A 72,089-nucleotide genomic window follows, 5' to 3' on the forward strand; every position below is an offset into this window, starting at 1 on the left:
CACCATCCTTCTCTACATCCTCAACTTTGTTGTTGGCATCTTCATAGTACTACTCCTCATACTCATCCACATCCTCCTTAAGGTCCTCATGTGGCAAGGCTCGGTGAGAATCATGCTTAGGGCCATCTTATTGGCCTTACAAACCTTCCAATGATCCTTGTTCCACTTGTCACCACATTTATAGCATAAACCCTTTTCATAAAGGTCATTAATACAATCTTCTCCCAAAACCTCTCTTGTTGGATGCTTTTTCATCAACTTGCTTCCCATCACCATGTGGAGCTCGAGAAAAAGTGTTACCAAATTTGAAATTTCCTCTTCCACCTCTTCCATAGACGATTGGAAATCTAGGAGAACCCATGTGATGGAAACCTCACTTTTTGAACATTTGCCCAAAGTTGAAGTACCAATATCAGCCCTAACTCCCATGTGATAAGCAACTCCACTTGAAGATTTGCCAAAAGTTGAAGTGCCAATATTAGCCCTAACTCCATGCCTTGATCCACTAGCATGTGTATATTTTGCCTCATAGATCTTCGCAACAAGAAGCATGGCTTCCTTGATGGTGTCAGACCTTTGATCCATCCACATCAACCTTGATGTTGTGTTGCAGCCCTTTGATAAACTTCCTCAATTTGTACTCCTCACTCAAATCTTCCACATGAAGTGAAAACTTCATAAACTTGTGCACATAGTCCTTAACACTGCCCGTTTGAGTGAGATCATCCCATTTCTCCATCATCCTTGATCTATTGAGAGGGTTGAAACAAAGATTCTCCTCATTTTAAGCTTAAAATCATCCCAAGTAGTGATCAAATAACCATGAGCATTCAAGTCGCCACCATGCATGGACATAACCTTCTAGATACAAAGTAGCAAACAAAACCTTGGCCCTATCACTACCTACGAGAGGGCTAAGTTCAAACTAAATCTCCATCTTATCAATCCATTCTTCAAATTCATCATTTGATGAACCCTCTCCTTTGAACTTAGTGAAGATAATCTTATCCTTAACACCTTTGAACTCCTCATCATCATCTCTATGAGACGATCACGTTGGATGAAAAGCACCCATATCATTGAATTAAGATGGCCTAATGTGATGATGTCCTGAACCATTGAAATGATGACTTGCCCCAAATCATTGATGAAATGGCCACCCAAGTTATTGGAATGATGATCTTGAAAACTTGGAGAAGCATTCCAATTGCAAAATGGAGGTGGTTCACCTAATGTAATACCTTTTCCTCTTTCCAAAACTTCTCCCTTGCATTGGAGATGCCCTGATGTACTTGTCATATTAGCATTCCCTTGATGCATAGGCATATTTGGAGCATTATTTCCACTTGATTACATAGGCATTATTTCCACTTGATTACATATTTGGAGCATTATTTCCACTTGATTACATAGGCATCCCATAACCACCTTGTTGCATCGGCATTCCAAATGTGCTTGTTCTCCACCTTGGTACATCTTAGGAGGCCCGTAGCTTAATTCAAGTTGATTGAGGGACTAGCTTGATTCAAGTTGATTGAGGGACTAGCTTGAGGTAGTTGTGTAGCATTTGCATTCGAAGTTCCCATGGTAGATCCAAGAGGTTGGGTTCCCAATGCTCAAGATCCCATTGGCTTATTGAGAACTTACTTTCCCTTGCCCAATTCTTGCCTTAAGCTAGTGATTCCTTCATCTCAACAACATGCAAGGTGTTACTAACCTTGCTGAAATTTTGATCCATGGCTTCAAATCTTTGATCCAAGCGGTTAAAGAATTTATTCTCACTTGCATCATTTTGAGATTTTTGGCCTAAGTTCTCCATAAGTTGTACCAATTTGCTCATAGTTCTTTGTTTCTCAATGTTAGTCTTTTGTTTCTCAAGAAACATCTTCTCCAACCATTGCATCATCCCTAGATTCTCAATGGACCCTTGTAATAAGTTTGACCCTTGATTGTTAATTCCATTCGGATTAACACCATGATCCTCAAGTGAGGACATTAATAAGTGTCATGTAAAGGCACTATAAAGGTTGTACATTATGAGAGATTGGCCACCCAAGGCCTAGTTAGTAAGTTTTGGGCGCCCAAGTGTGAATAAGGGCCAATTGTATATAAGGTATTTTCTCATAATGAAAAGGACACAATCCTCTTTGTGCTATTGAGAGCTCTTCCCTTGTACTTTGTGAGAGAGTGAGGAGGAGAGCATTCTAGCATTGTGCTATTGAGAGCTCTTCCCTTGTACTTTGTGAGAGAGTGAGGAGGAGAGCATTCTAGCATTGTGCCTCTTTTATGCTTGTGTGTTTATGCTTGTATGAGAGTGTGATTGGCCTATGCGATGGTGTGAGTGACTCCACGGTGACAGTGTGGAGGTGGAGTTTGGAGTTTGGAGCATATAAGCGAGCTTGGAGGCCTCAGGAGACACGAGCTCGAAGCATTGGTAAGTACCCCAAGATGGTTGTGTTCTATTGTGCTTGTCCAATAGGTGAATGTGTGTAGAGTTCACTCTTGGAGGTGTGGTAGCCCATAACATTTTTAGCACCGCTGCCGGGGAAACGCCTTTGTTTCTTCCATACTCTTTGAGTTTCAGCTCCCATTGCATAGTATTCATTGTTACCTTTGCATTTTTGTAATGCATTGTGTGGAAAATGGAAGGATAAGGTGTGTGTGATTGAGAAAAAAAATATAGTTTTGATGTTGTGAATGTTGTGGAAAGTAGTTTAGGAAAGGATTCATTGGTTACCCTTGAAAAGTTTGATGTTAGCACCACAAAAAACCACCAATGTGAAGAATCAAGTTGGGTGTTGTTTTCTTCTTTTTTCAAAAAATTCAAAAAATCAAAAACATAAGGGACCATTGATTGAGCCAGGAACTTGCATTTCATTCCCTAGCATTGGCACAATCTATTTTTTATCATTTGGATAAGTATTATGCAACCAAGACTACAAATTGCCGATGCAAAAAACTCCACGTGAAAGTGTAAGAAGTTGTTCACGACGTGAACCATTTTCCTGCAATTTCACGCCGCGAGTCGCTCACAAAATCAGTGTCGGGATTTTTTGCCAAAATCATGGGATTACATTTAAAAAATAGAAACCCTTATCCTGACACCTCTGACATGATTCAGTCCACCAAAAATTGGATCACGTGAAAGTGGAGTAGACTTTCACGAGCGACGTGAACCATTTTCGAAGCAGTTCAAGACGTGAAACACTTTGTTTCATGACATGAACTAAATCCTCTTGTTTCACGAGAAGTGTTTCACGAGAAGGCCAAAACCAATGAATTGACAAAACTAAGGTTGTAAGGGTTGGCTAAAGAAGGAATTTAATCTTAAGGAGGGAAATTGGATCACGTGAAAGTGTAGTAGACTTTCACGATATGAACCATTTTAGTGAAGTAGTTCACAGCATGAAACACTTTTTGTTTCACGACGTGAACTGTTTTTTCACGACGTGAACTGAGTCCTGCTATTTCACGATGTGAAATATTCTCTGCTAATTCATGCCTCCTGAACAGAGCGATTGAACCAAGAGTTGAATCAATTTGGGTTGGATAATATCTTAGCAAATCATACATACATGCATTTAAGATGTGGAAAACTCATCCGGAGACGATCTTACGCGTGACGATAGTGCATCGAATCATCCAGGAACTTCCTACCAAAGAAGTGTAGGATTGGGACAGTCCGCAAGCACACACTTGAGTGTCTTGAGAAACCTGACCACCGCAGAAACCAGTAGTGAGGAATCCATGGAAGAAGGGATGAGATACACTGGGTTTGGGGAAGGTGACAAACCACACTCTCCAACCAAGTCCAGTGGGATCATTGATATAGTCCGGTGATTTTTTGGTCTCCAAACCAGTCATGATGAAGAAGGGCAATCTGTGGGCATGGGTCCGTCAACTAGCATTGGACTCGGTCCAAGACAAGAAGGGCCATTCCAGATGTTGAATTCTAGCATTGGACTCGGTCCAAGACAAGAAGGGCCATTCCAAATGTTGAATTCTAGGCTGTCAAATACTGGCACCCCTCGAATTAGATGAGATATGGAAAGTGCAGTTGGGACGGGTCAAATATTCTTTCCCACCACCGAGGAAATGGAATTGGACCTCCAACGAAGTGAGGTGGAATGACTCCGAGAATTGAGCTTAAGGAAACAAGAGCTTGATACTTGTAGGACAAGAGCTGCGAGAAAGGAGATAGATAATGTTAACCATCTCCAATCATGATGAAAGGAATCTGAATATGCTACAGGTAGAAGTGATGGGGATATTCCAAACCTAGAACCCATCAATGAGGAATCCAGAATGGAGGAAGGGTTTACAACCAGAGAAGAAGAGGGTAACATAGCTAACTTGGGGACCGGCTCTATACCAAGAAGGACATAGAGCTAATGATCAATCACCCTACATTCTTACAAGATATGGAGCTCTTAATTATATAAAGATGCACAGAGGCTACTATTAGGGAATCCCACGAGGGTACCACAACCGGACAAGTCCACAAACCTGAGATGCCAAGAAGAGCCAATATGGGTAGGGGACGAGGTCTAGGAAGGGGGGGAGCATTTCCCCAGAGACCTAGAAACGATCCAACCATGGACCTTAATGGAGCCACAAGGGCATACTTGTTAAATATTGCAGCTCTAAGATGGGTAGGGGGATGGTCAGGGAGTTAGGTTCTACTCCTCTAGAACCCTGACCTTTCCAGATGAAACCCCATATCATCTCAAAACTTGTCCATTAATTATCTGGGGATGGTCATCCTATCCAGCATGTAAAGATTTTTGAATCTACATGTGAAACCTACGGGCTGGTGACCATGATACATGCTTTTTCGCTGACCTTAGAAGGAAAAGCTCATCAGTGGTTCAGAACCCTTAAGCCCGAGGACAAGGTTAACTTCACCAGGTTAAAAAATGTTTGTGCCCAGCTTTGCACGTAGTGGGTGACATATGGAGCCCTGTGGCCCAACTACATAACATCAAACAGAAGGAAGATGAGTCTATGAGAGACTATGTTTCTCGCCTGAATTCAAGATGCAAACTTCGGGAAAGATTGACAGATGATCAATTGTTACCTTGTTTCAGGAGAGGGGTTAGAGACCGTAAAATGCATGATTACTTGGTACTAGCCCGCCGGCCAGCTACCCTTGATGCATGCTGCAAATTGGCAATCGAAACCGAAGATAACATGTTAGAATTGCCACAACCTGAGGATGTTAGAACATCGATAGCAACCACGACTTTGCGTGTCTCGAGTCATTAAGAAATCGGAACTCAAAGCAAGCAAGTGGGACATATGACTGTGGATGAGCTCAGCAATACCATATTGGAGAAATTAAAGGTAAGGGAAGGAAGAGAGATGTCAGGCGCCATGGGCATAGTCACCTTTACCCCTGCCGCCGCCGCCGCAGGGAACTGGTGTGGTGTTCCATGTGCAGACTAAATCAAACTACCGCTGAATGTCCACAATTAAGGGCAAGACCATTACTGTATTGTGCGCATTGTGTAAAATTGGGCAATCATGACACATCATCCTGTAGATTTCTAAGTTTTCAAATTATAGCACAACTGCAAACAAATAGAGCCCCATGCCGGCACCACCTGTGTAAACCACCGCATTGCTATACAACCCAACTCTTCTTACTTACCTAGGGGGATGTCCTGGGTACAAGACGCTTTGCCCTTGCCACCACCAACTCTACCACCACAACCACCATAGGCCAAGATAAATCAAGTAGTGATTGAAGATCCATCAGAAGATGTTGAACTAGCGCGGGAACTAGAATTTAGTGGGGAATACTATGAGGATATGGGTGAGGTCACGCCAGAGTATTATGTCCTACAGATAACAAGCCAGTACCTGTGTTTCAAACCACGGTACAGTGGAAGGGCAAGGAAATCAACTCAAATCTAAGAAGAGGACCTTTACAATGCTATGGCTGCGATGGGCCACATCGAGTCGCCGAATGCCCAAATAAGAATATGACTTATACACACCAGCCACAACAAGTGGTGACCATGCCTAATGACATGCCAGTGCTGCTCACTTGCACTAAGTGTGGAATCGATCATCTGATTAAAGATTGTCCCTACCGAATCGAGCAAGTGGTTCCGCTTCAACTGCCAATCAGGCCACCATTCGTACCATTAGTGTACAATCTGGGAAGATCACACTGCTCAATGTCCTAACACGAACTCAAGCTCAATTAGGTGACAAAGGAAGGAACCGGACGGATGCTACTATTTCCAAATCAGGTCGCATGAGAAGAGTGAAGAAATTAGGAAAGGGGGGCACACGGGTTACAATCCAAGACGGATCTGAAGAAGATACAATTGACATCGGATCCACACAATCAAAGGAAGAGGGGGTTCAAGGGATCAATCTGGAAGGATTAGATCTGGCAAAACAACAAGAACAACCATCAACTCCAAAGGGGGTTGGTGAATACCCTGATGTCGACGAAGAAATAAGGAAGTTAGAGGATGCCAAAGCTTTAGTTGAAAAGTACCAACAAATTCATGAAACTAAGCCAAGGGGGCCAGCAGCGGAGTAAGGGATACCATTTATCCACAAGATGAACCACCCCGCAATACCCACCCCGATTCTGGAGGGAATTGAAGAAGACTCCCAAACAAACACAATGACTAGAATGTTTGAGGAAAATGAGTTGGGGGGTTCCATTCACTCCTTCCCCAGGGAAGAATACGAGACACCTCGATGGGAAGAACACTCTATGTGCGCTTTTGCTGCACAGGTCGTAGCTGGGGACTTGCCGGACACCGTATGCGAGCCACGAATGGCTGCAAGCATACAACCAGGAAGGCAAGCTCAAAACAGAATGCAAAAGGTGTGTCACTCACCGCTTAACTGCCGCCTTGAAGGATTCCCGCGTCGCAGCCGTGAAGGAGGAGCCGCCGTCGCCGCTCTACCGCCTCTCCGCCGCCGCCGTGCCGCTACACAGTGCTCGATCGCTCTCTCACTCACTCTCTCTCTCTCTCTCACAAACGCAGGAGAAGGAAACCAAAGAGATAAGGCAAGAGCACTCTTGTATTCACAACACATGAGAATGAGGATTTTAGGGTTACATTTGACTCATATAGGTGACTTGGCCGTTCACACTTGGGCGCCCATACATGGCCGGCCGACCCTAACCCTTATCCTACTGATATCCAAGGTGCGCCTCTCATCGGCGATCACCCAATCCCTTCATCCTTAACATATGGTGCCGACAAGCCCGGCCCATGACTCAGAATATTTAAATTAATGACGTAAAATATAGTATGTCGCAATGTCCGCCATGGGTTAACATGCCCCCCTTCCTGATGTAGATTCCGTCCTCAGAAGCTATGGTATGGTAAGCTCGAGAGGGTTGTTGTGGTAGACCGTCTGCAAAACAGGGAAGTAGAGTGAAGGTATGCTGGAATTCAAAAGATATAAAGTGTATAAATTCAAGCATGTGAGACCACAATGGATGATGCTATTAGAACTTAGTTTAAGGGTACATGAGTGAGCTAGTGTAGCAAATTAATAGGAGTTTAAAATTATTGAAAGGAATTCAAGAGTTAGCAAGGTGTCAAAGGTTAATCAAGGTTTATAACTGGCCTAAGTCAAGGAAAATAACCAAGCTTAATAAATAAACAGATGACTATACTATGTCTACTCTAAGAACAAGTAGTTACCACGAGCCTAGGGACACAAGAAACATCAGAGTTACAGGAGCCTTTTGCCTTTATTTTTTTTTATTTTTATTTTTTTGCACATGACAATTTTTATACACAATGGCGACCTTCCTAAGGCAAAACTAACATCGATCCTGGTACCATGTTTAACACAAGGCATTATCCAGGAATCTATTAGCTCACTTTAGGCAAGGCTACCCCCTACCAACCAAGGCATCGGTCTGGAGTAGAATACTCCTCGCCTACCAAGTATCAATAAGGCGATAGGCCAACATTAAAGCACATCATAGACTTGTATTGCCATTTATTGTAGGCTTTTTTTTTTTAAAAGTTTGTTTTGATCTTCGCTCCTGAACTAAAATGTGTTCTTACATCTTTTCGACAAGGGGTAAAATCTATGTCCTAGAGGTCAACACACACACAGCCAGGTGTTCAAACATTAAGATGGTTTGACCCTAGACCTAAGACAATCGTATTCCAAGGTTAACTAAAGACGTCATGCTGCCTAGGAATATTTCCAATAAAGTTAAGCTCATTAATGATTTACACTAGCATGCAAGCAACTTCAAAAACTAAGTAGTACATTGATAATTTCCATGTGGTCATGCATTATAGTTTATGCAATTGATTGAACAGTAAAAACGAAAGAGAGTGGGTATGGAAGAATTACACCTGTAATTGGAGATCTCCTTGATTTGACGAGACAGCTTGCAATTTGATGTAGATATATTTTGATGAACGTTGCGGCAGTCTCTGGACTTGGAAGCGAACCCACCTCAAACTTTTTAACCTGTACAATCAACTAACAAGCACTATACCTCGAGAGGCACATCAGTGTGAAAATTTCAAGACTTGTTTAAGGAATCTAAACTAGAAAAAACTTGGAAACGCTAACCTACCTACCAGTCACCACACTACTACTGAGGATACGGTAAGAGGATGTTGTAGAGTCCTGGCTCTAGCCCTAAGGCTAAGCCTCTATCCGCATCATCCAAATAAATAAAATCAACCTCAGTAGTGCCATGAGTTTCATCCGTCCATTCATCATTGTCAGATATTTCCTTTTCATTTTCCCATCCACATAAACTCATCAAAAATGTAACCATGCGAGGATAGTCATCTTGTGGAAAAGGAAAGCATTGGGCTATCGGGGATATGTCCTCTACGGAGTAGGGGTCGGTCATGGTCAATAGGCGAATTAGCCATTCTAATTCCTCAATATTTTCCTCTCTGGCTAGTACATCTATATGATCCCATTCAGTTTCAATTACAGGATAGCACATGTGGAATATCTGAGAAAGGTACAGATGATACCTCTCACCAAAGGTAGGAGTGGATGAAGTGTATGATGATCGGGCATCTGCCATATCTGCAAACACAGATATAGCATCAGTAGGTTTATGACAGGACAATCTAGTTCTTGATTGTATACGGATATCTCTGCTCTTAACGTGCTCTTGCTCTTTTTACTATTTTTTTATTTTGTTTTCTTTGTTTTGTTTATGTATGAAGCTATATATATACATCCCCTTGAATTTGGCAATTACATGGTCAGGGGAGAAGGTTAAGGAGGAAGCATTAGAATGTCGAGCGTGAGTACATGCTCCCCCTTTCCTTGGGTAGATCATATTATTTGCAATGATGTTGCAGCCTCTTGGAACCAATTTGTCCAGCGGGTCATAGGTTGTGATGTGGGCAAATAGCTTTTTATGACCCTTGTGGCCACATCCAATTGTAGAGATGGTAGTGTACGCTCCCATTGACGAATGGAGGAAATGGTTTCCGACGATACTATTACAAGGGGAGACGTAGACTCATCGGTTTTTTGTTGGGTGTTGACAAGAGTAGGTGTAGAGCATGTAGAAACTTCTATATGATTGTGTGCCTGGCATGAGGAGCTAGAAGCTTCATGTGGCTCCCCCCTTCCTGAGCTAGGTGGTAATGATCGATATCGTTTGGGAATCCAAACTAACTCTGGAAGTGGTGCGGAGCACTCTGTTACCTTTCCCTTACCACGGTCTTGAATTGTCATTGGGGTGGCAACAATTGGTTTGCAAGGTTTTATAGGTGATGTAGAGGGATTCACCTTATGTTTAGGAACCCAAATCTGGTCATTCCCCTCGTAGTACCCTTGGGCTACTAATAATTTTTTAGGGATCCACCGCAATGTTACATTGCCCTTTCTCGGGTGGGTAGCTACTTTCCTTTTACGAGGCTTCTTGGTGACTGAACGAGATTGAGCAGGGGAAGTAGCTGTTAACGAAGCTTTGGGGACCCATTTATATGTACTCTTTGGCATAGTAAGCGAAGCTTTAGGGACCACCTTGCCTGTTTCCACTCTTGGCGTTGAAGCGTTAGAGGGGTGGCCAACAATCGAAGATGGTTTTGCCACTGGACTTTGTGATTTTTCGTTATCTAATATTTGAGTGGATGACTTAGGTGCGGGATTTTGAGCGGTCAGACCTAGTGTTGGTTCTTGCGTTGTGACTTGTCTGGTTGCCCAATCGATATTGCACTTGGTGGCCATCATCCATTTACGCCCTAAGATTACAGTCCCTTCCATGGTACCAGCAGGCATAACCAAAAAGCTTTGAATTATGGTTCCCTTGTCATAAGCAACCGAAGTGTGCAGAATTCCTGAGACAGGGGTTTTCTTCTTGCTGATTCCTTGAACTTGGATAGAACTCTTGGATAAAGGTGGTTTTCCCAGTTGACACCACACGCCATATGATAGCAAATTGTGTTGAGCTCCTGTATCCAATAATGCATTATACAGCACCTCCCCGTAAGGACTCTGTAACTCAATTGGGTATCTTAGAGGTGGGTCAGATTCCAATGCATCCTCCTCTGCTTCCTCGAAAAATACTTGCGTAATCCCCAAGTTGGCTTCTCGTTGTCTCCTAGCACGCTGTTGACGTTCTTTGGCTTCGACTCTTGCTTGTATCTTTTTAAGCTCAGCCTGTTCTTTAGCTGCCTTCTTTTGATGGATTGCGTGTAACTCCTCCTGGCTCAAGGGGTCATAGTATCTTTTGAATTTACTCCCATTAAGGAATCCAATGGTTTCAACTCCGTCGAGAGTCTCCACTCTGATGGTACCTTGCGGTGTAATTTCACATACTCTATATGGTCCCTTACCAGCATATTTGAGCTTCTTCTTTTCATTTCGCACTCCATACATCAGGACTTTATCCCCAACCTTGATGTCCTTGTCCTTTAGATGGCGATCAAACCATTTTTTCCTTCTATCCTTCTCCACAAGGGCATTGTATACAGCCAATTGTCTTTCTTCGTTTAGTCGCTCAAGGATATACAGACGCTCTGCTAAGGGATTACCATCCCAACCCTCTTGAGTAGCAACACGAAGACTAGGAATGACAAATTCCCACGGCATGACTGCTTCTTGGCCATATACCATTTTGAATGGTGTGCAATTAATAGCCACTTTGTACGCAGTACGATAGGCCCATAAAGCTATCGTGAGCTTTAGATCCCAATCCGTGCGATGAGCTTCAACTGTCTTTGTCAAAACAGAGATTAATGTCTTGTTTGTACTCTCGGCTTGGCCATTCGCTTGCGGATAATAAGGAGTAGATTTGTGATGGGATATCATGAAATTTGTTGTGAGCTCCTTAATCACGTCATTTATAAAATGCGTTCCATTGTCGCTCACAAGTTCAAAAGGACAACCGAATCGTGTGATTATATTTTCAAAGAGGAACTTGGCTGTTGTCCTCGCATCTGCCTTACGTGTTGCTTTCGCTTCAGCCCATTTGGTCATATAGTCAGTGGCCACAATAATATAGCGAGATTGTGTGTTTCGGGCCGCTGGACTAATTGGACCTACAAAGTCTAAACCCCACTTTTCAAATGGTTGGTTTACTTTGATCGGATGTAGGGGCATCTGATCTTTCCTCTGGGGTTTCTTATATCGTTGGCATTCATCGCAACCCTTCACAAAGAGTGATGCATCTTGGAACATAGTGGGCCACCAATACCCTGATTGTAAGATCTTTCGCGCAGTTAAGTCTCCTGAGAAGTGACCACCGGCTACGCCCATATGTGCCTCTTGCAAAATGTATAGATATTCATCCTCTCGGGCACAACGCCTAAGAACGTCATCCTTTCCTCTTTTATAAAGAGTCCCTGCTATCAGGCAATAGGGTTCGCATTCTTTGATTAGCTTTCGAGCTAGATCTTTACGAAGCTCCTTGGGTGGAAAGCCATTAACCAAAAAGTTAACAATCTTCTCACTCCATTCAGGCATTGTCTCCACCATGAACAGGGAAGTGTCAGGTAAGTCATCATCAACCCCTGTAGGAGCTTCACCATTGGGTATGCGAGACAAATGATCAGCCATAACATGTTTCTTGCCAGGTCTCACAACAACCGTGAAATCAAACTCAAGAAGAATCAATAGCCATCGTGTGATTCTTCCTGTGGAGCATGGTTTATTTACCAGATACAACAATGCTTGATGATCCACATAGAAAACAAACTTGGTGGCAAGGAGGTAATAACGAAATTTCCTTACTGCATATATCATTGCCAACCCTTCTCGCTCCGTAGTGGTGTAGTTCATCTCAGCATCGTTCAACTGGCGACTGGCAAAGCTAATGGGGTAGTCTAGCTTATGTTCTCCAGGTTGAGTTAACACACACCCAATAGCAAAGTTTGATGCATCAATATGCACATGGAAGAGTAAATCCCAGTTAGGCATTCTCAAGATTGGAGCACTCGCCAAGGCCTTCTTTAATAGCTCATAGGCACGGTCACATTCTTCGGTCCAAATAAACTCGATGAGAAGCTTATACAATGGTCGAGCTATCTCGGCGAAGAAGAGAATAAATCTTCGATAATAACCAACGTGGCCCATAAAGCGTTGGACTCCCTTGTAGTTGGTGGGTGGGGGTAATTCCAGAATGACCTTGATTTTACTTTCGTCAGTGGAAATCCCATTTTTGGACACCATATGCCCTAAGATAACTCCGTGTTTAACCCAGAATTGGCATTTGAAAGGATTCAATGAGATGCGATATAATCTACACCTTTCAAATATTTTTCGTAAACACATCAAGTGCTCGTCCCAAGAGGAATGAACACAAAGATCATCTAAGAAAGCTTCACAGAAGTCCCTTAGATATTCCTTAAAGGCCGTGTTTATCAATCGTTGGAATGTTGCAGGTGCATTGGTCAAGCCAAAAGCCATGACGCGAAAGGCAAACACTCCAAACTCCGTGATAAATGCTGTTTTAGCTTGGTCCTCGACTGCAATTGTGATCTGATTGTAACCCGAGTACCCATCTAAAAAGCTATATGCCTCCTTGCCTGCCACTCTTTCAAGAACATGTTCAGAATATGGCAAGGGGTAATGATCCCTTCTGGTGGCTGCATTAACCTTTTTGAGATCAACGCACACTCTGAGTTTCCCATTCTTCTCTGGCACGATGACTATCGGAGAAACCCATTCTGAGTGCTCAATTGGGTATATGAATCCACATTTTACCAGCTTTTCAATTTCCTCTTGTACAATCTTTGCGTACTTAGGATTCATTGGGTAGGGACGTTGCTGGACTGGTTTAGCAGTGCTAATCATTGGAATCGTGTGTTGCACCACCGAGGGTGGAACACCCTTCATATCATGATATGTCCAAGCAAATATGTCCTTGAATTCTTTAAGAAGCTTCGTAAGTGCAGCTTCTTCCGCCTTGGTGAGGTCTTGAGCAATATAAACTGGTTTAGACTCCTCACCCGGATCTGCTAAGTCTATCTCCTTAACTACCGCAGGGCCATCGTAGACACCGCTACTCCCATTGGTAGGCGTTCGTTGGGCTTTTGTGTAGACCACTTTACGTTCCCCTGTGGTGAATGATTTGAAATGCTCGGGTGCGGGGTGTAAGTCTACTGGTTCTTGTTGTGCCAGACTTTTTTCTTTCAATTCCGCTTCCTTTTGTTGTTGAGCCAACTCTTGGTTTTGCCGCCTTCTTGCAGTACGACTTAGTTTCGGCTTCTCTTCGATTTCTAATTGGGCGACGTCATGAGGTTGCGGAATACACCACATGACGCTTTGGAGGTATTGTCCCCAATTATCCGCTATCTTCCGATGAGCATCAATGGCTCCTACATAACTAAGCCATTCTGCAGTGGATCTTTCCTTGTTTATTGCAGTTCGTACATTAGCTCGATAGCGTTGGCGCTTATGTCTCATTTTCTTCTTACCAAGTTTTTGATTTTTGTTTCTATCCGATTCGGACTCACTTGGTCGATCTTCACTTTCGGATGAACTGCAGGAGGCCACTGTCCTAGGCCTTAAGCACCTTGCTTCCACATTTGGGTGAATATTTGATTCATTTTCCCCATCAGGCTCAGGGTCAGTTTCTTCTTGAGATTCATACTCAGAGTTGCATTGGTCAGAGTCTTCGCTACTTTCATTGTCGGTGGAGTTTGCCACGTTCTCGCCATCAGGAGTCATGTGCATAACACCTATCATGTTTATTGGCACTAACGGTGGCATATCTTGCCCTTCAGGTGTTACCCAACTTGTGCCTCTATTTCCCCATGTGTCTATGGTTGCCGCTAGGTGTACCCAATCCACGTTATCCGACTCAGTCATACCCAGTAGGACATCCATATAAGGAGAATCTTTCCCATCATCAGTCTCTTTTTTGCATGTATAGCAATACCTTAATGGGGCAGAGTGAACAGTGGTATCCGATCGATTATCGATGATAACCTTGCTTCCTAAAGGATGTGCACGACCATTCTCAAGATCAACTCGAATGACAGAGTCCTGGAATTGTAGGTAGACATGGTTTTTCGACCAGTCATGTACCATTTGTGCTTCCCTCATGAAAGGACGTCCTAAGATCATTTGATATGACATAGGATGCTTGGAGAAATCCATTACAATGAAGGTATGTTTTACCTTGTATCCCAGGACCTTGATCTTAAGGTCCCTTAACATTCCAATAGGTTTAGCTATGGTTCCGTTTGCCATCTTAACCACTATGTTTGTGACTTCGAGGTGAGGCCTTCCCATAGATTCCCAACAGTTTTTAGTCACAATGCTCACTCCAGCACCACCATCAAGGATTCCCTTTAGAGTTAATCCCTTGGTAGTAATGGGGAGGGTGGCATTAGATTCGTCACCTTCAAAGTACTGTCCCAACTTGTTCACAGGTATTTCCACGACCGAATCTTCATCAAAGTTGGGTTGTAGATCCCAATGCTCCCCTTCATCTTGAAGCGTGTCGGGTCTATCCATATTTGCAAATTGTGGTAGCCCCGCCTTTAGTTCTCCATTGAGAAATGCCCGAAGAGCTAAGAATAGCTCAGGATCTCCGTATAATTTGGATATGATCGTGGTTCTGATCTCAGAGGACATGAAATCCATTAGCTTAGACACATTCAACGGTACTTTTCGAGACATCGCCCCTTGACTAGGGACTGGTGAAGATGGAATCACTTCCTCTTCGATGGGGTCAGGCATTCCCTCACTAAACATTCTTTCCAGCAAGAAGGGTGTTTGCCCACTTCCAGATGTCCTATCCTCACTTTCTTCCCGAATGATACTAGGTATAGCTAATGGTTTATGGTTCCGGTGAGGCTGAACTTGCGTAGGAAACACTGTGTCTGGAATTTTGATTTTTCTCGGGTTTGGCTCCAGTTCTCTTTGTGTCTCTTCCACCAAACCCCTTAAGTGTTGCACTTGTTCAATCTCCTCAACTGGGTTTGGGTAAGTTCCAATCTTTTTCTTGAGGGTTTTTGGCCCACGTGGCTTGTCTTGGGGAGTCTCAGTCAGTTTGGGTGGTCGAGGGGGCATTAACTGACTTGGTTGTGGGGCCGAGGAAGTTTCCTTCCGTTTCCCCTTATTTTTGTACTCGCTTGATTCTCCTTCATTGAGCTCCCGAGTGGGTTCCTCCCTTAAGGTAGTGGCTTTGGTCCCCATGGTTTCTATTGAATCGGAATCATCTTCAGGATCATTCATATATACGGGGTCGTCTCCTGTCCCTATGTTAGTCTTTGAACTAGGCTTGGAGCTCGTGGCATTAAGCGATCTCTTCCGTCGTGTTTTCTTTTTCTTTGCCTGAGCGATTGATGCAGTATCCCTTTCTTCAAGAATGTAGTTTTGATTTTGAAGCATTGACCGTGTAACTACATTCGCGGGTACAACGGGTGTGGTTCTTCGTGCTTGGTTGGTGACCTCAACCAAATTCAATGGCGTAATCTTGGGTGCATTAGGATTATGTGGACATTGAGCGATCAAATGATCTATGCCACAACGATTACATGTAAGTACCGGCATTCCCGATGTGCTCCCTTGATTTGGTTGCATTTGAGTAGCGATCTTCTGTAACCTATTAGGGCACTCCGCTACACGATGCGGTCCACCACAATCATAGCATTGAAGAGGTGGTCTCCTCGCCATGGTATTAAGGTTTTGCCCTCTTGTGACAAGAGCAGCCGCTTGATATACAGGCTTGACTTGCCCGAAATGATCCTCCATGTAGTACTGGGGAATCATTTCAAACGTATCAATCCCGTATGGAGCAGTGGGGTCTATCTCCTCTTCATACTCCCCACATGCACTATGTGACTCACAACCCATCTGGTTTACAGGGGTAATCCTTGGATGTGGAGGTTGTGGTCCTAGCACTGGCGGTGGTAACGGCACAGACTGGACTACATTCGGATTCCTTGGAACTATGTGCTGTGACGGTTGCTCGATAGGTTGTGCAGGCATTAGCGCGGGTACTTGAGGTGTGTTTGACCAAGCTAGTGGTGCCTGGTTTGCCAACATTCGCTTAAGTGTTAGGCAATCTTTAGATTGATGGCCATACTTACCACATGCATTGCAATTCCCATTGAATTTGACTCTGAATGTGGGACATTCACTCGTGCTATGTGGTCCTAAGCACACCGAACACCATTGTTGCTCTCTCCTTGGGTACATATGGCTATTCTGAGGAGCTCGATTACCCCTGAAGTATTCTTGGAGAGCCTTAGTAAGGTCGGTCACAGACATTTCAGATATCTTGGGCTCCTTGGCAATTGGTTTTACCGTCATTGGCTCGTGCCCAGATACTTGCGAACTAACGGATTTTGTTTCTGAAGACACCTTTTTACCTGCAATCATCAAGTTGTCTTCTAACTGGATTGCATTGGCAGTGACTGCTTCCCACGTTGTAAGACCTCTAATGACTAGGCCATTGTAAATGTCCTCGTGGCGCAATCCTCGGATGAATCTATCGAGGAGTTGGTTGTTATTGAAGCGTTCATCGGGAGTGCAGCGAGAATTTAGATGCTTCAATCGACTTATAAAGTCTCTCACTGACTCCCCTTCCTCGCGTTCAGCTTTTTGGAGTTGAGATGCTACCCCCCAAAGCACACCCTCACGTATGTATTCTTTCAAGAACAATCTCTTGAGAGTGGGGTAGTGAGTGCGCTCTTCAACCCTTAAGGTTCGATACCAATCTCCGGCCTTCCCACTCAAGGTTAAGCCTAAGGCTTTACACTTATGCAGCTCATTGTGTTCTTCCAAGGAATCACACACGTGCTCAAAGACTTCAATGTGCTTCCTAACATCCTCGTTACCACTGAAGTTTTGAGTGAGCTTAGCCACTTGTACTGCCTTGCTTCTAGGTTCTCTCTCAGGCATACCCCGCATGTTTTCCGCAATAGATCGTCCGATCGTTTGAGCAAACGCTGCGAGATCACCTAGGTGAGCAGGCATAGTTGGTGGAGGCACTTCTGGGATAGCCTGGCTGATAGGAGTTGGCGTTGGTCTTAGTAGGTTGGCAAATGACGTAGGATATGATATGTGACTAGGCCTAGCTCCCCTTGGATAATGGTTATGATAAGGCGGTCTTGGAGCATACGCCATTGGCATACTAGGAGGCGTAGGAGCTACATGAGCATGAGTAACAATAGGTACATAAGGTCGATAGGCACTGGCACGCACTGTTGTAGGTACTGTTCCACTAGGTAGCGGTGTCGTACTAACTACAGCGGCAACAGGTGCACTTTCAGCTATGCTCATCATTGGGGTAGGCATTGCAGATTCCCTAATGGAAAGTTGAGCCAAGGTTGGAAAGCTAAAGTTACTGCTCGTGGGCTCAACCTGCATTGAGACTCCAGGCGAAACAACATATGAAGGGTCTATGGGACTCACCGAGGGAGTCTCCAATTGTGATAGGGTTGGTTGTTTTGCCTTGCCCGTATCCAAAAATCTCATAGGGCCAGTGGAAACTAAGTTCACTCCCCTATTTTGCCTCTCAATTTGGATAATTCTATGAATCACCTCACATATCATGTGTTGTTGCTCCTCTAGATTAGTGGCGCTAGATGTAGATCGTAGGACTTCTAACCAACCTACATGATATGTGTAACCCGTGTATAGGTCCGTTAGAGTCTCTGTGTGTAGATCATATTCCCAATTTTCATTGAGAAATATCCCATCCAGACTTGGTGTGCCAAACGGTTCTCTTGAAGTGGACGCAATGTCACTTCTTATGGATTGGCTTCTAGGGACCTCTACTTTAGGAAGAGCATCGGAATGTGGTAGCTCAGTAGGGCCCTCATTAAACGAAGTGGGTAGAATATCCACATGGACACTCTTTGGGAGGGTAGGGTCTACATAAGATGTGAATGGCGAATCTACTACCCCTCCCTCCTCACTTACTTCGCTTGTCGCATGTTCAGAGCGTGTAGCTCTACTAAAGGTCTCTATTAGACGACTAAACATGCTAGATCCGGGCTGTGGGGCCCACACTGGCATGTTTTGGCTTGTCTCCTCAGGGTTCTTGGTAGGGTGCCCTTCCATGGCTTCTGAGTCGCAGGATGAGTCACTATCCACTATTCGTGGATCTTGGGTTGCACTCCCTTGGGTTCCAGCCGAGCGAAGGCCAAGATGCCAACGTGGAGGGATGGTCTGAGCCTGCGTAGACTGAAATGCTTTCTAGTGGCTCAGACTCCAGCACCCGACCAGAGCGTAGATGCATGTGATGTGGGTACCCTACGTGCGTTGGTAACTACCCTTGAAACTCACACAAGTGGTTTCTTAGGGTATTTTGCACCTCGTTTTTACTTGTTTTTAGATTGTTTTTAACTCGTTTTTGACCCCCTTACTTACGGTCGAACTTGGACTAGGGCGTGTGATAGCTCGAAACGAGCGTATCGTTTAAAGGGTCCTAGTGTGCTTTACAGCACCATGTTCGCCTATATAAAGCTCCTGTAGTCCTCAAAATAGTCCGTTTCCTTTGGGGGGAAGGGGCAAAAGCCTATTTGCTTGTGGAGGAAAGGGTGAGGGCTTTATCCCACATGCTCACTTTACTCCTTGGGGAGTGGGCTACATATAGGGCACGACTTCCCATAAGCTCTCACTTGAGAGAAAGCTATGGAGGCTCACTCTCCTATATATATATATCAAAAGACCGAGACCGAGGCCGGGGCCGTGGGTCGTGGGTCAATTGGGGTTCTTTCTTTTCAAAATTTTTTTCTCCAATTAGAAAATCTTTCCTCTCCACATGTTTGGTTCTTTCTTTGAAAATAAAATTTAATTTTTTTCTTTTTTATTTTTTATAATTTTTTTATTTTTTATTTTCTGTTTTTTTTTGTGAGATAAGTTTCCTAGGGTTTCCTTAGGGTTCAGCCTTGGCCGCGGTGCAGTTCGCACACACAGCACAGATCTGGGGATTCAGAAATCCCTCTCACATGCAGAAACCAGATAACAAAACGTACGCCCACACGCGGAGCGAAAATATAACAAAAGAAACAGGAATACAGAAGACAAATTGCAGAAACAGAGATTGAAAACCACAGAAACACCTCAACAGCAACACAGACGCCTTTCCTACAGTGTAGATTAAACTTCACGCAGTAGCCGAGCTGCAAACTGGAGCTTGGTGCAGGGCAACTCCCCGGCAGCGGCACCAAAAATGTGCGCTTTTGCCGCACAGGTCGTAGCTGGAGACTTGCCGGACACCGTATGCGAGCCACGAATGGCTGCAAGCATACAACCAGGAAGGCAAGCTCAAAACAGAATGCAAAAGGTGTGTCACTCACCGCTTAACTGCCGCCTTGAAGGATTCCCGCGTCGCAGCCGTGAAGGAGGAGCCGCCGTCGCCGCTCTACCGCCTCTCCGCCGCCGCCGTGCCGCTACACAGTGCTCGATCGCTCTCTCACTCACTCTCTCTCTCTCTCTCACAAACGCAGGAGAAGGAAACCAAAGAGATAAGGCAAGAGCACTCTTGTATTCACAACACATGAGAATGAGGATTTTAGGGTTACATTTGACTCATATAGGTGACTTGGCCGTTCACACTTGGGCGCCCATACATGGCCGGCCGACCCTAACCCTTATCCTACTGATATCCAAGGTGCGCCTCTCATCGGCGATCACCCAATCCCTTCATCCTTAACATATGGTGCCGACAAGCCCGGCCCATGACTCAGAATATTTAAATTAATGACGTAAAATATAGTATGTCGCAATGTCCGCCATGGGTTAACACTCTATATCCAAGGAACCCAGGGATATAGGAAGCCTAGTTGTTGTATTATCCATGCCTGTCATAATGCCCTTGGGTCAATTGTTATGCAATTCACCCACCTTATGGACAGATATAAAAGAATGGGTCGAAGGAGGTCTAAGGCAAGCTGATAATATTGATGATGCTTTGCCACCCTTGGCAGAAAGACCCTTGAGACATACAAAGGAAATGCGAGTAGTTAAGATACCGATTAGCCAATTGGGACGCTACTATGAGAGTGATAACACGAATGCTACCATCCTGATTCATCATAATGGATATAAGGCATTGGCAATCCTGGATGGTGGGGCATGTGTCAGCATCATTACCAAATATTGCTGAAAAAATTGGGGGAAGCCGGATCTAAAAAGAGCAGATCTAATCGTCAAGATGGCTGATGGAACATCTTCGAGACCCATTGGGCTCTTGGAAAATGTGAAGTTCAGACTCTTCACATTCCACTATCGTCATACATTTGTGGTCATGACTTCCTATGCCAACCTGATACATATGACATCATATTGGGACGACCCTTCATGAGAGGGAATCCAAGTTGGTGCATGATTGGGCCTTGGATCATGTATATGTACGCAAGAACTCACAAATATTGAAGATTGATCTAAGAGCATGGAAGGCACACCTCATGGAAGGGCAATTGTTCGGTAACAACTCGGTCACAACGGAGCGAACCACATCCCTACAGATATGCCAGCCCACAGAGGGGGAGACTAAGGATGAGGGGGATACGGAGATGTATGCATCACTACCTCCCCGGACTTCAGTGAGAATTGGATGCATGTGTTGGCCACAATTGATGTGATGCAACCTAAGGGAACCCGGTATTTGGAATCTGGAAACATCCCTATGACTTCTATCTACATGGTTGATTGGCAAACCATGGATGGGAGGAGACATCAAGTACAAAAGGTACCATGGTGCGATTTCGTACCAGTAATCAACGCATCAGGCGATGGCGGAGACAAAAATGGTACTTAGCCCGACGAAACGCATTGCTGCGAGAAGCAGACCTACGAATGCCCAATGGTTGAGATACCTTGAGGCTACAAGGGTACATGATGAATTCTCCAAGGATTGGGGGAAAGAGTTGAGTAAAATATCGTGAAGGAAGGGATCTAGAGAAAATCATCCTTAAGGAAACCGATACACCCAAACTTACAAAATCAGGATGTCGAAAACGCAATAAAGCCTTGGCAGAGGCAGAACGTGAGGCCAAGAAAATCATGGAAAAAACCAAAAAGGACAATGAGGACAAAATGGATGTACTCTCAGTGCGCCTGACCATTTCAAGAACTATACAATTGATGATCGGAGAGTGGTCCGATTAACAGCCACTAGGGTAAAAATAGAAGGGCCGTCACAGCATCATACGATGGCCCGACAGAAGTCAAGGAGGTTGATATTGTGGGATCAGGGGAAGAAGCAAGGCCCGTATATATTACCAAAGATTTGACCTCTGCAGAGGAAGAAGAGCTCATTACTCTCCTCAAGGAATACAAGGATTGTTTCGCGTGGAACTATAAGGAAATGAAAGGGGTACCGCCCGAAGTGGTACAACATATATGGAAGGATCATGACTTGCCAGGCAAAAACCATACCAGATGAATCCAAAGTATGCAGCAATTATAAAGGAGGAAATTGATAAGCTCATTGCTACTGACTTTATCCATGAAATCAAACATACGAATTGGCTGTCACATATTGTGATAGTACCTAAAAAGAATGGGAAACTGAGAGTATGCGTCGATCTTAAGAAAGTGAATGCAGCCACTCGTTGAGGACCATTACCCATTATCATATACCGAACATATCTTGGAAAGAGTGGCTGGAAGGGAAGCATACAGGAGATGCTCTTCCAAGAACACCTCTTAAAACAACAGAAACAATTAGCAAAAGAAAAAATCCAACAAGCGCAAGACGAGGCTAAAGCTAAGGCAAGCAAAAGCTAAAATGAAGAAGGGCCTGATTCATGTCAACATGGCATCCATAACCCTTGTGGACGAAGAGGATCTAAACATTGAACCAGCAAGACTCAAGTTGGGACCCACAACAAACAAGGGCATTGCAACAAGTGTTTCATTGTTGATAGATACAGGTTCGAGCCACAACCTAATCTCATATGATACTTGGACAGCCTTAGGGAGACCAAACATTGAACACACGGATGCAAAAGTTCGTGTAGTGTGCACTTAACAACCACAAAGGCCTTTGGGTATTTAAATGTTAACATTTCCATCAGTAAATAATCCCTTGGTTGGAAAGGTGTTTGTAATGCCTGCAGGTACAATGGAAGAGGAGATGATCTTAGAACGATCCTGGATTTGTGCCAACAAGTGCAATATCCAATGGGAAGACATAACATCATCATTAACCATCGGTGAAAGGGTCATGTCCATACCATTATGGACCTTGACAAATCAAGGCAAACAAATCGCTACAGAAAGAGGCAGTACCTCAAAAAACAGAATCTAGACCCATCGTGTTGAAATGGCCTACACAAAACCCAACATACAAGAGTACATATAATTGGGTACCCAGGATTCACCCCAAGAGTATATATAATTGGGTACCCAGGATTCACCCCAAGGGTCAGCCTGTGAGGAAAGAACCAATGAATGATGAATGTTCTCATGAGAGAACCCAATTCAAAAGTCAACCATTGCCACCACACCGATAAAGTGGTAAAAGGTCAAGCACTTGCAGAAGCCTCATGACTATCATCAACAATGGATCCGAAAGGACCTACTGCGAGCACAAGGCTACTATATCAAAGCCTCATGACAATGGATCCGAAAGGACCTACTGCGAGCACAAGGCTACTATCAAGGCAATACAACAATATGGCTACCCAAAAGAAAATCTATGACAATCGCCACAACAGGTTCGAATCGATATACAAAAGAGGGTGAACGCTTTTAGCATCAATTCCCCAAAAGGGAAAACCCCACACCTACACTTGTGTGGAGAAGGAAGCAAATTAAGTAACCTGAGTTGAAAATGACTCAAGCAACAACAATACCTATAGTGAATATAGAATTGAACAAGATATGTGAAGGAAAAAGCAAGGGTGTCCCAAGTATAAGAAATACACAACCAGACACCGCAACAAAATATTTAATTGGGTGGAAGGAACCTAAAAACCTCCCAATTAGAATTAAAAAGATTTCATCAAAAAATGCCTAAAAGTGCTAAGAAAAACCTTTGGTTTTCATGGTAAAATTAAAAGAAAAAAAAAAGCAATGCATCATCATGTGCATGTGGGAGTGTTCGAGCACAAAAGTTAAAATTTTGATTTTATAAACTTTATGTGAAACTACAGAAAAATGTTTCACGCCGTGAAGTACTTCAAACTATTTCACGACGTGAACCATTTTTTAGTGTTTCATGCCGTGAAGTGCCTCAAATTGTTTCACGATGTGAGTCATTTTTAGTGTTTCACGCCATTAAAGATTGCGAAGAAGTTCACGCCGTGAAACGGTAAGAACTACGGCACCAATCACAAAATGACATGTGGATTGTTCATTTAATGTAGCCGCCCTGTCCGACGGCTACGATATAAAATTGATTTTCTTCCTTTATTTCGTCACTTTACACTCGGTGATTTCGTATTTTCCTTCTTCAATTGCTTGCGCACATTCGCCTTCTTGCTCCCGACATCACCTACCCAACTTATCAAGGTGGGAGTTTTTTCTTTTTTCTTTCTTTTGTATGTATATATTTTGTGATCCGAAAAGGATGTGTATTGAGAATAAATCTTTTGCCTTATAATGCATGTTCATGGATTGATCAAAGATTGACACGCATTATCAATAAAATGAAAAAAAACCGTAAAATGATCATCTTTCTAAGTAAAATCTACATCCACACATAGTTCAGTGTAGAAAATGAAAAAGTCAAGCTTGCATTTTCACGAAAAGTTTGTCATGTCTGTAACTTCACGTGAGACTTTCACGTCCCCAAATTTCACGTGAGACATTCACGTCCCCAAGTTTCACGTGAGACTTTCATGTCCCCAAATTTCACGTGGGACATTCACGTTTGTTGTTTCATGCAAGACTTTCATGTCCCCAAATTTCACGTGGGGCATTCACGTTTGCTGTTTCATGCAAGACTTTCGCGTCCCCAAACTTCAGTGGGACATTCACGTCTACTATTTCACAGCCACATTTTCACGCTTTCAATTTCATGCCTTGATTTTCACGTCACACATTCACATCCCCAAATTTCACGTGAGACTTTCACGTCCCCAAACTTCACGTGGGACATTCACGTTTGCTGTTTCACGGCCACACTTTCACGTCCCCAAACTTCACGTGGTGGGATATTCACGTCTGCTGTTTCACGGAGGCCACACTTTCACGTCCCCAAACTTCACGTGGGACATTCACGTCTACTGTTTCATGGCCACACTTTCACGTCTTCAATTTCACGCCTTGACTTTCACGTCACACTTTCACGGCCCTAAACTTCACGTGAAGTCTTCACATACTACCACTAATTAATTTTTTTTAAAAAGAAAAAAAGAAAAAAGATAACTTCCCCCAGTCATTCAACTGACCATGTTTGGTTACACAGATATCTATTTCAGAATTTGAGTCCTCCCGAGAGCAACCACCTCCAACACAAGCTAGCAGTGCCACAGGGTCCGAGAGTGCCAGCAAGCAACTTCTTTGGGCCTTTACGCCTAGTCCTTCCAGGGTACTCTCATAAAAAACCAAGTCACTACACCACATGGGAAAATCACTCTGCAATGCCATATTAAGGAGTGCCTCCATCTAGTGGAAGATGCAGAAGTAAAAGAAAAGCTAGAAAAAGTCAGCCTCGACAGAATGGCTGTAATGCTACCCAGAGGGATCGACACCAATCTCTGTGCGCAGAGTATCTTCGTACTTATGACAAGCATTGGGGAGGAATAACTTAGTTTTGAGTCAAACCATTGTACAAAAAATCAATGAGAATGCTGACTTGAATGCAAGGCTGGAGCAAGCAAAGGAACAACAACTACAAAAGGAGATAACTCACACACAGAACCTAACAACTGGGCATGCCAAAGAAATGCAAGAGTACCAAGAGGGCGCAAAGCATAATGAGGATATTCTTCGACAACAAATAGAGCTCCTCATAGCCAACCTCAAAGCAAAACAAGAAAGAGTACAAGGACTACAACAAGAACGAGAGCAGGCTAACAAAGCGCATGCGGAGAAAATCAAGGCTCTTAATAAGATAATCATCACCAACCAAACAGAGGCGCAAAGAAGCCAAGAGACAATATCACAACTACAAACACAATTACAGGATACACAAAGACTGGCAGCACAACAAGTAACTCAAATTACTGAGGCCCATCAAAGAGAAGCTACTGCCACCTAGAAGAGCATAAGAAGTGGCAATAAAAAGATTCAAAGAATTGGATGCTGAGGGGATGATCAGAGAGAACCATTTTCAACCAGCTCAACAACGCTGATATCTTCATGCAAGAACTGGCCCTCCAACTGGCCACACAAGAAAGGAGTCAAAGGCCGAAGCCCATAGATGATTTGCGTACCCTCCTTGAGCGCACCTCAGAATTGGGACAATTGCCAGTAACTCCTCGGGCCCCTTCTCAAACTCACCTTGTTTTTATCTACACTAACACTCTCATTACTTCAATATGACATCAACTTAGCTGAAGATATTAGCTTAGGAGAATTGACCCTTATTAAACAAAATATTGAACGAGATGCTGACCCAACAGTCATTATGGGCATTTTAAGGGGGGATCTTATATTGCAAGATATCTTCTTTTACCCCTTGCATCCTATAGTTCTCAACCTACGTAGTTGGTGTCGTGTATTACAAAATTCAGACATCTTGGACAACAATGTCGACAAACTTGATTTGCTTGTTCCAGATGGCATACCAGTGACACTAGCCAACTACGAGGTCGTGGTGGCTAACACTTATCAATGGGTAATTAGTCACGGGTGGTTAGAAGTATATAATACTCACCAATATTTAAATCTTTGTGAGTCTACCTTATATCACCCGGTGGGCATACTCAAGCTGTATACTAATATACACAAGCATTTAGAGGCTATGCTCACCAACATCAGCTATAATTTTGATGCCACTCACATAAATTACCCATATATTGATAACGAAGAAATCCCTGAAATTCAAAACTTTTTCAAAGCGCATAAACCTAGCCACCCACCCCCTAGTTTGGGTCAAGGCGACGATGAGGGTCCATCTTCCTTTTTCAAAAACACTTACCCTGTAAGTTCTAATATTGCAAGTAGGCTTCTTAACCCTTATCCTAGCGTGCCACCTACTACCTCTTCCCAAGCTGAATGTATATACTCTTCCCAAGCTGAATGTATATACTCTTTCTTCTCTCTGCCAGAATTAGATTTTCCCACTAACACTCTCGCCCTCGAGGAGATATTGGCATCTATCCCAACTTCAATACGGCAACCTCAGGAGGTACGTAATCTGTCGCCAGTTGATAATGTTGTGCCTTACACTGACAATAATGTTTTGGATTCCTTGACAGCTGCAGAATATGAAGAGTTTATACAACAGGGCAATCCACTGTTGAAGCCAAAGCTTATGTTCAAGGTGCTAATGCAGATTGCATATTCTGCATCACACCCACACGGCAACACTATGTACCGTACCCTTTCCGTGCCACCCGTCCAGAATTAGAAGAATTACTTAGTACCTATACTATCCCTCACAGCCACTACCTCAACCTCCACCTACATCACTACTTGCTACTCTAACCATTGAAGATATCTTGAGGATAGCAACCCAAATAAGGAGGGGGTAAATGTCACCAAACACACAAGGCTTGCAAACCCCCATCTCTCAGACTTGTTGGAAATTTGCCTGGTAACTTTCATGATCAGTTATAGTTACAGAAGATGGAGGAGGCAACATCCCAAAGGAGGATACACCACCATCCAAACAAATGAGAAAGCACCATAGCTTCCGGATTTTGGAGTGCAACCTGCATGGAGAAAGGAATTCTCAACAGTGCCTGAATACAGCAACATTTACATGAGTGCACCGCCAACACTACGAGTGTATCCACTCTACATGCCTATCAAGAGAGGAGATGGACACCACTGGAGTTTAAAGATGCCAAAGATAGGGATTCTCATATCTACTACAACTTTCCTATATTCAATCTAGCAACATTTGTCAGTATTTAAGCACAAAGACAACAACTGCTAAATTAGATAAGGGCTTGGCAAAAATTCCCAGATCTTGCAATCGTAGCCAGTGTAAGGTTCATGAAATTATTGGTGGTTCTCATCGACCAACCTAAAGAACCTTATGATGGATTTGAGGCTCAGCACCTACAGTTCGACAACATGAACCACGGGCCATCAGACAGGGGTATCATGCTGTATTACCACCGTCTAAGATGTCTTCCAGCATATATGCACCTAATATTTGAAGATATAATCGACACAGGATTCTGGAAGTTCCATTCGGTATTCCGTCGCACACTCCGAAAACTCCAGTCCCGTCGTAATTTCTATCGACATGAGTTCGGTGACCAGGTCTTCCGACCTCGCTAACAGGTTCTGAGGACAGAACCTACATCAGGAAGGGGGGAATGTTGATTCTATTTGGATTAACACCATGATCCTCAAGTGAGGACATTAATAAGTGTCATATAAAGGCACTATAAAGGTTGTACATTATGAGAGATTGGCCACCCAAGGCCTAGTTAGTAAGTTTTGGGCGCCCAAGTGTGAATAAGGGCCAATTGTATATAATATAAGGTATTTTCTCATAACGAAAAGGACACAATTCCCTTTGTGCTTTGTGAGAGCTCTTCCCTTGTACTTTGTGAGAGAGTGAGGAGTGAGAGCATTCTAGCATTGTGCCTCTTTCATGCTTGTGTGTTTATGCTTGTATGAGAGGGTGAGAGAGAGTGTGATTGGCCTATGCGATGGTGTGAGCGACTCCATGGTGATAGTGTGGAGGTGGAGCTTGGAGTTTGGAGCATACAAGCGAGCTTGGAGGCCTCAAGAGACATGAGCTCGAGCATTGGTAAGTACCCCAGACGGTTGTGTTCTACTGCTTGTCTAATAGGTGAATGTGTGTAGAGTTCACTCTTGGGGGTGTGTTAGCCCATAAAATTGATGCAAGTCAACATTACCTTGCACGTGCTCTTGAACATCTTGCCTTGCATCTTACCTTGTTTCCAGAACACTACCCTCATGCTCAACTACTTCCTTGAAAGTAACCTTGGCCTTTGACTTGGATGCCATTGGGAAATGACCAATTTCAAGTTGGATATGTTCCCAAACTCTGATTTATGAGTTCTTTAGCTCTATGGAGAGGCAATGATGTGTAGAACACCCATGTATGATCACTTTGACCATAGTCAATGTTGTGTAAGTACTCTTTGTTTTGACTTCTTTGAAAAGTCAACCGGTGAGTAATTTACCACTTTGACCAAGCAAACGGGGTCCAAATCTTGAAGTTTTTAGCTTGCTGAAATGAGGGAAGAGCATACTATCTAGCTACGGTGTCAAAATAGGTCCATTCCAAAACCCTAATTTTTACAAAATCAGGGTATCTAGTGGAAAAATGGATATAGAGGATAGCTCCGGTGTCTGAATGGTGATATCTAAGGCTAGATAGGAAGCTTAGGGTATGGGGAACCTAGCCCTATGCTCACTTTGCAAAAATGATGTGTTATTTTTGACTAGGCAGCCTTCTTGTCTTGCGGGTATACTTGCCAATTGGAGAAGTAGACAGAGTCCGAATCAAACACTTGAGGGCTCCAAACGTAGCCCTTGGAGAGTAGAATGAGGCTATGCAAACACCTTGGAAGCATCCCTAACCCTCTTGGACTAAATTAGGGTTTTGTGCCACAACAGAAAACTATTAAACTTCTCTCCAATTCAATCCTCACTTCCCTTTTCAATTGGCAATGTCTTAGACCTTATTTGAAGGCATGAATCTCATCAATTTGTAACTTGGCATCCACATGTAACCTCAAGTGAGTGATTTGTACAAAAATTTTGGCAGCACCTCCTTTGTTTTTGTAATCAAATCTCAATAGCAAATCAATTGAAATCAATTACAATACTGAATGCCTTGCTTGCCAAATCCTTGCCCAATAACATGCATCCACAATAGGCACTCGGAAGTCGATGTAGAGTGTTGAAGCTTGCCGATCTCGTGGCCAAGCTCTTTTCACCCTCGTACCTAGGTTGAAACTAGGCACAAGTTGGGGCTATTTCTTAACCAACGGTGCCGAATCCTCCACCTTACCGGTTTTCCAAGGCACTCATGGAAAGGCGGATTCAAGACACGCTCCCCCTGGCTTCTCCTCCAAATGCCGAGGTACCCTCACACATCACTTGATTACTAGGAATTGAGATGTGAGTACAAGTGTGTGTGAGATGTGAAATATGAACTTGAAAGTGTATGTGAATCCACTTACAATCGGCACTTATAATTGCATGCCATGATCATCCAACATACAAAGCTAATGTCGTAGATGAGGTTATTTGGGAATACAATTGAGTTTCTTGATGTCTTCAATCCCCATGGCTTCATGTGGAAACAAATCAATGCCAATTGCACTCAATCTTGACTACGTGAGACCAATATTGCCCAAGCAAATCACCAATATGATGTAGATTCAAGTGCAAATCATCAAAGGCAATGTAAGCATGTATGTGGCTTCCATGGCCATGGGAAGCTCACCAAAACCCTCAAGATTCAAGAAATAAAGCAATGAAGCTCCATTGGAATGATTTCTTAATCCACCAAGGTAAAGGATAAAGCCAAGCTTGCCATTATGATTAAACTTCAAGCTTATATAATAAGAGTTTTGCCTTTCTTGATTTCTTGATGAAAGTCAATAGAAGAGCATGAAAATTTAGCCCATAGCTTCAATGGAACTCACCATAGCTGTCTTGATTTCTTGATGTACAAATGGTAGCCTGCAATGATGGTAATGATGGTTCACTACTCGAAGCACTCAATGCAATTTTCTTGTCATTCAAAAGCTTTGATCTGCTATGGTTGAAGAGCTACAATCACCAAAATCTCTGAAGTGAAACGCATATCTTTCATAGCTTTACAGCTGTCCATACAACGTCACGCAACTCTACAGCTATCCACACAACATCGCGTAGCCGCCATAGTTCCACAGACCTTCCACACAGTCTCGTGCAGCTTCCACGGCTTGATAGCTTACCCATAGGCAACAATCAGCTGCTATTTGTGGTAAAGAGAGGGTAACCAAGATTCTCCAAGCTCTAAGCTTGTAATGGCCACAAATTGCGCTCGATTTAGCCCTAATGCAGTCCATATTCGCGCAACTTGTTGGGAAGAAAATCCTCATGAAAATAGGCATTAACAACGTTGGATTCAGGGTATCATCTTGCTCAATCAAAACCCTAGGTTAATGCTAGAACTCAGCCACAGATTGAAGCCCTAATCATACCCAAGATTAAGCATGAAGAAGAGGAAGATTAAAAATGTTTTTGGATTAACTCACTAATCTCGATTAGCAAATTTTCTCTCAATTTTGGTTTCCCATATACATATATACATATACATATAAATATACGTATATATGTATATGTATATATGTATATATGTATATATATGTATATACCTATATATGTATATACATACATACGTATATACATATATACGTGTGTATATATATACATATATGTGTATATACATATATAAGTATATACATATATATGTACATATATATACATATATATGTACATATATATATATATATATGTATACATATATATACATGTATACATATATATACATATGTATACATATATATATATGTATACACACACACACACACACACACACACACACACACACACACATGTTACTTATAATAATGGATAGAGGATAAGAACAGTTATGGTTAGTCGAAAGGGTGGTTAGTCTAAACCTTTGACATTCCATTGAGGTATATATAAGCAAAGCCCAAGTCATTGGTTTTTACACACATATAATCATTCTTTGATGCTTCTCAACTATAATTCAAGCTTGTTGTGATGATGTATATTTGGTGATCCCATTCCCTCATACCATGTCTTTGAACATGTACAAGTCCTATTCCATCATGTCTCAAATCCATAATAATATAGCACGAGAAGCCAAATTCACACATGTTATAGCTAAGAATTGTTTAAAATTAAAAACAAGATCAAGGACCATTGTACAAATTATTTTGGTAATGCATAATGTGTGGGTATAGCAATGCTCATGGCCACCTCTAGGAAACACACATCGAAGCATGATCCCCCCCTCCCCCCTCCCCCCTCCCCAACCCCCCTATTGCCCCCGCCCACACACACATACATATTTTCTTTTTATGTGGCGAGCGTTTGAATTTTGGACCTTTATTTGGAGATTCCTAAGCTCAAACTAGTATGCTAAAGCTTAAGGGACTTTTTGGGTTTTTATTATTATCACAAGTTGTTATATGAAAACAAAGTATATCTAGAGCAATAGTAATAAAATTAGTGCTTTGCTAAATTCTTTACTTGTGTTAGTTAATTATTTCACATGCTGGTAAGTACCATTGTATGGTACAAATTAATACATTTATCCTAACCTGGGTAATTAGAAAGTTACTGATTAAAGGTAATCCTATTGCCAAATTTATTTTTGAGGCATCAAAGTGCTCATTGAATGTTATGCATTTTTTGATAGTTTCGCATGGACTATCACTTTAGCTACATAATAGCTTCACTTAAATCTTGCACCTATCACCAAACCCATTTTTAAGTTGGCATACAATTTCAGAAATAGACCAAGCTTTGAGAGTATATGCATACACATGTATATGCATACACATGTATATGCATGTTTATGCTATTTAGGCTGCGCTAGAGTATATGCATACACATGTATATGCATGTTTATGCTATTTAGGCTCCGCTAGAGTATATGCATACACATGTATATGCATGTTTATGCTAAATTTAGGTTCCATTCAAGTACGTAGACATAGTGTGTGGAATTCTTACACATTCACATATGCTCGTATGCCTAGCCAAGCACACATGCTTGCACACACACACACACACACACACACACACACACATGCATGCACACACACACACACACACACACACACACACACACACACATGCATGCACACACACACACACACACACACACACACACCTACACACACACAGAGCTTGCCTAACATGCATGCACGTGCGCGCGCGCGCACACACACACACACACATACACACATGCATGTATGCATGCATGTGTGTATACACACATGCATGTATGCATGCACACACGCGTACACACACACAAAACTTAGTAACTATGCACATTCACAAAATGAAGTTTTATTGTCCCTATATACCTCCAATACATTTTTAAGAGCTTATAAATACATTTGCATGTATAAGTTCGATTGAATGTATGCTTCAATCATTTCCTAGGCTATTATTTCTAAATTCTTGGTTTAATTTTTTGTTTCATGAATGCTAACCTCATGTGTATAATGATAGCTATAGCACTTGTTGGTATAGGCATTGATGAGTAGTGTGAAGAACTAATATTCATACAATGGTCCACATTGAATTTATGGAAGGTAATATTTTTACAAAAATATTCCTTTGGAACACACATTACAAAGCACATCATTAAATAAGACATGCTATTGATGGGGCATATAATACCTTTCTATAAGTAAATATTATGAAACAAGTTTGATGTGTACTCTACATAAATTGTAGTGCTCATTACATGATTTGAGATATATATTTGAAAGTGTTAAAGAACAAAAAGATCATGGCTCACAAGACCTTCCATTGAGGAGGGCATTCCTCTAAAGTTTTTAAAGACTATTTGGGAACAATTACGTATTTATGTAGCTTCACGATGTTGAATGGTCTCACAAATTGAGACTCTCACCTAAGGGGAACGTGAGATCTAATGCATGCTATTATTTACAAGTTATGATACAAATGAAAGAACCCTCCTATTCTATTTCTGATTAATTAAGCTTTTCTTTAAGTAGAGTTTAAGTGCTATATTGAAAGAACTCACCTATACAAATGAAAGAACCCTCCTATGCTATTTTTGATCAATTAGGCTTTTCTTTTTTTTTTAAAAGTAGAGTTTAAGTGCTATATTAAAAGGTCTAAAAAGAACAATGACGTATGTGTGGAATCTTTACTTATATGATTATATAAAAGCTGAACTTTTACTATCCCTACTATATATGCCCAATATATAGGTGGCTAAAAAGAAGTATATATTTGAATATTGTAAAGACTATAAATAAACCTTATTTGTGCATGTGAGCTCTATTGATTATACTTTGTGTTGTAATTATAATGGTAAAAAAAGTTATTATCACTAACATTTGATGGATATAATAATGTTTATCTCATTAATATATCCATAGATGTTTAAGATTGCTTAGAGCATAAAGAATTGATATTTATACCTTATTTATACAATGTTCCTTTTTTGTCAATGGAAGTATATTTCCAATAGTTTTCCTTGGAGCACACATTAAAATCAAATTGATCAATCATGATTAAACAAAAGCAATCATACAACCCTTTCAAGCTAATTATTGCTGGATATGAAGTAAGCTCAATGTGTATTGACATAAAATTTAATACTTATTACATAGTTTGATATCAACTGAGCTATAATTTACAATATTATTTATGAGTTATTATGAAAATAAGGATTATATAGGCACTAGTTTTAAACTTCTTAAGCTCCACTTTTAGTAGAATTTAAAGTAATATATTGAAATTTCTTAGTAAGAGCAAGGGATGTATATAACAAAATACATAAATGAAGAATAAATCACCACTCACAAGACTCGATGACTTGGAATTTTTGTACTACCACATGTCATATCATGAGGGGGTTTGTTCTTGTACAACTTGAAATATGTGCTTGCAATTTCCTCGATAAGGCAGATTTGAAATATACCATTGCATTGAGATACATAGTTTTGGCATTCCTTTTGAGGAATATTTAAGTGTATAAGAATAATGACAATGCAATGGCCTAGAATTCTTCGACTCACTATAAATTCCTTTAAATAAGTGGAGTCATATGATTTTTAAAAAGTAGGCCTACTGACTTGATGGACACATAGGCCTAAATATAAAGGGTTTGTCAAGAAATGCATGTCATGTTGTTTTGAAAGCATAATTATAATTACATGAGAAGAAAATTTCTTCTGTTACAAAGAATCAAGGGACACTTAAAGAGGTACTGAGGGGAGTTTGACTGATGGCAAGTACAAAAGACATGTGCGCCTTGTCGTCTACAAATTTCCAATAAATTTTTGTGTCATATTTTGTCAGGAATCTTTTTCTTGGCACAAAAGACATTCATGGGGGGGGAAATAGGTCTCCCTTTGGTCCATAAGGCATTGATGAGGAGAAAACATGCATTCTCTTGACCCATAGGGCTAGCTTTTGCTCTACAAGGAAGAATTGAATGAAGAAAGAAACGGATGGGTTGCATTGGTGGGTGGGTGTGACTAGGGGGAGGATCATGGATGTGCACGAAGAACATATAGAAGATAGGGAAGGTTTGTGGGAATTATGGTGAGACCTCCATAGACTTTTTTTGGAAAATTCCTCGAGGACAAAAGAATAGCGCTGCAATTAGACCGGGCTACAGCGAGGACCAAAGATTGAAAGGAGGTTTCGATCTCAAAACTAATTAGTGTGGTGGATTTGCAAAGCTTGTAGGAAGAGCCTGGAGGAACGTAAGCTGTTGTGTCGCGCAAGCCGAGGCAAACGAAAGGGGGGTGTGTGTGTGTGTGTGTGTGTAGGGTGTGGGGTGTGTGTGTGTGTGTGTGTGTAGGGGTGTGTGTGTGTGTATAGCGGGGTGTAGTGTGTGTGTGTGTAGGCTTGCGTGTGTGTGACAACGATGGGCAAACCACAGTGAGACCAGTCACGACTCACACAACACAGCTCTTTAGATTCATATGCTTTGGCAGAAAGCTTGGTCAATACGTAAGGCTGGCAATTCCGTGGAGGTTTTTGGCTGAAGAGCCTCTGCGACCGAAGCACCCATCATCATACCAAAATGAATCGGGCAGTGTGAACCTATACGCCCGTCACCACTTGCACTATTTGCGCACCATTATCTTAAAAAATATATTATTTATGTTGCTCACCTTTGATCATAAGTCAGTACTAAGTACCACTCCGAGATGGAAGACGGGCAATGATTCTTAGAGAGATCAGCAAGCTCTCATAATACTGCAAGTAGGCATGCTAGAGGAGATGATTTGCGAAAGGCTTTGGGTTGTGTGTTCCATGATAATATGGCTATGGCCGGCTATGCTTGTGGTAAGAGAGAGAGAGAGAGAGAGAGAGAGAGAAAAAGAGAGAGAGAGAGAGGATGGGCTTGTAGTACCAGTGCTAGAAAACAATTGTCCTTTCATTAATTTTATTTACCGTTTAAGATTAAAAAGAAGACCACTTATTTGAAAAAAAAAAGAGTTTTGGTTTTTTTAAAAGTTATGTGTGTGTAAGAGAAAGAGGGTGGGCTTTTGCTAGCCTTGAAATCAACGGCAAAGATTTTGACAAGCTAAGGGTATGATGTTTTTCACTTATTTTTGACCGGTTGGGAAAAATGTTTTTTTTAAAATAATTTTTAAAATTGGGTTTCATCTAGCATTGGCTTGTACAAGGTAAAGTAAGTGTCTCACACGTGTGTGAGAGAGAGAGAGAGAGATTATGATGTCCATTGCCACCTGCCAAAAACACCAATTATTGTGAGAGATATTGGAAACGGAGAAACGTTGCGTATGTAAATGTCGATGTGAAGTTTGTGAAACTTCAAGGATGCAGCAGCATCAACAGAAAAAATGTGGATGTGATTTTTGAAGCTAAAGCTGTTTTGATTAGTAGGTACTGGCCTTTGATCAAGACACATCGGGCTCTTTCTCCTATAAAGACAATCTGGGGTTCCTGCAATGATTTGGGGCCTTTGATGTGTCCTTTGGGCGGTGTCGGGATTCTATAGCGATTTTTCTTCTACGTCCTTTCCACCAGATTTGGCCGGAACGCCACCTTATTTGGCAGCTCCAGCAGCAGCAACTCTAGCGTGTTCCGGTAACGGCGGCCATGCAAGCCCACGTCAGAGGTGGTGGGATGGCGACCACACCGTATAAGCCCCCATTCACGCGACAGTTCTCCAACACAACGCTTCTTTTTTCAACCAATCAAAAATAACGGTAATGGTCCAACGTATCCCATATTTAGCTTTGAAATATTAATAAAAAAATCCGCCAGGGGGCCCCAATGCTTAAAAATTCCACGTCAGCAAGACAAGGTCACGGGATCCCGGACGTGACGCTGCTGAATCCTCCGCGACCGGTCCCCACCAGATTTAGCAATCCTGTAAAAGGAAATAACAAGAGTGTAACTTGGCGGTTAACTGCGCGAGTCGCCACTATATGTAGGGGGGGTTCCGAGCCGGAGCGTTAAATAAAGCAGCTCGCCCGTAGATTTAGCGCTGGCCTGGGAATTTGCTGTCATCAATGCCTGCTTACGTCAAGAAAGAGGGAGCCTGGACTCAGGTAGGCAAGTTGGTGTGGCGCACACACTGGCGGTAAATGTTTCGAGAAGTTACTCTTTTTTACTTTTCACGGCTGGTGAAAAAGGCGAGGCGGTCGTCAGCATCGGGGTGAAAAACCTATTTTCTTATTTTTGTTTTGGGATGTGAGTGTGACTCGGAGCGTTGCCGTTGCGGCCGAAGAGAGAGAGAGAGAGAGAGAGAAGAGATAGAGATAGAGATAGAGAGAGAAAGGAGATGATTGGTTAAATCGGGCTACGTTCAAAATGCATGCATGCATCAGTCTGTCCGGACACGAGTACACACTGAGAGCGGGGCACATGCGTGCTTTGTCCGGGTATCGGGCGCTCTCATGGCTTGAGGTCCTTGTCTTTCTCGGCCCTGCAAAAGTTCTCCGGCTTTTCCCCGTCCGGCCTACCTAGTAAGTAGTCTCTTGCTTTTCTACCATAGTATAATACTCTATACATTCATTTCTATTAATTGTCGTAATGTATATACTGCCTCCTCCCCGCCCCCAGAATGATTAAAGATTCACCACACTTGATGAGGACTCATCCCACTACACCACTAGCTGTAGACTCTCCTTAGCGTCCACCTTATAAAGCTCCCAAAGCTTTTCATTGCAATCAGCTCGCTCTCTCTCAAGCTGCTTCCACACAAAGTCCAAACCCTCCTTACCTTACATTGCGTTATCTACCTCACCTTACATTTCGTTTTCTAGCACCACCAATTCTACCTCAAAACAACCTTCCTTACCTTGCCACATTTTGTTATCTAGCACAAATACTACCTCACAGAACCTTTTACCTTACATTGTGTTTTCTAGAACCAATTCTACTTCACAAAAACCCTTGCATTGTGTTATCTAGCACCATTTTTACCTCAAAACCCTAACCTTACATTGTGCTATCTAGCACCAATTCTACCTCAAAAACCCTTGCAGTGTGTTATCTATCACCATTTCTTCCTCACACCCCGACCAATTTTACCTCTCAAACCCTAATCACCTTACATTGTGTCAGTTAGCACAAATTTGCACCTTACACTCTATTATCTACCGCATGCTGCCTTGCTCTTACCCCACCCCACCTTAACTCATATGCAAACCCTCTTCTTCTCCTACCCCACCCATCCCACCACCCTATCCTGTCTTTCTCTTCAAAACTTTTGACCTCCACCAGCGTCCACCTCTATCCCTATATCTCTCCCTCTTATCATCCATGGCCCATTGCGTCCTTTTCCCATAAAAGCCCTAGAAGGTGGTAGATCTTTCCTACACTTGATTTGGGGAGGAAAACATCACAAAAACATTCTATAGCATAAATCTTGTGTACATTATCTAGTATGTTTGCAGTGACTTCAGTTTGGTGGATTATGTAGTTACACCCCTTTCCCTGCATTGACGCAGGCACCATATCAAGTGCAAGAGCTGCGTCAAGAGATCAACATTTGAGAAGGTACGATTGTAAGCGCTTGTAATCTTAGAAGACTGAATTTGCATCGATCATGCCAATTGAAGCCTATTAACGTGTGTAGCTAGAATTGAGAAAGACTGTAGCCATACTCACATAGCTGCACGTAATTATATTGTTTGTGATGCAACTCTATCAGGTAAGATCATAGTCATATTGACATAGCAGCTGCACCTAATTATGTAGTTTGTGATGCAGATATGGGTTGCCTTTGAGCGTAAACATGATGGGAAACATTCTATTAGAAGTACTCGGCTCTCAATTGCTTGGAAGGCAGGCTCAAAATTACCTATTTCAAGGGGACCCCGGGTTGAGTGAAACCCATTATTCCATTTATTCAGAAAGGCCGCCTGCTTCAAATTCTACGTTTACTAACATACTAGAAGGAGTTCCAACGGCAAAACAAGAATTATACACTAGGTTGCCCTTGTTAGAAGAGCCGACCAATCACAGTTCTTTGTCTATATGCAAAGATGAAGAAGCACTAGTAGTGAGTACTAATTTGCCTTCAATTTATACTGCACAAAATGACCCTGATCATCAGCCCTCTTTAGGTAGTAATCTATGTGGGATTAACTACATATCCCTAGCTGATCCTCAGCATCCATCTCCCTCTCAATATTCCGACCCATCTAGTACTCTAATCTCTGGTGATAATTATTTCAATGAAGGGCAAGATGAAGCTAATTGCTTTGCACAACAGTCTAATCAAGCAAGCTTGGGCAATAGTGTAACTGCTAATCATCCTCAGCTAGTCTCTGGCTCAATTACGAGCATTAGTGGGCTTGCTCCAGCAGTTAACTGTCATGAATTGCCTTGTTTGAAGAACTTTGGGCAATGTGGATCAATGAATGAGAAGAAGAAGAAGAATGATATCAATGGTGTCGATGTAATTGCTCATGAGAAGAAGAAGAGGAAGCGCACGTCAAGGTCTCGCAAGAACAGTGAAGAGATGGAAAGCCAGCGAATGACCCACATCGCAGTGGAGCGCAATAGGCGAAGGCAAATGAACGAGCACCTCAGTGCATTGCGGTCATTGATGCCCAGCTCATACATCCAGAGGGTAAGCTTCGATCTCTCTCTCTCTCTCAATGTACTCGTCATGTTTGCCACCTTCGATCTCTCTCTCTCTCTCTCTCTCTCTCTCTCTCTCTCACACACACACACACACACACACACATGCCTGCAATCGCTCTCTTTCTTTTTGTCTCTCTCTCTCTCTCTCTCACACACACACACACACAGAGTACATGCCTTTAATATCTCTCTCTCTCTCTCTCTCTCTCTCTCGTTCTTCTCGATTGTGTAATTTTATTTCGTGTATAACATCATCTATATTCCTAGGTCTTATTTAAATAATTTAGAATTACATCCATGCATTGTGAAGATATGTAATTTAGAATATACGCTTAAATCAGAATTATAATTGTATATAATCTCTGCTCATAAGGTTTAGAAAGTAATGAGATGGAAATATTACACAGGGAGATCAAGCCTCCATAGTGGGAGGAGCAATCAGGTTTGTGGAGGAGCTAGAGCAAGTGTTACAGTCTTTACGCGTGCAGAAGCAATTAAAAGGGGCGCATGAGGACGAATCCTCACACGCGCACCTAAGAGGCCTGGTTGAAGATGTGCCATGTTTCCGTCCACATTTTGGATTGCCCTTTTCAAACCTGGAGGACATTACTCGAAGCTGGTATGGTTTAAGAGAGGGGTCATATGCATGCTCCAAATCCTCCATGGCCAATGTGGAGGTGAAGATGATCGCATCATCGGCTATCTTTGTGAAGGTTTTGGCTCAAAAGAAGCCCCAACAACTCTTGCACACCTTATCGGCTCTCACCAACCTTTACTTAAAAGTCATGCACCTCAACATCACAACTATCGAGCTTACCATCTTATACTCTTTCAATCTCGAGGTAAAGCTTTCTTAAATAGCATATACTTGTCAACACATTTCTCAAAAACCTCCTCTTCTTTATTCTCACATGTATAATTTATTATTATTGCTATTTAGAATTTTAGAATCTCTTCCCGCACCATTAATTCAAAAAAAAAGTGACGTAAGATGCAACTAGTAAAGTAATTGAACAAAGAAAAAAAAACATTTGTAATACAGATAAGCATGATTGAAGAAGGTGATTTTGGTTGTATAAATGGCAACTCATAGTGTTCTCTATGCTTAATATGTTCTTTGGGAGTTAGAAATACCATAAATAATTATTAAGTGCACTCGGTTGTGATCATATATGGAATTGACTTTTGTGATTTCCCATTACAGATGGAAGATGAGTGCCAGCTCCAAACACCGATTGAACTTGCTGAATCAATACAACATATTTTTGGTACGTGTAGTAGTCAATACCTATAGTACAACATGGTTGGAACACACGAGGGTTATGATGCTAAGAGAGCTAAGATGGGGACCTTTTTTCCATCTACATTATCTCACAAGAACTTAGGAGTTGTAAACTAGCATGAGGGTGCAAGGGTACCAAGTGCTTTAGGGCTCACTTCTTTCATCTTTGAGTGTCACGCAACAAATTACAAAGAGACATCCTCTATCAATTTAGAAGAAGTATTTGTAGAAGAGTTACACCTTTAATATGTATTAATATTATTGATTTTTAAAGTCACATCTTCAATTGTTTATAACAAATAATAGGCTTATTGACAAGTTCATTTAATTTGATACAATCTTTTCCAACTTTCACATTTATAATATGATGCATGTTCACAAAACTCTTTCCAACTTTCACATTTATCATATGGTGCATGGTCATAAAACTAAGTACCATACATATTGCGTAAAGGAAAATGAAGAGAAATGGAAGATATCAATTTTGAAGGTGATTTAACTAAGAATGGATCTTGTTAGTCCTTAAAAAACATGGCATATGGAGCATTTTTCCTTGAAAAACATGGCATATAGAATATTTTTCCTTGATCGGATTAGCCAAATCATGATATAATAGAAACAAACATGAGATAGTTACAATACTTGACATTGTTTATATTAGAGAGAGTTTTATGTGAGATAGTTATAATATTGGCATATAGTGTCTTTTTTTTCAAATGGTGAAAATTCATTAATTTTAAAGGGTAACCTTTATCTTTTTTGGTTAAGAAAAAGCTTTGTTCCAAGCACATATTAATGGGGTATGTTTAATGTGTTTGTTGAAATCATCAAGTGGAAAGTGAAAAAATACAAGCAAGCCACTTTGAAAAACATCAAGAAGTAGAAATAAACACTTGTCCTCATAAGATATAAGCATGAGCATCTAGCATGTAGAAAGGGTTCATAAAAGGTATAAGAGTCAAAGAGATAGAAAGCGTTTTCATCCCCAATCCATATGTAGACATCCATGTGTTGTGCCAATCACTTGCTTGCTTAGTGGGTGGCTTCATGCCACTACATGAAGCATGGTCACATACTAAATGACATATGTAGACATCCATGTGTTGTGCCAATCACTTGCTTGCTTAGTGGGTGGCTTCATGCCACTACATGAAGCATGGTCACATACTAAATGACATTTGTAGTGCGTATATGCCACTTTCTTGAGATGTTCTTGAAATATGACATAAGTGTTGTACTTTAGCTCAATCAAGCACTTTCCACTTTTAGTAAGACTGGCACTAACTCCTTATCATGGCACTTAGACAACGATGGGTGAATTAACTACTTGAGCAATCAGAGCAAGCTAGGAAGTCATTTAGCATCCATGTTAAGATTTACTTGATGAGAGTATACTTGTGTATGGTAGGCCCCAAAATGTCATGTACTCGAATGCCTTGCTATAATATATCAAGCTAATTTACTCATGGATCCATGCACATTTTTATGTTCTGTACTTTGTGCTTTACACTACTACAAGAGTATGAAGGCATAGCCACACACTAATGAAATAAAGTAGTGAGAGAGTGGTGCAAGTAGTGTGATAGTAGAGGCATCGACCGTGGCACATATATAACCATGTAAGTAGTCATGCATATAGCCGTGCAGGGAGTCGCGTATATAGTCACATTGGGAAAAATTCCCAAGAGCAAATTAGCAATTCTTTCGGTGTTTGTTTGGGTTGGGGTGTAATATAAGTGCCCAAGGAATAGTTGTATTTGCTAAATAAAATAGAGGTAGGTAACAAATGCTTCACCTTTATTAGTCAATAGTCATCAATTGAGAAAACGAATAATATATTATGGTGAGATTGTATTAACATTAGATGCATCTTGAATTAAATTTGTACATGCTAATTGGTCTATCTCAAGATGCGTATCCCCATCCATTATAAGATTAACAAAACTACTAGTGGAATCCACATCATTGTCATCTTCATTAGCATGTTTGGATTTGATTGTATCATTCTTATCTTGGACATGGACACCTTCATCTTGATTGGTTGGTTGTATATTGCACTCGACATCTAACTCATCTTCAAATCCCACCTCCGCACACTCACCTTTAATGCCCACCTTGTCCATAAGATCTTTAACATCGTTTTTGAACGAGGAGAAACTTGTATGACATACCACCATTTCTTAACATTTAGGTTTGGTTGAATCACAACAACCGAATACACATAGTGTTAATTATACATGTATAAGGATTCTCTAATGGAACCTCGGATTAAATATTTTTAGTTAGATTACCTATTGACAATGTTGAGGCACACAAATGTGTCTCTCTAAAATTTTATAGAATCAATTGCCATAAACCCACTTAGATGCTTCTTCATGGTTTCTTTAGGACATCAACACACATCCTTGAACCACTTGATATCTAATATAAAAATTTAGAATGTCTTGAATCCAATCTTCAGAATGTTTGCTCCAGTCTCTTGCTCAAAACTTGCCCTTGACCCCACAATCTTGAGTATTTCTCTTTGAATATACATGTTGAGTTTGAAAATGCCTTTTTTCGAACCACATGGCATTGTATACCTTATACTACCACCAACACTAAACAAAATATATTTACAAGAATGAATAATCATATAATATGATATCATTTGGGTTAGAGAAGATATGTGGAGATAATTACTTGTGGCTCACATCCTCTTTTTGATGTTACTCACATTCCTCTTATGTCACCATCTCTCCATATTTCTCTACCTTTTTCGTTTCTTAATCAAGCCATTTGATGCTATAATGTTTTGGAAGTGATGCAAGGTAAGGAAAATCATCTTGAATGTATCTTCACTCATAATTTCTAGTCCTTCTTTCCTCCTCATACCTTGCCACACACTTCATCATAACTTTACTATTGATAAGACAAACCTTGTTTACTATTATTATATCCATTTTCCTTCCTCTTGCTTTGCCTTGTGGTACATGCGACACCATCCGACACCATCCACTCATCATCCTCATTGCTCCTCCACAGTCATGGAAACGTGAGATCCACTTGAGAGAGATACTCTGAAATGTAGACACATGCTTCTTGCGCTAACCAACCCTCCACTATAGTTCCTTCTAGAATTTCTCTTTGCCTAACAAAATCCTTCAAGGTCTTCATGAACTACTCGAGGAAGAACATCCATCATATAACACATAACACCACAAATGAACACTTTATCTACTAAGTGTCCCACAAGGTGTAGTTGACTAGCAAGTATAGACCTTGAAAAGTTTTCCTTCATCATGCACAATCATGTGATTTTAGACCTACAATTGTGTTGCTCCCTTTTGTTTTTGTAAATGTCTCTTCAAAGAATAAATGCATGACACCCGTAGAGAGAAAGGAAAAAATTTCATCCTTCAATTTGTTCAAGATCTAAGGTGCCGCCTTTCTAGTCGCTCGAACCCTGAGCCCAAGTGGTTGTGAAGCATTCAATCAAACTCAAGTCCTCTCTAGAACCACAAGAGAATATATCTTGAAAATTAAGTGGTCTAAAATGTTAGATGCCACTTTTTTTACCATGTGCATTAGATTTAGAGGATGATTGATTTTTTACTTTATCCAATATGGGAGGCAAAAGAAGATGATTGAATTTTATCTTTATCCAATATGGGAGGTGAAAGAAGATTATCTTTATCCAATATGGGAGGTGAAAGAATATTGAGTACCTTGTCATTCTTGGTGGTGGAATATGGGATGATTCTCTCCACACCACTTTTAAATCACCAATCCTTAAAGGATGTAGGGGAACTCCTTTTGTAGAGGGAATAAACTTCTCATGATCATATGGAAAAAATTGGTGATGGTTTTCATACATGACTTTCTTGCGATGGTTTAGCCATGGTGTGAAAATGATTGTCCAAAAATTGGATAAGCACTGTGGCTGCTGAAAGTGGTGAGTCCTAATTGTTTGCAAAAGATAAATATATTATTTCTTAAGGCCATTACAAGGCTCCAAACCAAGGGGCAAAGGAAAAATCCAAGGTAACAACAAATAAGTAGAAGCTCAAGCTTCAACCTTGAGGCCAATAGCCAATAGGGCCAGAGGTGCAAGCCCTAAAGACTATAACCCCCCCTAAAAAGGCTAATGAACTAAAACTAGAAGCCCAAAAGAAGAAAACCTCAAAGAGCATGTGGAAATGCATCACACAATAAATTGTCAAGGGCAACAACATTGTGATCATTGAAAGTGGTTTGGATGATAGATCCAAAGCTACTTCTCTCGATAGAGGCAACGAGTGATCTACCATTCAAACTAGCTCTTTCCAAAGAAAAGAAACCCATTGATTACGCAAAACTTCCGAAGAAACTCAAAGAATACCTTAACCCCATATGAAGAAAGAGCAAATAAAACAAGTCCAAGAGCTTGTAAGGAAGGTGCAAGCTGAATTAGATCTAATACTTGAGCAAGTGGTTAAGTGCAAACAACTGGAGGAGATTCTAGACCCCATCCTAAAGACAATCATAGCCTTACATTGAGATCTGCAAGGCTGGTTCATGATTGGGAAACTAATCACATCTATATATGCAAAGGAGGTAACCAATCCTTGAAAAGAAACTTGAAAACAGGGAAGACTCATCCCATGGGTTGATGCATTCTTGGTAATGAGTTTGACATAACCACTCGGACTACTTTAGTCACGATATTTGTAGAACATGTAACGTAGAGCATCACTCCATGTCAATTGATATTTAAAGAGCTTATAACAAGATGTTGGATGGTGAAGATGAGGGCCAAGAATATGAGCCCCTCCCAGAGCTTATCGACTCTCCGAGGATTGGATTCATGTTCTTACAACCATGGAAACTCTTCCATCAAAGCTTTTGCACGATTGGATGGTGCAGAAATCACATCCACGTTGGTTGATGCATTTGAGGCATTCAAGACATAGAAGCAGTAGTGGAACCAGCTCGCCTTAAGTTAGAGTTTTCCCAAAAAGACCATTTGGATGTCGTGGACCGACTTTGGTAAACATTGGGGCTAGCCACAATGTGTTGTCTTGGGAGACATGGACCTCATTAGGCTTACCCCTTGCACCATCCACTACGACCATTATCATTGTAAACAATTCCCAATCTATACATTAGGAATTTTTTGGACCCAAAGAGGGCCTCTTGGATTAACTTTTGATTAGGAATGGACCAATAGGAAGAGGGCTAGGTGCACATTTTTGACTTCTTTGACCCTAGGGGGCATAGGCTTTGGTTTGCTAATGGGACCTAATTATTACTCTTGTCCCCCTACCTCCTGGGCCCAAACTTAGAGGTCCCCCCACATAGAATCGCGCAGATTAAAAACCCTAAAAATTTAATTTTTTTAATTTTTTCCCAAAAGTGTGTTTTCCCTCTCAAACTTCCCCCCAACATACTCTAGGTTTGGAAAGCTCATTTTGAACCTCTTTCTTCCTCTTCTAAGCTCTCCATTGCTGTAGAAACTCCATACCTCTCATCTCCCTCCTTGTCAAGCTCCCTCGGTCTCAAGCTCCCTCTCCCTCTTTCTTCCTTTTCTAAGCTCTCCATTGCTGCAGAAACTCCATCCCTCTCAAGCTCTCCCTCCTTCTCAAGCTCCCTCCCTCTCAATCTCCCTCTCTCTCTCTCTCTCTCTCAAGCTTCCTCCCTCTCCATTGCTGCAGAAACTCTATCCCTCTTTAGTTTACTCTACGTTGAGGAAGCCTATTCTCAAACTCTTACCCTCTTTTAAGCTTTCCATTGCTGCACTGAAAACCCTGAACTTTCTCTCCTCTCCACTCCTCTGTTGTAAAACAAGCTTTTCTTTTCTCTTCTTCTCTTTTCTTACCACCATGGCCTCTTCCAGTAATGTGAGAAGACCTAGGGAGAGAAGGTGGAAGAGCTTGTGCTGCATAACACAAGAGATGAGAATGGAGTTTGGGCTCCAACAAGATTCAGGGTTGGGGCTTGGGTCTACATCCAACCAAGCTCTAAGGGACCACATCGAGTGCATCAATTGGGGAATATGCTACATCATTGGAAGGGGCGGCTACAAGGCTTCAAGCATACTAAGAAGGAAGGACTAGTTGCCATAGTGCAACATGTGTATACCCTTGGAGACCTGTACATTCAAGGCCAACGACCAAGGTTTCCTTCAAATTGTCAGTGTAACATAAACACAGCTTTAACAAAATGCTAATATTGGATTTTTTTGTTTCAAATTTTTTTATGATCCTCCATTTTATTATGTCTCTCTGCTGCAGATACTTTCCCCTCTAATTATGTTGAGGAGGAACAACCACTCCAAAGCCTCACTGGAGTTTTCTATGCTATGCATGCATCCATTGGAGAGGCAATGTTTGTATCTCAAAGCCCAAGTGATCTTGTACAGAACACTATCTTTTTCTTTTCTCACTCATATTTTGTAGATAAAAAACCAGGTTTATTTGGTAAGCTAGAAGAGATCCCCAATCCCCCTCTTAACAATCCCGAATGGCCCAACCAGATGCTTGGACCATCTTATGCTTAAAGTTTAAGATGGTAAGTGATATCAAGACATCACTCAAGTTTTCAAAGGCATCTAGGTCAGTAGGGCTAAATTGGTTTTGTCCTTTACATGTTTTTGTGCACATGTTCAATTCCATGCCAATGCACCAAACAAAAATAATGTATATTTGTAAGGAGGTACGGTCTGACCAAATTCAAGGATTACTAGGAGAGGGTTGGGAGGTTAATGAGGGGTCACATCAAGGTGATATGTACAAGTGCAATGTAGTAGATTCTATAGTGTCTTGCAGGAGGGAAAAGTGCCAGAACAGTGCGAATTTTGAGCCTAGGGGAGAGTGCCAAAACAGTGTGAATTTTGAGCCTGCACCGCTGCTGTAGAGCCCAAATTCTCAGTGTTTTGGCAAAGCTTCCTCAACCCTTTAGGAGCAATTCTGATGCATTGGATGACAAATAATGTATTTTTACACATGATTAAAGGTATTTTTATCTTGAAAATTATTATTTTTCATAATCTGTAAGATTCCTCCCCCAGCCTCTCAGGATGTCCAGTATCTTCCCCTGTAGTCAAATCCCTCTTCAGAAATATAAAAGATTTTGTTTCTACCAGTTTTGGCCTAGAGAGAGAAAATCTTCTAGAGAGTGGTAATTCAGTTTTTAAATATTTTTGGATAGAAAAATACCTCATCTTATTAAAATAAGTTTCCCTGAAACAGAAGTTCAAAAAGATTTTTAGAAGGTGCATTAGAAATTAAGTATAATCTGTTCAAGAGGCATTATCCTGGGGGTGAAGATTTTTTTAAAATTTTAAATTAAGGTTCCTATGGACCAATATGATTCATGAAATTGCTATCATAGGTTAGATTGCGTAAAGGATTGATTCCCTTATGTTTTTCCATCATAATTTGTTAAGTACCAAAATGTAGGGAGGAGATAAATAGAAGAATAAAAGGAAAATCCCCCAAAAATGAATAAATACTCACATAAGATGAAGAGTTGACTACTAAGGACAAGGTTAATAGTTAAAAAAGAGAGATATTTAGGTGAAATGATGCATTTTTGACACCTCAATATAGGGGAATTTCCCTCATGAAGGAGGCACCTATTTCACATGATTGAATGAGTTTTAAACTCCCAAATAATGAGATATTTTTATCTCTCCTCTCTCCTGTTTCAACTAGATCCAAAAAATGAGCAAAACTGACCTAAAAATGGTCAAAAATTTGTTGGAACTAAGTGCTCACTAGGAGTACTTATAGTCTTGGTCATCTCAGTGTATGCCATGTGGCACTCAGGGATTTATCCCATATGCACTCATGCTCAGCTCTTGTACTTTCCCCCTATATATTCAAGGGGTCACATCAATGGAATCATCTCAGTTTGCTTCATCCCTCTTGCACTTTTCCCCATGTTCTAGTTTTGTGTGATACCATGCTAGATTTCTAACATGGTATCAGAGCCATGTAGATTCCTCTTCTCCTCAGCCCTTTAGTCTAGATCTAGCCATAGATTTTCTCTAGGTCTAGCTTCCTTTATCTTAGATCCAGCTCTAGCTACTCTCCTCTCCTATTCTTTGAGGTGCTGCTGATTTGCCACAAGCTGCCCTCGACATGATCTGCTGCAGCAGCCCGCTATGGTGTCGCCCTTCTCTATACTGCTGAAACAGGCTGCTCTCCTGTTCTACAACGAGTCTTTTGCTGCTGCTGAATCTGCTCGACATCTCCAGCTCCTATTCGACACGACTCTACTGCCCTGATGTCGCCCATATTTTCTGCAGTCAACAGTCCCTGATCCCGCCATGGAGCTACTTCTTTGCTTCGAAATAATTCTGGTGCTGCCTTGCCTCAACGTGATGCTCATATGCCCCGTTATTTTTCTGCCCTGCTTCTGTTCAGCAAGCAGGCCAACCTGCTCTCTTTCCCTGGGGTCATCTCCATTTTCCTCATTATGCTACAGCAGCAGGCCGCTTTTGTCGACACCTTTCTTGCTACTGGTGCTGCAACAACAACTCGTTTTTATTCTCTCAAGGCTGCGCACCTCTTGTTTTTCAGTATGGGCAGCCCCCATTCTCTGTTCAAGACATATTCTCTACTGGCTGCTCCACTCCTATATCAAAACGAGGTATTAGTTGGTGCTCTTTTGCTTCTGACAGGCCCGTATGCCTCTCTCTCTGCAGCAACATTTCCTCTAAGAAATCTCTGTTTGCAGCTGCCTTTCTCTCGGGTTACCCCCTGGATAGCGTGTCTGTGACATGGGCTTGAAAGGGTGGAAGACCTGAGGTAAAAACTAAAATGGATTATCCTTTGTATGCTGCAATATTCTTAGTTCTATTTTATTCTTAAAAATTAATTTTCAGAACTGAATTTTATCTTGTAAGAGAACAGACACTGCCCATCAAAATAGGGGTAAGACCTTCTCATTTCTGATGCTGTCTCTCATTTATTTATCTTTGGCATCTCTTCTTGGGTACTCTGCCCTTGCTCTCTGCATAAAAAGACCTTTTTTTATCTCTCCTACTTTGGTCACCACATGATGTAGGCCAAAGAGGACCCTGTTCTGGACTCACCTTCCCATCTCTCTCATATTTGTCTATGCTTTCATGCTATCTACCACCATTGATCACCAATGATGTAGATCATGGGGTAATATCATGTCTACATGGACTTATCTTTGTCCCTATCCAAGAGGCACCCCTGCATTACTCACTCTAGCAGGAGGATTGCCCTTGAGGAGGGATTATCAATCAAGGTCCATCTCTCTGTCTATCTACAATCAGTCAGTCTCTCTGTCTATGTGTCTATCTTGTGTGATCTTACAGTCACATGTCTCTGACACTTTGTCTATCAGTCTATATGCCTATCTTTTGTGGATTAGTTACCCACATGTCTTTGGCATTTTGTCTATGTCCCCATCTATCATCTAGTTGTCAGACTCTCTAATGTCTATCATGCAGTCTCTCTGTCTATGGGACCACTCTACTGACTGATTGTCTATGTCTAAGTCTATGATCCATTTCTGTCCCTACCCTTGTGGACCCATATGAGGATATCACTTGAGGAGGGGTGTCTTAGGATCTTGTCTTATGTTTCTGTCCTTCAGTCTTAGTCATTTTATCTTGGCTTGTTTGTCTGTCTAGTCATCAGTCATCAGTCATCAGTCTCTTCATCTTTCCTTATTATCTATCTTTGTCATCTATTATCTTGCCAGTCATGTCCTCCTAGTATCACTTAAGGAGGGTGTTGGAACTAAGTGCTCACTAGGAGTACTTATAGTCTTGGTCATCTCAGTGTATGCCATGTGGCACTCAGGGATTTATCCCATATGCACTCATGCTCAGCTCTTGTACTTTCCCCCTATATATTCAAGGGGTCACATCAATGGAATCATCTCAGTTTGCTTCATCCCTCTTGCACTTTTCCCCATGTTCTAGTTTTGTGTGATACCATGCTAGATTTCTAACAAAATTGACCAAACTGATCCAGAAAATTCTAGAATCAGTTTGCTTGGTTAGAGGCTCACTTTTTCCTATAAATAGAAGCCTCCCCCTTTGTTGAAGCTCAATAGTGTTTTTGCACTGTTACCCTGCCTCTCCCAAGTGCCAAAAACAATGAATTTTACTCATAATTCATTAGTTTTTGACCTTCCCTCTTCCAAAAGATTGGTGGCCACTCTTGTTTCAAACAAGAGTTGAACCCTCAAACCATCAAGCCAAAGGAAAGCTCTCAAATTATCTATGTAAGTTGGAGATTCTTCTCTTTTCCATTCATTTTATGGTTTTTATGGTTTTTTTTTTGTCTTCTCTACATTGCAAATGATGTTATGCCTCATTGCAAAAGGCATTCCCCTCTCTTCTCTAGTAAATCCAACCATTCTTTATCCTAGGTGAATGATTAATGGATAAAATCAAGTTTTTCATAATGTTTCTCTTAAATAAGTAGAAAAATGTTACTTTAGAATGATTTAAATACTCTTGATGCATTTCTAATTAAATTTAGAGACTTAAAATTAAAAAATTGTCAGCCATACAAAGGAGGTTATGGTAAAATTTTTCAAAAATTTGAAAATAAGTATTATCTTTCATTATTCTAAAAGAGTAATCCTTATGATTTCTATATTCTAAAGTGTCATTTTCATGCATAGAAGATGCATTTTGATTATTTGTATAAAAGAAATTTAGTTTTATTATAAAAGTATTACTTTCATTATTATTGATTTTCATGCATAAAAGTATGCATAAAAAATTATTTTTTTATTATAAAAGTGTTACTTTTATCATATTTGATTTTCATGCATAGAAGTATGCATAAAAGATTATTTTTTTATTATAAAAGTGTTACTTTTATCATATTTGATTTTCATGCATAGAAGTATGCATAAAAGATTTATTTTTTGTTATAAAAGTGTTACTTTTATGATATTTAATTTTCATGCATAGAAGTATGCATAAAAGATTTTTTTTATTATAAAAGTGTTACTTTTATCATATTTGATTTTCATGCATAGAAGTATGCATAAAAGATTATTTTTTAATTATAAAAGTGCTACTTTTATCATATTTGATTTTCATGCATAGAAGTATGCATAAAAGATTATTTTTTTATTATAAAAGTGTTACTTTTATCATATTTGATTTTTATGCATAAAAGATTATTATTTTTATTATAAAAGTGTTACTTTTATCATATTTGATTTTCATGCATAGAAGTATGCATAAAAGATTATTTTTTTATTATAAAAGTGTTACTTTTATCATATTTGATTTTCATGCATAGAAGTATGCATAAAAGATTATTTTTTTATTATAAAAGTGTTACTTTTATCATATTTGATTTTCATGCATAGAAGTATGCATAAAAGATTATTTTTTTATTATAAAAGTGTTACTTTTATCATATTTGATTTTTATGCATAAAAGTATGCATAAAAGATTAAATTTTTAATTATAAAAGTGCTACTTTTATCATATTTGATTTTTATGCATAAAAGTATGCATAAGAGATTATTTTTTTAATTATAAAAGTGTTACTTTCATCATAAATGATTTTATGCATAAATTAGATGCATAAAAGAAATTCTTTTATATTAAAAGAGTGATTTTCATCATAAATGATTGTATGCATAAACATATGCATAAAAGATATTTTTTATATTAAAAGAGTGATTTTCATCATAAATGATTGTATGCATAAACATATGCATAAAAGATATTTTTTTATATTAAAAGTGTGATTTTCATCATAAATGATTTTATGCATAAATAGGATGCATAAGAAAAATTCTTTTATTCTAAAAGTATAATTCCTACTAAATTGGATTTATGCATGGAAAGATGCATAAAGAATTTATTTTAATCCAAAAGTGTCATTCTCATTTAAAATGAATTTATGCATAGGAAGATGCATAAAAAATTGATTTTTATTTCGAAAGTGTTATTCTCCTTAAAATGGAATTTATGCATAAATAGATGCGTAAAGAAATCTTATATTAAAAATAAGAATTCTCTTGTATTCTATAAATAGATATGAGGATGTGAAACGAATCAGATAGATGAAAATGAACGAGGAATAGATGGAGATGTATGTATGTGAAAGAATGGATGTAAGAATGTGGATGTATGTGAATGTGAATGTGGATGTGTAAATGTGGATATGGATGTGGATATGGATGTAAGAATGTGGATGTATGTGAATGTGAATGTGGATGTGTGAATGTGGATATGTTTGTAGATATGGAATGTGGATGTGGATGTCTAAATGTGAATGTGGATGTGTAAATGTGGATATGTATGTGGATATGGATGTAAGAATGTGGATGTATGTGAATGTGAATGTGGATGTGTAAATGTGGATATGGATGTATGTGAATGTGAATGTGGATGTGTAAATGTGGATGTGTAAATGTGGATATGGATGTGGATATGGATGTAAGGATGTGGATGTATGTGAATGTGAATGTGGATGTGTGAATGTGGATATGGATGTATGGATGTGGATGTATGAATGTGAACGCGGTTGTGAATGTATGATATAGATGTATGGATGTGAATGTGGATGTGGATGTGGATGTATGGATGTAGATGCGGATATGGATGAATGAATGAGGATGTGAAAATGGATGTATGAATGTGAATGTGAATGTGGATGTGGATGTATGAATGTGGAATGTGGATATGGATGTATGGATGTGAATGTGAATGTGGATGTATGAATGTAGATGTGGATGTGGATGTGGATGTGGATGTGGATGTATGAATGTGGATGTGAAAATGGATGTATGAATGTGGATGTGGATGTGGATGTGGATGTATGAATGTGGATGTGAAAATGGATGTATGGATGTGGATGTATGAATGAGGATATGTATGTGGAATAATGAATGCAAAAATGAATGTGAATGGATATGAAGTCGATATGAGCGAATGGATGAGATGAGATGTCATGTGAATCAGAATGTGAATGAATAATATAAGATCTAAACGAATGAGATGTAATGAGAAATGGATGTGATGAGACGTAATGTAAATTAAGAAAGATAGGAATGGATGTTATGTGAAGTGAATGAATCCGATGTGTGGGATGGAAAATGATGTATCTGGTCAAGAATGGATGCACATATGATTTGGATTTGGATTAAGTAATATGGATTGATGTGGAATAATCTGGAAAGAAGTGAGTTCATTATAGAAACTGTATTTGTGAACTATTTGTAAATGACTGTTTTATGTCAAGAATGCTGGGGAAGCATTTTGACTGTCTTGAGAATGTGGTCGTGGAGACCTACCTGATAAAGTTGCAACAGCTGACGGAGAGTCAACGGAGGACGTCTCGCGTAGCAAGGTCAGCCGAGGTCATGACCAGCCTCAGTTCGATTTAAATGGTGAGCTTCCGTTACGGTGGATGAGGGACCAAGGAAGCGGCCTATGACTGAAGCGCTAGGTGACCTGCGAAGGATCCTAGAGGGTGCTGACCATACGGTGCTCGGGCTCTAGGTCATCGAAGATACCCACACGTGCGTCGTGGAAGATATTGGAACAAGGAGTAAGAGTTGTTTTCTGAAACCGAGTATGGATCTAGTTGATTGACCTTGCTGGTCCTCAACTGATGAGTCCATAGCTCTCTAATATAGATCTGTTGGTTGATCTTGCTGATATTTAACGAGGATTCCGTCTTGATTTTAATAAGTGATTATCTATCGGGTACTATGAGCTAGGAACTATAGAAAAGGCCCCTGAATGAACAGGTGGTGAGCATTCTGGTTGCCAATGATGCCATAGATACTCCGATGAAGGAATGATTGGAAATTAAGATTCAACCGGATACTTGGAAGTTTATGATCAGTAATACTATGATTTCATTAAATGACTGAATTAAATACATTTGAATCTAGGAAAAAGGCAATTTCATATTGGGTGTGTAAGTGGTGTGGCTGGAGTTAAATTTGCTTGAAAATCCGGCTAGGGGGCCTGGGAACTCTTTTCCCTGGTACCCGGGACAAAACCTAACCAAATTCCTAATTGGATCCCATCACTACAGTGGTTGGACGGTTGGCTAACCCATGGGACTGGGTGGGATTAGGCTGGACTGATGGATCCGTAAATCGAGACTCAAATTCTGTTTAGTTCGATAGATGAAGTAAATCCCGGACAAAAATTGTTCTATGGAAAAGAATCAACGGCTGTGCCTTTCAATGAGGAAAAAAGCGTTGGTCTCTATGATCCAAGTATAGTCTTTTTCCATGATCTGACTATGGGACTTACGGGTTCGGTCAGATGAACTCAGTTAGTTAAGGCTTTTGACTACGTTAGGGAAAAGTTATCCTGGTGGAATCGCCCGTGCTTTCCGGGCAAGAGAAGTTTTTCCGAGTTCGGTTTGGCAGAATCGAGGAATTAGTCACCTGTCCGGATATCCGTGGGCGAGGCCCCGAGTGTGGGACCCTGCCCCGCGCAAGATGTGCTACTTCCGCTGCTAGCACCCCGAATCCGTTGCGCGGTGGGGACAGGGATCTCACATAATCAATGTACTCAACTTCATTATAAATGCATCAGAAATGATTCTGAATGGCTGGGGGAGCAGTGCCAGAACAGTGCGAATTTTGAGCTTGCACCGCTATACTGTAGAGCCCAAATTCGCACTGTTCTGGCATAGCTTCCCTAGCCCTCCAGGAGAGCAATTCTAATGCATTGGATGACAAATAATGTATTTTTATACATGATTAAAGTATTTTTAGCTTGTAAATTATTGTTTTTTATAATTAATGTACTCAACTTCATTATTATAAATGCATCAGAAATGATCCTAAGTGGCTGGGGGAGCAGTGCCAGAACAGTGCGAATTTTGAGCCTGCAGCACCGCTGCAAAGCCTAAATTCGCACTGTTCTGGCATAGCTTTCCCAATCCTCCAGGAGCAATTCTGATGCATTGAATGACAAATAATGTAATTTTACACATGATTAAAGTTGTTTTTATCTTATAAACTATTGTTTCTCACAATTAGTGTACTCAACTTCATTATAAATGCATCAGACTTCCCCAGTCCATCAAGAGCAATTTTGATGCATTAGATTATAAACACTGTATTTTCACACATGATTAAAAGTGTTTTTATCTTGTAAACTACTGTTTCTTACAATTAGTGTGCTCAACTTCATTATAAATGCATCAAAAATGATCCTGAGTGGCTAGGGGAGAAGTGCCAGAACAGTGCGAATTTTGAGCCTACATCGCCGTGTTGCAGAGGTCAAATTCGCACTGTTCTGGCACAGCTTCCTCAGTCCTCCAGAAGCATTTCTGATGCCTTGGGTGATAAACTGGCACATGATAGACACTCCATGTTAAACAAACATGATGACACCGAGACATTGTAAGAGAAACTTAAAATTTTAATTATCAGAAGGTTACAAATGAAAGCTAGATAGGCTTGTTACAAAGGGGGGTTTGAAACAAAAGAGTTGCTTCAAAAAGAAGGTTAACATCTAAGATCTCTAGATCGTGTCTCGCTCACCTCGAATGCGCCGAGCTAGTTACATGTCCCTAGCAGATATGGTAATCCTCTTTGCATGTATTACAACAAGGAGGTTGGTGTCTTCAAAAAGCCCAACAAGATAAGCCTCGGAGGCTTCTTGCAATGCTTCAATCCCCTGCACACGGAACTCTGTTCTATATCGTTGGAGAATCTCCTTCACTGTGCGAGCGAAAGGGGCTCTTCTTATCAACAACTCAGTGTTCGTCTGATAAAACTTGATTTCTTGATTTATTGTGATGCTTGCAATTAAGATTGGAGAATATGGGTTTGCCAAGCTCCACTTGTAGTCAATCTTCTGCAGTATCCTAACAAGCCAAGCTCTCCTTCACCAACAAATTGCATAAAAGATGATAAATCACAGAAAGGAGGACTTGCTCTTAATGGAGGGTCAATTGGATTGTTATGCCCATCAACGCAAAGATCTACATTTTTCTCCTTAGCTATCCTACGAGTTTGGACAGATTGTGCATCAGTAGGATGGGTTTTCTTAGAGCTGCCATACTCTTCAAGAATATGAATGTGTAAATCAACCTTTCGTTTTCTAGCTTCACAAGGGGATACACACACAGCTTGCAAAGGCTCCATAGCTAAGCAGAGGAAGAAGCTAAAGTAGAGAGATCCTCAGAGGGGGAGAGAGAGAGAGAGAGAGAGAGAGAGAGAGAGAGAGAGTGTGAGAGAGATTGTTAAAACTTTGCTGTTGGAAGTTTAACACAAATCCGTTTTTCTAAGTAGAAAATGATAGTTTTGATATACAAATATACTAACATGGAGTTTTTCATCAATAAATTACATTTATGAGAAAATTTAAAAAATAATAATTTTTGGGGTCCCCACAATTTCGGGACCTCATGGATGTAGTGGTTCCTGACAGTTAGTTATGTTTATGGGATTGTGGGGACCTGACAGTTAGTTATGGATGTACTAGCTCCTTACAGGCTTCTGACGTGACCCTTGAATTACAAGCTTTTTGGAGGGAAAAAATTATTTTCATCATACATATTAGTTGGGTGGTGTTTTTTCCACCTCAAAATGTAAAAAAATAAAAAATAAAAAATATTCACTTTTTTGGGGCCCACCTCAATACGAGAATGTTTTGCTGATGTGGAAGGGAGATATGGTGGGAGTTAATGAGAAAGGAGATTTCAAACTGACAAGAAAGATTTAATTTGTAGAGAGTGAAGATAAAAAATTCATACATATTGGTTGGGTGGTATTTTTTCCACCTCAAAATGTAAAAAAATAAAAAAAATAAAAATTTTAACTTTTTGGGGCCCACCTAAATACGAGAATATTTTGCTGCTGATGTGGAAGGGAGATATGGTGGGAGTTAATGAGAAAGGAGATTTCAAACTGACAAGAAAGATTCAATTTGTAGAGAGTGAAGATAAAAAATTCAAAAAGTAAGAGAGAAAGCATGAGAAAAGTCAAAAAGTGAGAGAGAGTATGAGAATATTCCCCTTAAAAAGTGAAACTAGGGGGTATGGCTGATGTGGCAAGGTAAAAAATAGGGGTCATCATAGCCTTTGTCTCCCTTAAGCCCAGCTTTTTAAGCTCTAATCCCTTAAAATTAGGAATCCTTAGGAGGCCCTTTTTGGGTCCAAAAAATTCCTAATGGATTGTCGGTTGTTTTGGATCTAGAACTATGTTGTGTAAGTTTTATGTGACCCCCACAAATATAATGAAAAAAATCATCATCCTTAAAGAGGGGATGGATCGAAGCCATGGATCACATCCTCGGGGGGTGCACTGCTAAGAAACCCTATGTATCGCGTGCATTCAAGTTCAAGGGGTATTTAAAAAACCCCTTATTTATGAAATTTTCATGAATAAAATGACCCCTTTTTCTTTATAAACTTACAGGTTTTTTTTTCAAAATCGATTAAAAACCCCCTTCTATAAATGTGTTTTTGTAAACTTACCTTAAATTTTTTAATTAAAAAACCCCTTCATTTGAACTCACGTGCCATACTTACATATTTTTAGGTGAACCCCTCGAGATCACATCGTCAACTATTAGCAAAGAAGGACCACAATGCTCGGGTTCCCATTTGCAATGGTTTTACCTTACCCCTAATGTGGATAAGGGCACCCCAAACTTATCAACATCCCAAGTCTCATCCTCGCTTACGAGCCACCCCCTTAGGTAACCTCCTTTGAGAAGAAGTTACATTTCAGTAACACTACAAAATACTCTCACCTCATCGTCATTCGGTTTCTCCCTCAAAACATTATGGAGATCTTAAAACTCATTGGCAAAGACAAAGGCCACCCCCTAGATCTCAACCTTAGTAACCCTTTAGCGAGGTCACCAAAAAAGAATGGGTACCCACCAAGAGTATCTTGGCTAGCTAGCGAAAGTATGACATCCATGCAAGGACTTGGTAGCTTACCATTTGGCATGAAGCCCAATCGTGAGCAAAGATCTACTAAGAGGGCACACCAAGAAACATAGTTATACCCAAACCTTAAGAATCATTGGATCCCTGCCAAGCTCTATAGAAGCCCATGGCTTCTATGAAGGAAACCCATCTGTCTAGGTCTCAAAGACCTTGTTGTCTGCACAACTTTGAAAGCCTAAATATTGAGGGTGATGGCCTTAGTACCCAATACTATTCCATAAGTCTATGCTTCATTAGATTGTGACAAAGTGGTACAAAGGAAACCCCCCACACATGGGTGCCAAGATTAAAAAAACATGTACCCCGGACCTTATAAATGCACCCTTGAACATTAAATCCAAGTAAGTGTGGAGACCCAAAGCCATGCCTCTAATGTCAACTCACAATCTTAAGCAGGAATGGCTAGTAAGTGGCTTCCGCATCGACTCTTGTGCAGACACCACCTTTAAAAAAGTCACAAGAGCCCATGTACTCCAAGTAGTCAGAGGAAACACCTTGCCCATGTGTTGTGGCCTTACATGTCCCTGTTTCCATCAACGAAGAGCCGCCTATGGTGCCAAACCCTAAGAAGAATTGCACACACACTTCTATGGCACCGTCGAGTAACCCTCCACATCACCTATGTGTACCACAACGTTGATGTGTCGGGGGAGTCTGCCTCGATAGCTTGTTCGAGCACACCATCGTAGGGAGGGCTCTATAAACTAACACCACAACACCAACATAACACAAATCTAAAGTACCAATCCACTCAGCTGATATCCTCAGTCCTTCATCAGCACACCATCGTAGGGAGGGCTCTATAAACTAACACCACAACACCAACATAACACAAATCTAAAGTACCAATCCACTCAGCTGATATCCTCAGTCCTTCATCAATGGGGACACAGAAAAGCTCTCAAAAACCCCCTCAAACCAATTCAACTGACTCCACCATCTGTCCTTCCATGTTAGATCTAACCTCCAATAGCTTTAATCTTCACTCCTAATCCCTCAACTAACCTCCTCTGACAACCTATTGACCAAAAAAGCTCCTAGCTGATAAGTTGCTGACTGTAACCTGAGTTGAATAGCTGCTACTGAGATCCTAGTCTGAAATATGTCCTCCAAGCTCCCAAAAAAGTTCTCCAACGTCAGAAAACTTCAAGTACTAGCCTCAGAACTTCATCAAACCTATTAGCACTCCCTTGCTAACTTCCTCGAGATCAAACTCGACCTAGATGACCCAGCTGACTCAAATCTCACTCAGAACTCTTCACCCCAGTGTCCTCTAACACCAATACACTCTCAAAAACCTCAGAAAACACCAAGATATCCAACACAACAAACCCAAGACTGACAGCAGTTGATTGCATCCTGACCACCCTGAGACACCTTTTGCCCACAACTCAAAACTGACTTCCTGTTGGTGCTAATTATCTTCTGACAGTCATACCAAACCTAAAACCACTTCCCTTCAATCCTAAAGGATCATATTTAACCTTGCACACCCTCAGCTGATTCCTATTGATACCCAACTGACCCTATCTGACACCCTTCTGACTTGAATCAGCCCATCAACTGACACCTAGACCACCATCCACTCCATAACTTATCCATTTGACTTCCGACAGTTCTCTGATTGTCAAACCAAATAAACAAGATCTACTCTTTTATAGCATCAGCTGACTAATCCAAATTCACAAGTTGACTCTTGTGAGATCCTGCTGACTCAAAGTTTAACTGTTTGACACAATTTTGATTCAACAAAATTGTGTCACACAATTTTGATTCAACAAAATTCAGCTCTTCACTCACAATTGATTCTTTTCAACAAACACCATCAAGAAAACACAGATAACACCAAAGCATAGAAATTCCTCAATCCAACACACAATTAAGTCTTTTGTATATAAAATTGAGCCAATCTCAACAACCCTGAGATGTGGGGTTTCAACAAAAAGAGAAAGCACCAAGAAATAGAGGGAATCCTCCATAAGAATATCCGAGCAACAGTTCTTCACAACCTGTGCCTTCAACTTCACATGTACAAACACCAAATAAGTCTATAGTCACACTCTACAGGTCTCCACCTTCAGACGAGCAAGGAATAGTAGAGAAAAGCACTGGTCTAGTCCAAGTTCTTAAAGAGCTACATCCCAAAGATCCTAGGGTACCAACCTCCAACAAGATCCTCTATATCCTTTGTAACCTCTGCTCTAAACTAACCCAAGCTTCCCCACTTAATTCCCGCGTCTTCTTCCCAAACACTGAACACTGTATTCACAAGCTTCCACACAGAGCGTCATCACAACCTCATCTCTCATCTCTCTCTGTTATTCTTCCCCTCTTCTCACTTCCTTCTCCCCTTTTGGATCCAATGCGCCTCTCCCCTATGTGCTTCCAATCTTTTGGCTCTCCGACTTCTCTAAACTTCCTTGTCAACTACTCTTCGTTCCCTATGCATGTAGAAGTTCCTCCTTCACTTAACTAGACTGAGAACAATTAGCTCTTTTTTAGAAGGTGGCCATACAACATCCCCTTTTTCGCTAAGGTTCTCTACATACTCGAAGATTTATTTCAGTTCTGGGATTTGGGGTAGGCACATCTATTGGGCACAATGGTTTGGACACAAAAAAACATATCAACACAACACCCACTCATCTCGCCACAACTACTAGAACTAGAAAGACAAAGCTTAAATTGCTCCAGTAAAGCTCGAGCAACAACATTGATGTCAAGGCTTTCATCATGGGGATGGGCAAGTGATTCTCTATCTTCGTTGAGTGAGGCTATATGATAAGACGAAACCTGAAAATCCCATTGTACATATGTAATATAGCGCTTCCTATTAATTGTATATACACATATACTCTGGAATGATTTAAAAAAAATCTTGAAACCCAAAACAAAACTAAAAAATGATCAAAAACATGTACATGCACTAGGAGCACATAGCACATACACACACCCACACATACATGCACACACACTCAACCCTCCTCTAATAAACTACCCCTCCTTATAGGATCTTTTTATTTTTTCTCCCCAATGGCCTTAAAATTATCCCCCTAAATTTTTGAAACCCCTTCCTAGGAAAATATTTTCACTCACACACAAACTTACAAAAACAAAAGTTGGCTCATATGGCCACGCCATCATGGAGGCTCACATCACTACGCCATCACGTAGGCTCGCATTTCCACATCATCACTCCAAAAAAAACTATTGGCTCATGTTACCACGTCATCATATAGGCTTACATTGCTATGTCATCACTCAAAAAAATAAAACTTCAAAAAAATAAAAAATTGGGGAAAACAAATCAGCTCGCGTTGCCATGTCATCACCCAAAAAAAAGCAGAAGTTGGCTCATCATGTTGCCACATCGTCACGTAGACTTACGTCACCATATTATCACGTAGACTTGCATTGTCCCACATTATCAACCAAAAACAAAATGTTGGCTCAAGTCACCACATCATCATGTAGGCTCACGTTGCTACATCATCAACCCAAACAAAATCTATTGAAAAAAAAGTTGACTCACGTCATTACCTCATCAAATAGGCTCATGTTGCCATGTTATCACATAGGCTTACATTACCACATCATCACACATAGGCTCATATGGGCAGTTGTGTTGGAGAAGTCTTTGTACTGGAGGACTGCACCCACATGGATACACCTACATATTTCACTATGGGCATCATAATTTCTTTTCTCTTCTCGAATCTCTCATCAAATGACATGCATATACACATGCACCTACAACTAACCTTGTCAATTCCAACTCTCCAGGTACATCTTTGGATGGTGGACTATGGTCGGTGCAAGCCTAGCTCATGGTATGACCCATCACCTGCTCTGCAGAACCCTTTACCTTTCTTGTAGGTATCTCCGACGAGCTTCCATGCTTATATCCTTTGCTTCAACTCCAATTCAACAACACCAACAAAAAACCAATTTCTTCACATCATGTTATGAGATCCAAGCATAGTACCATGTTGTGCCATGATGTCTCCAACTGCTATCCCCCCATGCTAATCAGGGCTGCCTAAAGCTTCCCATCACTTTGCTCTCCATATGGTTGTGGATCGGTCCTCTTAACCTCAAATGTAACTCCATGGCATATTGTGAATCATCCACACTATCCACTTCCCAGTAGTAGCTTCACCACCACTGACTTGGGTGACATGAGGATATGGTCCACCATTAGGAATGGAAGTATGCTAACCACTCTATAGGTTAACATGGTTTCATCCACTTGACCTATGCTTTGCCATCTTACTCATTGAAACGACTATATCTAACCTTTGTAAGATGGGTGTATCTAACCTTTGTATCTTACTCATTGAAACAGGTGTATCCAACCTTTTTAAGATGGCGTTGGAACATATAAATTAGCCTTAATGTCAAATAGGGAAAGTTTATAGCCTTAGTGTACATACCTGCTTGGGTGTTGTGAATAGTAGAGACTAGTTAGGCCATTTTTAAGCTTGGCCGACCTAGTGTGAAAACTAATCACTTGTATAAAAGACAATCATTCCCTTACAATATTTTCCTTATGAAATATCCTTCTTCCCTTACTTGAGAGTATTCTTTTGAATTCATGCTTGCCACATGGATGCTTGCTTGAATAGGTGTGATTGTAGGTTTCCCTCTTTTGCTAGCTTCTTCTTCCCTTGCTTTTTATGAGAGAGAACCATTGCTAAGGACCATATCTTCTTGCCTCCATCTAGGCATTTAAAGTTCTCCCTTCTCACCCCTTTAGCAAAGGACCATTATGGTGCAACAAAAATGGAGTGAGGATGTGATGGATGAGCTAGCGCACCCACATTGGGAAGTTACAGATTATGGCTTTAAGGCAAAACCCAACAACACATGCTTTGATAAGGCTAAGGTAAGCTCTTGACTTGAACATAGTAATAGGATTTTGGCAAAGTGTCTTCCCAAGGAATGTGTGGAAATATCAAAGATGGAAACCTTGGAATCATAAAACGTTATGAGACAATCACCATACATGGATGCTCTAAAATAGGTCAAACATCAATGGCTTGCTTTTGATCAACCACCAATAGCATAACAAAAGGCTTGACAAAGGGAAGTCCAAAACGAGTAGAATAATGGGATGTTAATCCACTACATTTTCTTATCTATTTTATAATAATCAATATAGAGCTTGTGATCTCCTTTAATGGGACTAAGATTTGGACTAAAGTCCAAATCTCTAGGCATTGTGAGCTCAAATACACTCTCATTCAATTCTTAGATACTTTTACTTGACACCAAATCTCTCGTAATTCTTAGATATTACTTGAGTCCAAATTGTTAAGAATCATGGATAAAGCTCTCCTAATGACAAGGCCTTTACCTAATGACAAACTAAACCTACACTAATGATATCACTAATTTAAGTTGGATTGAAATGAAGAAAACTCATAATGAGTGTGTGCTAATTAAGATGCACTCAAGTACAATTAGACACCAAGATAAACTAGCTTGGATACACAAAGAGACTTGAGATAAGTGTAAGTGATATGATTTCATTGCTTGAAATGGCCCCCTTTTATATGAGGAGGTACACCCTTGGGCTTGTACATCAATGTGGGATAAATCCCTTTGATCATGTGGTTGCATGCTATGCTTTGTACTTTCTTGGCTACTCATTCTCACTCCCTACCTCTTTCTTATGCTCTGGCACCACATTTCTTAGCACCCCCCTTGGTGCCAAATCTTTGGGCTACTCAAGGTGGTCGGGGATGTAAGGTTTTACAACATATTTTCACCCTCCCTTGATGGTGACTTGATCTATCTTTGAGGCCTAGAGGTTATCTCTAAGAGTGAGGTCCCCCCCTTGATAGAGACTTGACCTATCTTTGAGGTCTAGAGGTATCTTCTAAGAGTAGGGTTACAAATTTTAGCTATTTCTTCTATCTTTGAGGTCTAGTAGGCCTCTTCTAAGAGTAGGGTTATAAATTTTGGCTATTTCTTCTACCTTGGCTACATCATCCATGCCAAAGGGTAGGACATAGAATGTTTTTTAGAGGATAGTTTTGGAGCTAGAGGCATTTTTTCATTTATGGTTTCCACACATATGCTTGCATACTCATAAGGTTGTGGCATTTTTTCACAGGTTACATTTTTCTCTTTCACACAACTAGCATGCTCATTTGGCCACTTATAATTGTGAGCTCTTCTTCTTCCCTCTTCTTGCTTGTTTGCATGATGTGGATGCATGATAGATATGTTTGATTGTAAGTTTTCTTCTTGCAATAGCGTCTTCTTCTTCCCTTGCCTTTTGTGAGAGAGAACCACCACAAGGATGAATCTCTTCTTGTCTCTCCATCTAGGCACTGACAGCTATCCCTTCATCCCTTTGGCAAAGGAGCATTCCAACATGGCAACGGAGTGAGGATGCAATAGATGAGCTAGCACCCACCACAATGGTTTTGTGGCTCTAAGGCAAAACCTAATAACACATACTTTGATAAGGCTAATTCAAGCCCTTAACTTAAACATATTTGGCGTTGTTGTCTAGGACTAGCTTAGGGCTTGGCTTCATTTTTTGTCCATTCCAAGAAATATTGGGATTACCTAATATTGCTAGATGTTGATTTAGGAGAGGTCACACTCCAAGAACATATGGTTTTGGAGCATAAGATGTGTTTGCTTATTGATTTTGATTTTAATTTGAAGTTTTTTTAAACATTTGGGCATTCTATTTCCCTCTATTGGTAGGGAAAAATGATTTTTTTTTTGTGATTTGCATGAAATTGGAGCCCAAGAGGCTTAAATTTCATTGCTTTGATGCAAGAATTAGTTTAACAATTGTGATTAGGAGTAGAATCCACTCCAAAAACATAAGCATTAAGATCCATTAGGTTGAATAAGAGTGGGATTGCTAATTTTTGTTCATGCATTTCATAAATTTTCATAATTTGTTCATGCATTGTTCATGCATTGTTGGAATTGGTAGATTAGAAGCATGCTACTAACCATAAAAAATATAAAAAAAACACTTAATTGGTTACATCATAGCTATTAAATAAGATTAGGCCCATTAAGTCCAAAAGCTCTCGGGTAGGGAACATGGGCCCATAATCTTACACAAAAGATGTAAGTTTGGAAACACGAGCCTAGATATGTGAGCCGTGGGCTTGGACTTATGAGTCGTGATTCCAGGCACGTAAGCATGAGCCTAGACATGTGAACTTGTAAACCTAGAGACGTGAGTCTAGAGGTAGATATACCTAATATTGTACAGACAAATTATCTGTGATTCTAAACACGTAAGCATGAGCCTAGACATGTGAACCTGCAACATGAGCCTAGAGATGTTGACGTGTCGGGGGAGTCTTTCCTCTATAGCTCGTCCAAACACACCACCGTAGGGAGGGCTCTATAAACTAGCACGAGCACCAATTAACTCAGTTGATATTCTTAGACCTTCAGCTGATACAGTCGGACACCTTAAAACCCCTGAAAAGTTGATTTAGCTAATTCCACCAATTGTCCTCCCATATTAGATTTGACCTCCAATAGCTCTGATCTTAACTCCTAATCCCTCAACTGACCTTAGTTGAGGGACATTCAGCTAACCAAAAAAACTCCCATAGTTGACACTCAGCCTGATTGGTTTTACTGATTGTAAATCTGAGTCGGATAGCTGCTGCTAGCCCTAATTAGAAATATGTCCTCCAAGATCCCAAAAATGTCCTCCAATATCAGCTATCCTCAAGTACTTGCCTTAGAATTTTTCACAGAACCTGTCAGCACTCCCCTATTGACTTCCAATACTACCAACCTGAAATAGCTGACCCAGCTGATTCAACTGACTCAGAACTCTTCACCTCAGTGTCCTCTATCACCCCACTACACTCAAAAATCTCAGAAAACACCAAGATCCAACACAACAAACCCAAGACTAACACTAGCCCAGTTGATTGCCTGTTGACCCTAAGACACCTTTAGTCCATAAATCAAAACTATTGCTTTGTTGATTGGTCTCTAACAGTTTTAGAAAAAAATCAAAATCACCTCCCTTCAGTCCTAAAGGATCAACACTACTCCTATACCCCCTAGCTGACTACTTCTGGTGCTTAGCTGACCCTAGCTAACTCTTTTTTGACCTGAATCAACTCCTCAGCTCTGCTGCTGACACCTTGACCACCATCCAATCCATAACTTATCCGTTTGATTTCTAACAGTTCTCTGGTTGTCAGACCAGATTTCAGAGGCTTCAAACCAGATAAAATCTACTCTTTTACAACATCAGCAAACTAAACCAGACACACAGCTGACTCTAGCTAACTCTGTCAGACCCTGTTGACTCAAATTTAGAGCTTTCTAACTCAAAATTGATTTAGCAAACTTCAGATCTTCATTCCCATGGGTATTCTCTCAACAATCTCAAACCAAACAACATATATCAGTGCATAAACAATACATCAATCAAAACCATAGGAAGCCCTCTGCATATAGATGATAATTTAGCCAGTCTCAAAACAACCCTGAGACATGGGGTGGTTCAGACAAGGTATGAAAGCACCAAGAAAACATAGGGATTCTCCACAAGTATATCCTAGCAAATCTCTTCAAGATTTTCTTCAATTCTTCAAGAACCAGTATCAATAAACACTCCAGCCACACCCTGCAAGTCTTCACCTTCAAACACAACAGAAAATTGTTGAGCAAATCCTTAGGCTGGTTCAAGTTCTAATAGAGCTGCAACTCCGAGAGGTCCTAGGGCACCACAACCTCCTACAAGACCCTCTATCTCCCTTGCATCCTCTTCTCTAAACAAACCCAAGCTTTCCCACACCAATGCCTCTTCATATAAGACAATCACTGTCATTGCAAACAACGACCTTCAATCCAAACAGACCAAATAGCAAAAAATTCTCCAACAAGATTCTACAAAGCTTCCCCACAATCTCGGCTCTTCTCTCTCTCCTATTTTCCCCTCTTCTGCTTTCTATCTCCCCTGCACCCTCTGCTCCTCTCGACAATCTTCGTCGATTACTTCTCAACTACTTTTTATTCCCCTATGCATGCAGACGCTTCTCCTTCACTTAACTGGACTGAAAACATTTTGTTCTTTTTAGAAGGTGGCCATGCAAAGACCACTTATTTCCTAAGGTTCTACCCATACCCAATGGGCTTATTCTCTTTTCTAGGTTTCGGTGGGGACATATCTTTGGCATCAGCATCTCGACATAAAAAAACCTATCATAGTTTGCCCAACCCCCCTTGGTTAGAGCATTTATGCTCAACCATATGCTGTTAAAACTTATTCAAACAATGCAAGCATATCCACATACTCCATTCCTCCTGGATCAAATGGCATGTCCATGGCCATTTCATGCATCACATCTACATCAATATAGCTTTCAGTACCTTCTATATCCAAGACACCACCCATAAACATCAATCTCACATCAAGCACTAACGGGCTCTCATAAAATCCCATGGAATCACCTTGCCTCAAAACATTTTGATTGAGCATATTAGAGAAGGCTTTAGAAGCATCCAGCACATCATCTAAGAAACCAAAAATAAGGTTATCTTGTACATCATTCTCCCCACAAACTCTTCACCTCTCCACCATTGTATCCTCAGTACTTTGCAAGCACATATTATAAAGACCAGGGCTCACAAACCCCCCCAATGCATCATCCAGAATATCCATCAATGCTTCATCAACCTCTGGTTCATTTCCCTACATATGAGACTCCACATATATTTTGTGCTCTATCTCATCAAGACCCAACACCTCATGAGAATCATCCAAATCACCTTTCTGGCTACAGAATAAGCATAGACCTACTTGGAACCCATATCAATATTAAGAGACTAAGGTTATGTAGAAGGGGATGAGAAGGGTGTGAGTGTGAAGGGACTTAAGGTCCACTAGCTCACCTATTTAAAGGTGGAGCTATGAGGCATTTTGTATGGAGCAAGGCCTAGTTGTATTCATAAACAACTTAATAAGCAAGATATTGTTCTTGTATTTTGTGATTTCTTTTCCTCCACACACTTGATCTAGCATGAGCACCACGTTTTCTCAACATGGTATGAGAGCCTAGGTTGATTAGGCCCCTTGTGGTGTAGATTAGGTCATTCTCTTCCATTTTTCCTTATCTTCTACTTGTGGAGCTCAACCCCCTGGTAGTGGAGGAGCTCTACCAATTCGTGGATGCCATAACTCTCAGAGATCTCAACATGGAAAATGAAGACAAGGTCTGGGCGCACACATTCGTACAGCTAATGAGCTGAAACGTCATCATCTCTCCGCGGCATTTCTCTGTTTGCAGGCTGGCGCAGCTTCTCTGCAGCGCAGCTGGTCGTATAGTCTAGTCCATCATAAGCCATGGGACTTGAGGGCTTTTGAAGCCCACTCTATCCCCTATTCACAGCTCAAGTTTGAGCTCCAATGGTGCATCAACGCGGTGGCTACAAGCAAAAAACCAGGCGGCCCTCTCTTCAAAACTCCATGGAAGCTTTCCATTAAAGCTTCAAGTTTGATTTTTTCCTGCTCTAATCCTTCCCTCCTTGCTCTAATCACCCAAGTGATGTTGTGAGAGCTTGTTTCTGATCTACCTCTTGATTTTGAAGCGGTGGCCAACCACATGAGGTATCCATAAGCCTCATTCTCATCAAGCTCCATCATCAACATCACCCTTCAAGCTTTCAAAGTTTTTCAAAATGTGCTTATGAGCACTAATGAAGCTGTTAATCCAGCAAAGGGAAGTTATTATAAAGTGTTTTTAAACACTAAGAGTGTTATTAAACACTAATGGTAAACTAATCACACCAAAATAAGTGTCATTAGACATTAAAAATATGCTTTTAAGCACTAATTATGTTTTAAACACTAATGGTGATCTTAATCACCAACCAAAGTGTTCCTTAACACTAATGCAGCTAATCCCCATTAAGCTTGTATCTTCAAACCCTAATGGGTATCATGTAACCAACATGCACAAAAGTTGTTGTAATTGTGGAGTAGACACTGCCTTTGACCAATTCATAAGGCAAGTGGTAAGACCCTCCCTTTCCCTTTCCCATATAAATCTACCTCATTGTCAATGGAGGAGGTATGGTATTAAAGGAAGCATCAAGCATGTTGAAGGAACATCTAAAAGCAAACCACTTAAGCAAGGGTGGCAGCCTTGTTTTGATCATTGTGTGAGAATGGTCAAGGTGGAAAGCATGTCGAAGCAATGGCATGTATGTCTAAAGCATGTCAACTACAAGAGGTCAAGCAATCACAAAGAGTGGGGTGCACCATCATTGAGGTGTACATCTTCATCGACATCACATAAAGACTTAGATGGCATCATTGTATTAGCCTCTAAGGCTCTAGGAACATATTTGTAAATCCTAGATAACCACACCACCATGACATCCTTGTATGCCTAATATTATAAAGGCAACCTATGTCCAATACCACCTATTCCAATTCTTTCATAGTTGGTATTGAGGGGGGTATTAAGAGACTAAGGTTATGTAGAAGGGGATGAGAAGGGTGTGAGTGTGAAGGGACTTAAGGTCCACTAGCTCACCTATTTAAAGGTGGAGCTATGAGGCATTTTGTATGGAGCAAGGCCTAGTTGTATTCATAAACAACTTAATAAGCAAGATATTGTTCTTATATTTTGTGATTTCTTTTCCTCCACACACTTGATCTAGCATGAGCACCATGTTTTCTCAACAATCAACACATGCCAAATCCATCAGAGCATCATCCAAGATTGCATCAAGCTCAGCATCATTCACATCATCTACACTCTGCACTTGTTCCACCATACTTTCATCACGCATAATTTTGGCCACCAACTGCATACAAACAACATCAATCTTATCAACTTGTGAAGATTGATGGTTCATAATCCTAGGAGACTCTTCTATCACTACGTTATTTACAAATATGTATAGCTTCTCATTTATGTCTTGGTTAGCTAACTATGAAACCTGTATATCAACACCCTCATAACATGTGTGTGAATCCATGTACATAGCCTTAAGATGCATCCCCTCACTATCTTTCTCACTGATCTCATGGTTACCACTCCCTGATGAGAAATATGACAACATTCATCATCTTCTAAGCTAACTTCTTCAGTTTCTGAGTCCAGTGTGTAGAGCTTTGTGAGATCCCTGTCCCCACCGCGCAATGGATTCGGGGTACTAGCAGCGGAAGTAGCACTTCATGCGCGGGGCAGGGTCCCACACTCGGGGCCTCATCCATGGATATCCGGACAAGAGACTAATCCGTCGGTTTTTCCAAAACCGAACCCGGAAAAACTTCCCTTACCCGGAAAGCACGGGCGATTCCACAAGGATAACTTTTTACTCTAACGTAGTCAAGATCAATACTGATCACGCTGATCTGACTGCACCTATAAAGATACTCGGTCGGATCAAGGAAGAAACTTGCACTTGGATCATTGGGATCAACGCTTTTTTCCCCATCAAGAGGCACAGCCGTTGATTCCTATCCATAGAACAATTACTATCCGGGATTTACTTTTTCTATCGTAATAACAGAAATTGAGTCTCGATTTACGGATCCATTAGTCCAGCCTAACCCCATCCAGTCCCATGGGTTAGCCAACCTCCCAACCACTGCAGTGATGGGATCCAATTAGGAATTTGGTTAGGTTTTGTCCCGGGTACCAGGGAAAAGAGTTCCCAGGCCCCCTAGCCGGAAGTTCATGCAAACGTAAAACTAGTCACACCACTTACACACCCAATATGAAATTGCCTTTTTCTCAACATCAACTAACTTCAAACAATCCTTTAATGAAACCATTATGTCACTGATGACAATCCTCAAAGTCTCTGGTTGAATCCTTATTTCCCGTCATTCATTCATCGGTGTACTTATGGCATCATTGGCAACCAGAACGCTCACCACCTGTTCACTCGGGCCTTTTCCATAGTTCCTAGCTCATAGTAACCGGCAATATATTCATATAACAGAATGGAATCTCCATGGAAGATCAGCAAGATTAACCCACAGATCCATATAAAAGAGCCATGGACTCATCCGTTGAGAACCAGCAAGGTCAATCAACTAGATCCATGCCCGGTTTCAGAAAACAATTCTTATTCTTTATTCCAATATCTTCCATGACGCACGTGTGGGTATCTTCGGCGACCCAGAGCCCGAGCACCGTATGGTCAGCACCCTCTAGGATCCTTCAGGTGACCTAGCGCTTCACTCATAGGCCGCTTCCTTGGTCCCTCATCCACCGTACCGGAAGCTCACCATTTAAATCGAACCGAGGCTGGTCAAGACCTCGGTCGACCTTGCTACGCGAGACGTCCTCCATTGACTCTCCGTCAGCAGTTGCAACTTTAACAGTTAGGTCTTCATGACCTTAATCCACAAGACGGTCAAAATGCTTCCCCAGCATTCTTGACATAAAACAGTCATTTACAAACAGTCACAAAATACAGTTTCTATAACGAACTCTCGTCTTTCCACATTATCCACTCTCGGACCACATTACTTATTCCACATTCCATTCAATGTGTACTCA

The 72,089-nt window shown here is 40.9% G+C and overlaps 1 protein-coding gene across 2 annotated transcripts; it reads left to right on the forward strand.

The window, feature by feature from the left end:
• The first annotated feature begins 37,486 nt into the window (after positions 1-37,486).
• LOC147622760 (transcription factor FAMA-like) lies at positions 37,487-40,858 on the forward strand. Of its 2 annotated transcripts, none has more exons than XM_086822387.1 (5): positions 37,487-38,073; positions 38,223-38,271; positions 38,473-39,349; positions 39,771-40,205; positions 40,568-40,858. In XM_086822387.1, exons 3-5 carry the CDS (start codon positions 38,510-38,512, stop codon positions 40,655-40,657), a joined length of 1,365 nt encoding a protein of 454 aa, XP_086678513.1. In that variant the 5' UTR covers positions 37,487-38,073; positions 38,223-38,271; positions 38,473-38,509; the 3' UTR covers positions 40,658-40,858. The 2 variants fall into 2 exon arrangements, with proteins under 2 accessions (XP_086678513.1, XP_086678512.1); XM_086822386.1 differs by having other exon boundaries at positions 38,485-39,349.
• The last annotated feature ends 31,231 nt before the right edge of the window (positions 40,859-72,089 follow it).

This window comes from Cibotium barometz, chromosome 28 (assembly GCF_041138505.1).
Source record: "Cibotium barometz isolate CiBa-2024 chromosome 28, ASM4113850v1, whole genome shotgun sequence".
Taxonomy (NCBI): domain Eukaryota; kingdom Viridiplantae; phylum Streptophyta; class Polypodiopsida; order Cyatheales; family Cibotiaceae; genus Cibotium; species Cibotium barometz.

Excerpts from the sequence above, each read along its gene's own strand:
- LOC147622760 (XM_086822387.1), top strand. The coding sequence starts at position 38,510 with ATGATGGGAAACATTCTATTAGAAGTACTCGGCTCTCAATTGCTTGGA. Across the intron at positions 39,350-39,770 it reads CCAGCTCATACATCCAGAGG|GGAGATCAAGCCTCCATAGT; the intron begins GTAAGCTTCGAT and ends AATATTACACAG. Across the intron at positions 40,206-40,567 it reads TATACTCTTTCAATCTCGAG|ATGGAAGATGAGTGCCAGCT; the intron begins GTAAAGCTTTCT and ends TTCCCATTACAG.